Here is a 70,706-nt window from a genome sequence, read left to right as displayed (position 1 = left end):
TATAGATGATATGAAATATTACAGATGATATGAAATAATATAGATGATATGAAATATTACAGATGATATGAAATAATATAGATGATATAAAATATTACAGATGATATGAAATATTATATAAGGTATGAAATATTACACATGATATGAAATATTACACATTATATGAAATATTATATATGAAGACATAACACGTAAGTTATTCAGTTATATTTCTGTTGTATACCTATCCTTAGGTATACAAACAACAGCGACCACAAAATACGAGGAGACAATGTAGATGCATGTTTTCACAGAGTGGTTTGCCCAAAGTTAGATTCTCACGCATTTTCTCTTCCTCTCTTTACCTACCCTGTGTTCGGTTTTCATCTAATCCCACCGTATTTAGTTGCATGTCTTCTGAATTTTCTATATCGGGTCCTTCTAACTCCCCTGAGCTACAGACTCTAGACGGACACTGTCACTCTTACTTAGATCTTACTGGACAGTGCATCCTAGACATATCCTCACACCAATCCCCAAGGCCGGTGGCCCTTTTCTTTCCTCCTGATATCTCTGTAGCTCTCACAGAAAGAGATAACAATGAGATTAAAGCCCAAGTCTTCATGGAAAGCCTTCTACGCCCTTCCCTATATCCTAAACCTGCATGTGCTCCCGATGCCAGAGGTCCTGAACCAACGACAGGAAAGGAAATTGTATATATACTATGAAAAATATTATATATCATATGAAATATTATAGGTGATAGAAAATATTACAGAGGTTATGAAATATTATAGATGATATGAAATATTAGAGATGACATGAAACAATATAGATGATATGAAATATTGCAGATTATATGAAATATTGTAGATGATATGAGATATTACATATAATATGAAATATTACAGATGATATGAAATATTATATATGAAGATGTAACACATAAGTTATTCAGTTATATTTCAGTTGTATACGTCCTTAAGTATACAAACAACAGCGACCACAAAATAAGAGGAGACAATGTAGATGTATGTTTTCTCAGACAGGGTGTTTTGCCCAAAGCTAGATTTTCACGCATTTTTCTTCCTCTCTTTACCTACGCTGTGTTCTGTTTTCATCTAATCCCACAGTTTAAAAACCGTATTTAGTTGTATGTCTTCTGAATTTTCTATATCGGGTCCTTCTAACTCCCCTGAGCTACAGACTCTAGACGGACACTGTTACTCTTACTTAGATCTTACTGGACACTGCATCCTAGACGTATCCTCAAACCAGTGCCCAAAGCCGGTGGCCCTTTGCTTTCCTCCTGATTTCTCTGTAGCTCTCACAGAAAGAGACGAGATTAAAGCCCAAAGCTTCATGGAGAGCTTTCAACGCCCTTCTCTGTATCCTATGACCTGCATGTACTCCTGATGCCAGAGGTCCTGAACCAATGCCAGGATATGAAATATTATATATCATGAAATATTATATATCATATGAAATATTACATACAATATGAAACATTATATATAATATGAAATATTACAGATAACATGATATAGTATGTATAATATGACATATTACAGACAATATAAAATATTACTTATAATATGAAATATTATAGATACTATTAATATTACATATAGTGAAATATTACAGATGATATGAAATACTATATATGATATGTAATATTATATATGATATGAAATATTATGTATAATATGAAGTAGTGTTTTTTCTACCATGAAAAAAAATATATTACATTGATGGTACTCCTACAATCTTGTCATCATGAAATCCTAAGAATTAACCATGCATGAAAATGATAAAGGCAGTAGTCATAATAGGATGTTTTATTTCATGAGGAGCCCTCCTAACCTGAAAAGAATAAAGGACATAATGAGTGTTTAGTCTGGATTAAGGGTATTGAGTAAGGAAGTGGGCAGTCAGAAAAAAGTAGGCTTCCCCAGGAAGAACCTAACAAAGATTTGTCTTGTTGGAGTCAAAAACGGTATGTTTAAAATTTTTTGATATGTATTTATGTTTGAGACAGAGAGAGAGAGTGAGAGCAGGGGAGGGGCAGAGAGAGAGAGGGGGACAGTGGATCTGAAGCAGGCTCTGTGCTGACAGAGATCGTGATGCAGGGCTTGAACTCCTGAACCAAACCATGAGATCACGACCTGACTCGAAGTCGGGTGCTCAACCGACAGAAACACCCAGGTGCCCCCAAAACAGTATGTTTAGCTTAACATCACAGAGAGCAGAAGAGGATGTAGGAGAGTCAAATGTACCAAGTTCAGTGACATCAAAGCTAAGTATTAAAATTGAAGTCACATAGTTAAGAATTCAGAAACTGAATTATTTAATACCAAGCAAAGCAAAACAAGAGGAACAGAGAGTGGGGTGTTTGAAGCCATGTTTTCAAATGCCAGTTAACATTTAAACTATTCCATGGATGTCCTCAGCAATAAGAAAGGGCTGGGCCAGTCCTAAATGGCTTACCTATGTTAGGGAGTAACCTCACGGGACCCCTCTTCTGACCCTTCCTAGCCCTTGCTGGTCCCCATGAGATATTTCTAAAGCATCCGCTCTGCTCTGTTTGGGAATTATTCTATATCTGTTTCCTGCCCTTTACACTCAAACCTCTCTCTGTTGGCAGCGGGTTTTACAATCTTCATCCTTTTTCTTGGATAGAGACTAACCCTGCAAATTGACCACCTAGATAGGAATGCTTTCTTTTTTTCCCCTCCAAAAGTGTCTGCATGTGGGGTTAGCTTAGTATTTTTTAATCAAGATTTATTTAGTCAGACACATTGGTCTTATACACAGAGTAAATTCAACCCTTGGTATCAGAGATAAATGTTGAGTTCCAATTATCTCCAATTGTGGGACTTCATAGTAAAACCCTTACTCAAATTCACGTTATGGGTGTTTTTCCATGGCAACAAATGAAATACAAGTCTTATACTACCTAGAAAGTAAAGAAAAGGAAACAGTTTACTCATGAAATTTACTATCAAATAAATTACACTTCTAAAACACTATCTTAAGAATTAGAATTCTATCCAATTTCCATCTGAGTATGATCACTTGACTGTAGCAGCAAAACCAAATGAAAGCCAATTCAAAATTACTTTAGAGGAGAAACAAAAAATTGGCAGTGTTTCTGGAACAACAGAAGAGATTTGTGAAGTAGCAATGACACGTCTAGACTCCCTAGAAATCAAATTAAGAGGATATAATTTAGTAGCAGGATTCACATTTATATAAATGTACATTTATAAAACACTATCCTAAGATTTAGAATTCTTTCAGACTACCATTAGAGCTATTGTAGAGTCACTTTGAAAATAGCAATAAAACCAAAGGGGAAAAAGAAATCAAAATTACTGTACCAAGTCCAAGAAGAAAGACAAAAAAAAAATTCTTTGGTCATTCTGGATTATTCAAATGGGTTTGTTAACAATAACAAAAACATTAAAACAAGAGCATACTTACAAATAGAATCAAAAGAAAGCAATTTATAAGATTGACATTTAAATCATCTACAATTATAAAACATTACCCTAAAAATTATAATCCTACCAAGCTTCCAGTGAGCCAAAAGACAGCCTTCATTTTTGAATATGAATATTATATACAATATGAAATATTGTATATAATGTGAAATATTGTATATAATATGAAATTGGGGAAATTTGAACATAGACTCGTTATTAGGGTGTTCATATAAGTTGTCATATGAACAGGGCGTGTTGAAAATGAAAGGGTCCGAAGGTATAAACTGGGTCTGTCCAGCAGACTTGGTTGCCCTGGTATTACTCATTTGTGTGGAATTGTTGGTAATTTTTAGGCTGACCATGTTATTCTATTTATTTTTTTAAGCTCTGTGCTAGAAAAACAGTTCTTTTTTTTAACTTGTTTTATTTTTTATTTTTAAAAATTTACATCCAAATTAATTAGCATATAGTGTAACAATGATTTCAGGAGTAGATTCCTTAGTGCCCCTCCCCCATTTAGCCCATCCCCCCTCCCACAACCTCTCCAGTAGCCCTCAGTTTGGTCTCCATATTTATGAGTCTCTTCTGTTTTGTCCCCCTCCCCGTTTTTATATATTTTTTGCTTCCCTTCCCTTATGTTCATCTGTTTTGTCTCTTAAAGTCCTCATATGAGTGAAGTCATATGATTTTTGTCTTTCTCTGACTAATTTCACTTAGCATAATACCCTCCAGTTCCATCCACGTAGTTGCAAATTGTAGTTTCATTCTTTTTGACGGCCGAGTAATACTCCATTGTGTGTGTGTGTGTGTGTGTGTGTGTGTGTGTGTGTGCGCGCGTGTGTGTGTGTGTGTATCACATCTTCTTTATCCATTCATCCATCAATGGACATTTGGGCTCTTTCCATACTTTGGCTATTGTTGATAGTGCTGCTATAAACATGGGGGTGCATGTGTCTCTTCGAAACAGCACCCCTGTATCCCTTGGATAAATGCTTAGTAGTGCAATTGCTGGGTTGCAGGGCAGTTCTATTTTTAGTTTTTTGAGGAACCTCCATACAGTTTTCCAGAATGGCTGCACCAGCTTGCATTCCCAGCTAGAAAAGCAATTCTTAAAACTTTCAGTCTCGGGGCACCTGGGTGGCTCAGTCGGCTAAGTGTCTGACTTTGGCTCAGGTCATGATCTCACAGTTTGTGGGTTTGAGCCCCGCGTTGGGCTCTGTGCTGATGGCTTGGAGCCTGGAGCCTTCTTTGGATTCCGTGTCTTGCTCTCCACCCCTGCTTATGCTCTTTCTCTCTCTGTCTCAAAAATAAATAAAAAACATTAAAAAATTAAAAAAAATTTCAGTCTCAGGACTCTTTACACTTCTAAATATGAGAGTCATACTCACAAAGATGTCTAGAATCAAGAACACTGGAAATAACAAATTTGGGGAAACCTGTGGAGAATTGGAACGCCTATACATTGGTGGTTGAAACGTAAAATGATGCAGCTGCTGTGGAAAGCAGTTTGACAGTTTTTCAGAAAGTTAAGTGTAGAGTTAACACAGAGTTCAACACATGACTCAGCAATCCTGTTCCTGGGTGTAGAGCCCGGAGAACTAACAACAAGGATTCTTACAAGAACTTGGACACAGATGTTCACGGTGGCATTATTATTCCTGATAGCCAGAAGAGGAAACAACCCCAAAGTCCATAAACTGATAAATAAATGAACAAAATGTGGTATATACGTGCAGTGGAATATTATTCAGGTATAAAAAGGAATGAGGTTCTCACCCACGCTACAATATGGATGAACCTTGAAGACATGCTAAGTGAAATTAGCCAGACACAAAAGATTCCATTTATATCAAATGTCTAGAAGAAACAAGTTGGAGTCAGAAAGGGGATGATGGGGAGAGGGGAGAATGGAGGCTCACTGGTAACAGTTAATGGAGTTTCTTTACAGCATGGTAAGAATGTCCTAGAATTAGCTAGTGGTGATCATTGCCTAACCTCATAAATACACTAAAACCTACTGAATTATATACTTTAAAAAGGTGAATCTTTTGGTATGTGGATTAAATCTCAATTAAAACATTAAAAAAAGTATTGAGGACCCCCCAGAGCTTTTCTTTATGTGAAATAGATGTTTCTCTATAGTAGAAATTAAAACTGAAAAGATTTTTAAATCATTTTTTTTTTAATTTTTTTTTCAACGTTTATTTTATTTTTGGGACAGAGAGAGACAGAGCATGAACGGGGGAGGGGCAGAGAGAGAGGGAGACACAGAATCGGAAACAGGCTCCAGGCTCTGAGCCATCAGCCCAGAGCCTGACGCGGGGCTCGAACTCACGGAGTGCGAGATCGTGACCTGGCTGAAGTCGGACGCTTAACCGACTGCGCCACCCAGGCGCCCCTTAAATCACTTTTTTATGTTTACTTATTTTTGAGAGAGAGAGAGAGAGAGAGAGAGAGCACATGAGCAGGGAGAGGCAGAGAGAGGTTAGAGGATCCAAAACGGGCTCCGCGCTAACAGCAGAGAGCCCAATGTGGGGCTCAAACTCACGAACCATGAGATCATGACCTGAGCCAAAGTCAGACACTTAACTGACTGAGCCACCCAGGTGCCCCCAAACCGGCAAATTTTTAAAATATCCATTTGATTCTTTTAAGAAAGCAACAACATAAGCATACATGTTTAAATATGTTTCCAAACTTATTTTTATAGAAAAGAAGTATATATTCGAAGACAAAAAAAATAGAGTGGCATTGTCTTATATTTTTATGAGCAGATTCATCAAAATTTGCAACTCTCTTTCATGTGGGTTTAGTTCAAGACAGCTGGCTTGTCAGATCTGCCACTGTGTTCAGTCTGTGTCAGAAAACTCCAATGTACCTTCGTGAGGAAATGAGAATGAAAAGACGAACAGTGTATTAATATTATTATAATAATAGTTTTGACCTGGTAAGAAAACCCTCCTGATAAGAAAACCCTCAGGGGTCTCCAGATCACACTTGGAGAACTGCTATTGGGAGGATACACAAATATTCGCAGTTGACACGATATGATATCTAGGATTCACTTTAACATTCACTCCCTGGAGGGGGTGGAGAGAATGAGTGATTGAGAGATGGACGGCCAAAGGTTATCGTGGCCGTGGTGACAATGTTGAATTTTGGTGGTGGACCACGGGTATTCGTTCTGTTAGTCTTTCTACTTTGGTGTGAGCCCATAATTCTCCATAGTAACAAATTGTCATTGCTCTTACTTTTCATCAGTGCTGGTTTAACTGTGCAAAAGGCCTTGTGGTCATTGGTAGGAAGGAAAACCAAGGTAGGGGTTAGATACGTAAAGATGCAAAGGTGAGTCCGATACAATCCCTGCTTAGCAGGCTTTCATCCGGTGGGGGGCACACATGGAGAGGGGGCTGCGGGGAAGGCATTTGAGAAACAGTGTCACCTATACCGAGCATCAGGCACTCTGCTCGGGGCCTTCTAGATGTTTCCTCCTCACAGCCACCCTCCAAGGCTGACACCATTATCTCCACTCTGCAGATGAGGGAACTAAAGCTGAGAAGTCAGGTAACTTGCTCAAGATCCCACAGTGGAAAGGGGTAAAGTGGGGACTTGAGGTGAGGTCGGTTTGACCCCCAAGCCTGTACTCTTCATGGTTCTGACCTTCCTTTCTAAACCCCCAGGTGCACAATCATGGAGGATCACTTTGCACACCTTGTGAATAGAGTCCCTCCACAGAGGCCCAGATGGTCACCTGGGGTGCCTCCAGTCTTTAGAAGAAGTAATAATAATATAAACTGAGTTGGTCATTACCCTGTACCTGTGCCCTCATTCAATCCACACAATTTATTTTATTTTATTTTATTTTATTTTATTTTACATCCAAGTTAGTTAGCAGATAGTGCAACAATGATTTCAGGGGTAGATTCCTTAATGCCCCTTCCCCATTTAGCCCATCCCCCCTCCCACAACCCCTCCAGTAACCCTCTGTTTGTTCTCCATATTTATTTATTTATTTATTTATTTATTTATTAAAAAAATTTTTTTTTCAACGTTTATTTATTTTTGGGACAGAGAGAGACAGAGCACAAACGGGGGAGGGGCAGAGGGAGAGGGAGACACAGAATCGGAAACAGGCTCCAGGCTCTGAGCCATCAGCCCAGAGCCCGATGCGGGGCTTGAACTCACGGACCGCGAGATCGTGACCTGGCTGAAGTTGGATGCTTAACCAACTGCGCCACCCAGGCGCCCCTGTTCTCCATATTTAAGAGTCTCCTGTTTTGTCCCCCTCCCTGTTTTTATATTATTTTTGCTTCCCTTCCCTTGTGTTCATCTGTTCTGTGTCTTAAAGTTTTCATGTGAATGAAGTCATATGATATTTGTCTGTCTCTGACTAATTTCACTTAGCATAATACCCTCTAGTTCCATCCATGTAGTTGTCAATGGCAAGATTTCATTCTTTTTGACTGCCGAGTAATACTCCATTGTGTGTGTATACTACATCTTCTTTATCCATTCATCCATCGATGGACATTTGGGCTCTTTCCATACTTTGGCTATTGTTGATAGTGCTGCTATAATCATTGGGGTGCATGAGTCCCTTTGAAACAGCACACCTGTATCCCGTGGATAAATGCCTAGTGTGCAATTGCTGGGTGGTAGGGTAGTTCTATTTTTAGTTTTTGAGGAACATCCATACTGTTTTCCAGAGTGGCTGTACCAGTTTGCATTCCCAACAGCAGTGCAAAAGAGATCCTCTTTCTCTGCATCCTCACCAACATCAGTTGTTGCTTGAGTTGTTAATGTTAGCCATTCTGACAGGTGTGACGTGATATCTTATTGTGGTCTTGATTTGTATTTCCCTGATGATGAGTGATGTTGAGCATTTTTTTTCATGTGTCGGTTGGCCATCTGGATGTCTTCTTTGGAGAAGTGTCTATTCATGTCTTTTGCCCATTTCTTCACTGGATTATTTGTTTTTTTGGGTGAGTTTGATAAATTCTTTATAGATTTTGGACACTAGCCCTTTATCTGATATGTCGTTTGCAAATATCTTCTCCCATTCCATCAGTTGCCTTTTAGTTTTGCTGATTGTTTCCTTCGCTGTGCAGAAGCTTTTTGTTTTGATGAGGTCCCAACAATCCACACAATTTAAATTCACAGGGTAAGCATCTTGTCCACATTTGCTGTCCTCTCCTTGACTCTTCCTTCCTCTTCCAGTTTTTTGGAAAGCAATCTGACAACACCTCTTAAAATAATGAATGAGTAGGGGAACCTGGGTGCTTCAATTAAGCATCCGACTTTGGCTTAGGTCATGATCTCACATTTTGTGGGTTCGAGCCCCACGTCGGGCTCTGTGCTGACAGCTTGGAGCCTGGAGCCTGCTTCAGATTCTGTGTCCCCCTCTCTCTCTGCCCCTCCTTTGTTTATGTTTTCTCTCTCTCTCTCTCTCTCTCTCTCAAAAATAAATAAACATTAAAAGAAATTTAAAAAAAGAATGAATGAATTCACTGGTAGCTGGACTCCTGAGACCCTGTCAGGTACAGACATCCATATGTAAGGATATGGGTTCAAGACCACAAGGGTAAACAAGTAGGTTCATTGTGTGACTTCACAGGGCAAAAAGCTGAACACAAAGTGAAGGCTCATCAGTGGCACCTCCGCACTGGGGAATTCTTCCACCATTTACTAAAAGAATGAAGCGGAGCTCAACCAGACTACTGGGAGGGTTCTCCCCAAGGTGTTGTGCAGTGGTGATCACAGGATGCAAGAGAGACGCTATGACCACCGTTTTATAAAACAATGCTTTTAAAAATGCATACTTCTGCAGGAAAAGACCTCTCTGACCTCAGCCGCAGCAATTTCTTACTTGACACATCCCCAAAGGCAAGGGAATTAAAAGCAAAATGAACTATTGGGACTTCATGAAGATAAAAAGCTTCTGCACAGCAAAGGAAACAATCAACAAAACTAAAAGGCAACCAACGGAATGGCAAAAGATATTTGCAAGTGACATATCGTACAAAGGGCTAGTATCCAAAATCTATAAAGAGCTCACCAAACTCCACACCTGAAAAACAAATAATCCAGTGAAGAAATGGGCAGAAAACATGAATAAACACTTCTCTAAAGAAGACATCCAGATGGCCAATAGGCACATGAAAAGATGCTCAACGTCGCTCCTCATCAGGGAAATACAAATCAAAACCACACTCAGCTATCACCTCACGCCAGTCAGAGTGGCCAATGAACAAATCAGGAGACTATAGATGCTGGACAGGATGTGGAGAAACGGGAACCCTCTTGCACTGTTGGTGGGAATGCAAACTGGTGCAGCCACTCTGGAAAACAGTATGGAGGTTCCTCAAAAAATTAAAAATAGACCTACCCTATGACCCAGCAGTAGCACTGCTAGGAATTTACCCAAGGGATACAGGAGTACTGATGCATAGGGGCACCTGTACCCCAATGTTTATAGCAGCACTCTCAACAATAGCCAAATTGTGAAAAGAACCTAAATGTCCATCAACTGATGAATGGATAAAGAAATTGTGGTTTATATACACAATGGAGTACTACATGGCAATGAAAAAGAATGAAATATGGCCCTTTGTAGCAACGTGGATGGAACAGGAGAGTGTGATGCTAAGTGAAATAAGCCATACAGAGAAAGACAGATACCATATGTTTTCACTTTTATGTGGATCCTGAGAAACTTAACAGAAACCCATGGGGGAGGGGAAGGAAAAAAAAAGAGGTTAGAGTGGGAGAGAGCCAAAGCATAAGAGACTCTTAAAAAATGAGAACAAACTGAGGGTTGATGGGGGGTGAGAGGGAGGGGAGGGTGGGTGATGGGTATTGAAGAGGGCATCTTTTGGGATGAACACTGGGTGTTGTATGGAAACCAATTTGACAATAAATTTCATATATTAAAAAAAAAAAGAAAAAAAGAAAACTGAGCATAACCTAAAAAAAAAAAATGCATGCTTCTGTAAGTAAGATACATGAATATGTGTCAGGGTCGAAGAATACCCGGGTGAGAAAACACGGAAGGATACATCCCAGGTTCTCGGCACAGATGGCCTTGGATGTTCTGGTAGGGCAAAGGAGGAAGAGAGGAAGCTGCTAGAGTAACAGCAAACCAAAAACACGGAGAGGAAAGACTGGCCACACCACTTCACAAAGCGTATAGGTGACTTCCGGAAAATTACATATGGATGTGGTTATGTGTAAAGGGATTAAATTGTTAAATATTTCCTTTAAGGAGACATGGAAGAATGCAATAAATTCCAGAGATTTGGTGGCTGAACATTTAGCAGTGCCTCTCTGTTTCTCCAAGGCCATATAATTAACGATTTGAGGAGAAGACTTCTTCCTAAGGAGAAACAAATATGAGAGAAAGTCAAACAGACAAGGGTCTGCTCCCCTGCATGCTAGGAAGAGTAAAAGCTGATGTGTTCAGAGCGTGACAGCATTGCAGCTACGCCTCTCAGGGTTCCCGCGGTCTCAGGGTGGTTAATAATAGGGTTTGGAACACACTGAAGGTCATTACTGCTCGTGGCAGAGCCACTTTTCTGATTTCCGGCCAAATGGGAAAAGGAGAGGACGATTTACAGCCCTTGAATGCCTGTGGAGAGCGAGGCGGCCACTATATCGTTTTGCGTATGAGGCTACAAAATTTTTAACCTAATGGGCGAAAAGAGTATACGAATTATTTGGAAGGTTCACACGTGCATAAGATTTGTAGGGTAAGCACCAAATGGCTTTTAATGAGCCAGAATTCTTTGAAACAGTGTCAAGAGAGCTATAAAACAAAAGAATCCCGTAAACACCGAATATCCACCAGAATAACAAAAGCCATACCTGTGTTGAAAATTTGACTACATGAGCCCGCTTTGGCTGTGCTATAAATCCACTGCATCTCCACTATGCCTTTCTCCCTCCTAAACGCTAGGTTTGCTTAGCTCCTTTTTCAGATCTGTGCCGTCAGCTTAATATTTCTACACGCGTTTCTTATTAAGGTAGCATAGGCTCTAAGAACACCTTACCCAGGGGCTGCTCCTTCTACGGGGCTGAGATCCTGCTCACTTGTGTTTCCTTGAGGACTTCATTCCAACGGCATTCCCTTCCTGTGTTCTAATCATTCCCCTTAGTGCCCCAAAGGGCTCCCTCCATTCCACCGTTCAAATGTTCTTCCTGATGCCAAGCCCCTCTGCGGCCACCACCCTATTTGTCTGCTCAGCAAAACGTCTCAAAACAGAAAACAAAATAGCAAACCCACTCCCCATCTCTGTCACTCGCTTAGAAAAAATTTTTTTCGAATTTTTATTTATTCTGAGAGAGAGAAACACAGAGGGAGAGATTTAGAGCCAGAGCAGGGGAGGGGCAGAGAGAGAGGGAGAGAGAATCCCAAGCAGGCCCCACATTGTCAGTGCAGAGCCTGATGTGGGGCTTGAACCCACAAACCTGAGCTGAAACCAAGAGTCAGATGACCAACTGACTGAGCTACCCAGGCGCCCCTAGAATTTTTTTTATCATGGAAATTTTCCTCCTGGTTATCTCTCTTGAGTTTTGAAATCTGTATAATAGCTTCCCTATTTTTTAAAAAGTGCCATCGAAGGGGCGCCTGGGTGGCACCGTTGGGTTAGTGTCAGACTCTTGGTCCTAGCTCAGGTCATGATGTCGCAGTACATGAGTTCGAGCCCCAAATCGGGCTCTGTGCTGATGGTGTCCAGCCTGCTTGGGATCCTGTCTCTCCTCTCTGCCCTTCTCTCTGAGAGAGTGCTTTCTCTCTCTCTCAAAATAAATAAATTTTTTAAACAATGCCATTGAAGAAACAAGGCTATTTGTCTTGTGAAAGGACTGAAACTCTGGATTTAGCAGGTTGCTGCTTCTTGGTGTCATTGACTTTTCCCCTTTATCTCCCCCATTTCCTATAGAGTGATCGTTAGATCTAGAGGCACAATTAAATGCAGGGTCAGCCTCAGGGGCAGGGTTGTGTACTTCTGATTGTATCACTGGAGGCACGTGACTTCCCCTTTACATTGATGAGCGATCTATCTGGTATAAAGTTCCCCATCAACCTTTCCCTTGATATTTCAATACAGTTTGTACAGGAAAAGCATGGTAAAGGCTTGGTTCTTCTCCTTTACTTACCAAGTTTAAGGATGAGTCCAGCGTCCTACCAGCCTTCAGTGAATACCTGATAGTTTGCTGTTGTTAGTTTCATATGATCTCAAGGAATTTCATATATTTGATGAGCTTTATTCCATTGTCATTATTCTTTTCATACTCAAACTATCCTATCTCTTGCTAAAGGGAGTCTTGAAAATATCTTTAAAAATACAGTAATTTTTCGAGCAGTTTTAGATTCACACCAAAACGAAGGGAAATGTACAGATTTCCTGTATACTCCCCCACCCCCACCCCCACTCACACACACATACACACACACACACACACACACACACACACACACACACTTTTAAGGCCAATGGGAGTCTTTTCATGTTGGCTCCTGTGTCTTTTTGACATGACCAGAAATCTTGGATTTCTTCCTTGCTTTCTAGAATAGTAAGATTGAATTAACCATTCAGGAGCCCGGGCTCCTTCTAAAAGGAAATGTTATTTAAAGGCTATAATCCAGGGTCTCCTGCGTGGCTTAGTCAGTTGAGTGTCTGACTCTTGATTTCAGCTCAGGTCATATCTCCCGGTTTGTGAGATCGAGCCCTGCATCAGGCTCTGCACTGACAGCGCGGAACCTGCTTGGGATTCTTTCTCTCCCCCTCTCTCTCTGCCCCTCTCCCGCTTGCACACTCTCTTTCTCCCTCAAAATAAATAAGCTTTAAAATAAATAAAGGCTATTCTCCAAACAGTGGGATACCATTCCTCCTGAGTTTTTATTGATTTTAGGTTTCCAGGGGATGCCTGGGTGGCTCAGTCAGCTAAGTGTCTGACACTTGTTTCAACTCAGGTTATGATCTCACGGTTAGTGAGTTCCAGCCCCACATCAGGCTCTGTGCCAACAGTGCAGAGCCTGCTTGGGATTCTCTCTCCCTCTCTCTCTTTCCCTCCCCTGCTCACTCTCTCTCTCTCTTTCTCAAAATAAAGAAATAAACATTGACTTTAGGTTTCCAGCCTCAGCAGACACATCTAGGAAATATTTCAGCACGTCTGAAATATTTCTTCTCAGAAAAAGAAAATAAATCATGAATTCATATTGATATTCCCAATTCAAATTAAGGTATTAGGTTTATACTTTCGAAGTATAAGACATATTTCTCTTTCACTGAAAATCTTATTTTCTAAAAACATTAACAATTATTTGCTTTATCCTAAATATACACATAAAGATATTTAAAAAGTGTTATCACTAAACATAAGGTTATTGAACATGACTTAAGATTTCTTTGCTGTTCTTTTTTGTGTTTAGGATATGCCAGTGAATAATCACAATCAAATGTGTGTCAAGCTGAAAGGAGCAATCCAAATGACAGCCCTGCCTTAGTTTAAAGCTAGGTTCTCTTTTCTGCTTATTATGGATCTTTGATAAGAAATACAATTGCTGAGAAGTCTGTTTTGCTTGCTGTTTGCTGCGAGCATTGTGAGGCCTTTCCTGAATGTAACCTGCTGTGTAGTAGAATGGGTTGTAAACCTTCCTAAATGTAGTCTGATATGTAATGGAATGAGTGATTGTACATAAACTAACCGGCATTTCTCGCTTCTGTAAACCTGCTTGCTTAGCACATTCCTCACCTACCCCCTTCCCCCTTCCCCCTTTTTCCTCCCGCCACAAGTAACGGACAAAGCCTTCCCGCCAAAGGACAGACAAAGGACGCCCAATCAGAGAACAACAAATGTCCTTACTTTAAAATCAACTAATCAGGCCCCTCATAATTTGAAACCTCCCCTGTGCTATTTGTCTCTGTCTATAAAAACGCTGTACCAACCCTGATCGAGGCCTCTTGCGTCACCGGCGACGAGTGCGCAGGGGACCAGGTTCGAACCTGCAATAAACGACCCTTGCCGCTTGGCTTTGACTTACGACTCTGGTGGACTTTTGTGGGAGGTTTTGGAACTTCGGGCATTACAAAGCCACCTGAAAAATGTTTTTCCTGTCTTTGTGGCTCTGGGACCAACCTGATATACATGTACTCGATTCACTTACTTTTGTTTCTTTTCAGTTTTCTAGGAATGGCTTCTTTCTCCTCATTGACTTTTCGACACCCTCAACTCCACCTTCACTACCCACCCACCCCAAATCTAGAAAGACTGCTCTCGGGCCACCGATGGTCCCCTCGTTGCCAAAGCCAGCGGCCGCTTTCATACATCTCTTGTTTGATGGCTAAGGAACATTCGACTCTTGATTTTCTCTCTTTAAAGCCTTCTCTTCTCCAGCTTGTGCAGAGCTCACATCTCCTGGTTCTCCTTCCCCTTCTGTCACTCCTCCTTTCCTGGATCCTCTGCCTCCTCCTGGTCTTGAAAGGCTGTAGTGCCTCAGGGCTTGTCACAGACCCCTTCCTCATTGCCAGCCTTCTCTCCTGAGGTGAGCCCATGCTTCCTGCAGCCTTCAGTCCTACCTGTAAGTTCAATCCCCACTGTGAACATGAAGCCCACTCTCGCCACTGAGCTTCGGAATTGTGCATTCAGGGGACACCTGGGGGGCTCAGTCAGTTAAGTGTCCGACTGATTTCGGCTCAGGTCATGATCTCACAGTTGTGAGATCAAGTCCCGAGTGGGGCCTGCTTGGGCTTCTCTCTCGTTTTCTCTCTCTCTGTCTCCCTCTCTCAAAATAAATAAATAAACTTTAAAAAACAAACAAACAGGAGCTCCTCAGTGGTTCAGTCAGTTAAGCTTCCGACTTCAACTCAGGTCATGATTTCACGGTTTGTGAGTTCGAACCCCGTGTCGGGCTCTGTGTTGGGCTCTGTGCTGATAGCTCAGAGCCTGGAGCCTGCTTGAGATTCTGTGTCTCTTTGTCTCTCTGCCCCTGCTCACTCTCTCTCTCCAAAAAATAAACATTAAAAAAGACATAAACAAACAAACAAAATCATGCATTCAGATTCCTATCTAGCATTTCCATTGGTATGTCTCATGAGTAAATTTAATATTTCTAAACCGAAATTAGAATCTTCCCCTCGAAAACTTTTCTTTCTATATTCTCATTCTGATTGAATGACCCTTCCATTCACCAAGTCGTTTAGCCAGAAACCTGTCACCCTTCCTATTCCCTCCCTCCCCACATGCAATCTGTTGGCAATTCTGTTGATTTTATCTCCAAAAATGTACGTTGAATTCATCAATTTTTCTTTGCTGCTGCTAGCCCCATCTCAGTCCAGGTTTACCTCACCTGATCCATTTTGGTAGCCTTCCAGTTGGCCTCTTGCTTCCATTCTTGTCCACCATCCCATCTCCTTTAAAAACTCAACTCAGGGGCGCCTGGGTGGCTCAGTAGGTTGGGCGTCCGACTTCGGCTCAGGTCATGATCTCACGGTCTGTGGGTTCGAGCCCCCGCGTCGGGCTCTGGGCTGATGGCTCAGAGCCTGGAGCCCACTTCCAATTCTGTGTCTCCCTCTCTCTGACCCTCCCCCGTTCATGCTCTGTCTCTCTCTGTCTCAAAAATAAATAAACATTAAAAAAAAATTAAAAACTCAACTCAAATAATGTCACTTCTCTTTAAACCCTGTTATCATAACTTAAAACCCCTTCCTGTCGCTGCTTGGACCTACATGATGTGCCCCAGTGTCCCTTCAATCTCATCTCGTACCTTTCTTCTTCTCTTGCTGAGCTCCAACCACACTGGATTCGTTCCCCAATCATCCGGGCTCTGTCTTGCCACCACGTTCTCACGTATGCTCTCCTGTCTGGTCTTTCCTCAGTTTTTGTCATTCTTCCGGTTTCTGCTTAAATACCTCTTGCCTCCAAGAGGTCTTTCCTGCCTGCGCTAACACCAACCCCATGTTTAATTTATGTGGGCGATGCATACTTTATCACGTTTGGCACATGTATACATTATATTTAGTATCTGTCTCTCCCATAAGACCATAAACATCTTGGGTGTAGGGGCCATTTGGTTTTTGTTTATCAGTTAATATATGTTGGCCGATGAATAAATTTAAGAGTTTGGAATACATATTCCTCAACATTTGGCTCTAAGTACAAGGACCCATATCAGACTTCTCTACAAACAGCATATTCATCGTCTATCAGCTATGCCCAGTCAAGTAAAGCAAATCCTGGGTGCGGCACCTGTGACATCGTAAACGCTTGATGAAGGACTACTGGACTGTTGGAGGAAATACACAAGCTTTCTTATTTCTTGCAGACTTTTCATTTAGTCCCCTTACTTGGGGGTCTAAATCCCTATTACTTTAGAAACAAAAATAGCTTATATTTGAATCTGACTTTGAGCCTGTGTTATACATTCTTTTATGTATTCTTCTTAACCACAGTCTGGAGGCGGTATGATTATCTCCATCTAACAGAGGAGAAAAGTAACGCTTAGATTACTTAGATTAGCCAGGTCTCCCAGCTAATTAGAGACAGAGCTGGGTTTAAAACCCATTTTTTGTTCCACTACACAATGTATGTAGCCTCCTAATGAGAAGCAGCACAGAAGGTGCCCCTGATCTCCTAAAAAGCCACAGTTCATCGCTGTAAACCTTTTGCTTCTCCAATACTGAGCCCTTCCCCCACTGTAAAACTATAATGAACAAAAAGCATTCATTCAAAACTTTGCACTCTTCATTTGTGCTGACTTCATGCATTTCTCTTTGCAAACCAGACTTAAGGAAATTCTGTTGCATCCTATAGGTATCCCTTGCTTTAAGAAAACCTGATTTTACATGAACATTTTAGTGTTTCAAATTTCAGGAATTAAAAAGTGAAAAAGTCCTTAAACATCTTTTTAAAGACTTTTTTTAGTCCTCAGTAGACTCAAAGGTAGAATTCCCTTAAGTAATGAAACAGGCTTGACACATTCAAGGCAACTATTCAATCCCGTGGGCACCCTCACCGGAACATACAAGATGCCTGTCATGCATTGCCTTGTTCTGAGTCTGAATGTAGAAGCTTCTGCTCTTACAGACCTGTAATGAATTTGCTGGGGTTACTGTCTTTACTCTCTCTTCAGCATATAATAAAGGAATAATCTGCTGCTTTGCAGAATAGCTTGAGGACATTATATTCTAATTCTAACCACAAAGAAATGCAGATTTCCCCCTCTTTGGCATTTTTCTTTTCAAAAAGGTTGCTTAAAGTGGTACTTAAAAGATAATTCTAGCTTGCTAAATTTAGGGTGTGGAAAAAGTCCAAAATGAGAATATTCCGGGGGTAATTGTGCAAGAAATGTTAGTATGTGCAGTAAGAGGAGGATGTCCTACACTCTGGATGTATTTCTCCCCTCCCCTGCCCCTTCTTTCTTCCTCGACACCAGCATAACGTTGAGCAGGGTTCAAAGTTACCAGAGGCAGTGAAAAATTCTTTACTCACCCCATTTTAAATATAAAATGACCTGAGTCGTTTCTAAAACCACCCTGAAGTCAGAGCTTCCCTTCAAAATTTATCTGCAAGTTATCAAAAAGTGCATCTCTTCATATTCAAGGCAGATTTCTGGTCATTCTCCATTCAGCTGGAAACAGAGAAGCTAACTGTCAAGTGTAATATAAGAAGGGTACTGGAATCTGAAGTTTGCTTTCAAATGCATTGAAAACAACACATGGATTGTGGATAAATGGATAGATACGGGATAAAAACAAACATAACAAAATGTTGATTGTGGAATACAGGTGGTTCACGCTGTAATTCTTCAACCTGAAAAGGAAAATGGTGGCAGGTCCCAAGGTTAATGGGGGCTGGCACCTTAGCCTGAGATGGTGTCAGTGGAGGAAGTTGTGTGGGTTGGGCCCTTAACGCCTCAGCAGAGGCCTCTCAGACTGCAAACTGGGCACCGGGAATGGTAGATATGGAGTCTCAGAGCCCAGAAAACAGACGGATCAGTGGTTTCATAGGGTGTACAGAGGATGGGGTTAGAGGGTTGATCTGCATAAGACTCTAAGACTCCCGAATAATTCGGGGAGGAAGACAAGCATGGTGTGTACGGAAAGATGAGGAGAAAGTTGGTGGCTCAGGGTCGAAGGCAATTTGAAGGGAAGAAAACAATGTATTTCCGGAGTGACTGAGTTTGTCATGGAGATTCATGCTTACAACATAATTTGGAAGACCGCCATGAAGTTGCTTGCCCCTATGTCTTTACCCATGCAGATTTAAAATACGCCAGTTTCTTCCTCATGGGACTTTTTATAGCCTCTCTGTTTTTCCGCAGACATAAAAATCTGAATAAAATTATTCAATAGAGATTTGGTCAATACTGAAGAACATTGAAGAAAGTGGAGAGGATGCTGAGTATAGACATGCTATTGCATTTTGGATTTATTGGGATTTTTACTAATTTATGCCCAACTTGACATCCACTGTGCTTCCAGATCAGTTTCTATCAGCTAAAGTAAACCTGTTGTTTCCTTCTTTTGGTTTTGGGTGTAGTGGCCCCTCTCATATTGCATCATGCCTTTATTTTTTTAATTCATTTTTTAAATTTATCTTTTTTATTTGAGAGAGAGAGAGAGAGAGGGCATGAGCAGGGGAGAAGGAGAGAGAGAATCTTAAGAGAGAGAATCTTAAGCCCCCCTGATGTGGGGCTCGATCTCATGACCCTGGGATTATGACCTGAGCCAAAATCAAGAGTCAGATGCTCAACAGACTGAGCCACACACACACCCCTGTATCGTACATTTAAAGTCATCATAGATTCTTTTTGTGTCTTAGAGAATATCAGCCATTCAGCCACCTTCTTCTTCTTCTTCTTTTTTTTTTTTTTAAAGCAGGGAAAAAACCCTTCATTTCTATCAATTTAAAAAGTAGGAAACATTCTTCAAGCAAGATAATCAAAACAGTCAATAACAATTAAGAGAGCATGTACAGATTAGACTACAGATTTAGATACTTTGCATTAAGCATGTATAACCAAATCAAGAGGGCTGACAACTTTTGCACTGAGGAAAAGCAGTGATTCATCATGAACACACAACTTCTGGGAAACTGGAGCTGACTTTTCGCAGGACGGCAAACCAAAGCGACAAACTGTCACTTGCTTAGAGAACAGCTTTGAACATGAAAGGGGTCACAGTGAAACATCATTGTAATGCACCAGTGTCCCCAGAGATCTGTTCATCTCTAAAACAGGGGTATATATGGGGCACCTGGGTAGCTCAGTTGGTTAAGCATCCGACTTTGGCTCAGGTCGTGGTCTCACACCTTGTGAGTTTGAGCTCCGCATCAGGATCTCTGCTGAGAGCCCACTTCAGATCCTCTGTTCCCCTCTCTCCCTGCCCCTCCTCCACTTGTTCTCTCCCTCAAAAATAAATTAATAAACGTAAAAGAAAATTAAAAAAATAATAAAACAGGGATATATGAAAATCAGTACTACAAATTCTCATAAAACTAGAAAAACCCTCTAAGCCCTAACACTTTGGAGATTACATAAAGACTGTTTTTTTTTCCTTCCCTTTACTCTTCTCTAAATTAAATACAAAACAGGGGCACCTGGGCGGCTAAGTCAGTTAAGTATCCAGCTCTTGATTTCAGCTCAGATCATGATCTCATGGTTTGTGGGTTCGAGCCCGCGTTGGTTCTCCACTGACAGTGTGGAGCCTGCTTAGGATTCTCTCTTCCTTTTCCTTTCTCTGCCCCTCCCCCACTCACACACTCTTTCTAACGATAAGTAAGCTTATGGGGTGCCTGGGTGGTTCGTTCGGTTAAGTGTCCGACTTCAGCTCAGGTCATGATCTTGCAGTTTGTGAGTTCAAGCCCCGTGTTGGGCTCTGTGCTGACAGCTCAGAGCCTGGAGCCTGTTTTGGATTCTGTGTCTTCCTGTCTCTTGGCCCCTCCCCTGCTCATGCTCTGTCTCTCAGTAATAAATAAATGTTAAAAAAAATTTTTTTTTAATAGGTAAACTTAAAAAAAATCTTCAAAAAAATAAAAAGCAAGGGGCACCTGGGTGGCTCAGGTCATGATCTCGCAGTTCATGAGCTCAAGCCCCACGTCAGGCTCTGTGCTGACAGCTCAGAGCCTGGAGCCTGTTTTGGATTCTGTGTCTCCCTCTCTCTCTGCCCCTCCCCTGTTCACACTCTGTCTCTCTCTCAAAAATAAATAAACATTTAAAAAATTAAAAAAACAAAATGAATAAATTAAATACAAAACTTTTTATTTAGTACATTTTTTTTTTTAAGAGAGAGAGAGAGAGAGAGAGCAGGGGAGGGGGCAAAGGGAGTGAGAGAGAGGATCCCAATCCCAAGCAGGCTTCATGCTCAGCACAGAGCCCAACTTGGGACTCAGTCCCACAACCCCAGGATCATGACCTGAGCCCAAATCAAGGGTCAGATGCTCAACCAACTGAGACACCCAGGCACCCCAGTATATTTCTGACTTACAACCAAAGCTTTGAAATGAAGAAAGGTTTTATGAAATGGAAATAGACCCACATCAACTCTAGGGAGAATCTCAAGGATTGCTCCTTGGAAAAGTTTTAAAACAGGAAATTTTATTTCCAGGATGACACTGTATTTCCTTGAATACCTAATTATTACCAGGAAGGAATGCATATCCATGCCATCCAAGGGCTCTCATTCTTTTGGAAATGTTTCACCATCTCTCCATCCCCCACCTACTCCCTCCCTACCTCTACTCCCAACACACAGACACATAGACAAACAGACAGACACACACACACACACACACACACACACTCATCAAATTGGGAGAATTTCCTGAAGCATACAGATAATGGCATTTATTTTGGCAAGAATTCTGCAATTTGTCAAAAGAAAGATAAAGTATGGCATTTATGAGCAATTGTAATTATAGTATTTCTCAACAGATGCAGGAAGTAGATTTTTCTTCATAGTTGAAATATGGCTTCATGGTTTTCTGCATCTGGGTCTTGCAACTTTTCATCTAGAAACCAGACTAGATCAGTTATTTGTGGAAAGAGATGATAACTTATGACTGTATTTTTTAAAAAGTCACCATTGCTAGGTTCTTCTTTTGAGACACTAAATAGACAAGGGAGTTACTAAAAATGCAGGGGAATTGAAAAGAGCAATTCCTACTAAGAACATAACTTGGCCTTATGAATTGCCTCTCTGGCAAATTAACTGTGGCAAGAAAAGACACTGTCTTTTAAATGAAAAGTAATTAATGACCTTCATCAGGTGGATACAAATGTCTCCAGAGATCCTATAACCCAGTGGAGTGCAGGTGAGATACATGCCCTCTGTATATACAGTGTGCAACTACCACCAGGACCACCTGAGTGCCCATTTCTTGCCTCAGCACCAGAGCACCAAAAGCAAAGAGTCCAGGTACAAGCAAATAACACTGTTTTACCTATTAATTAGAATGGGGAACTCAAAGAAGGAAAAGGTACAAAAAAGGCGCTTTTGAATTTCCTGGTTGATCCCTACAGGGACATGAAAACACACGATTAAGTAAACAGGATGATTTCAGGGTTTTTTTGTTGTTGTTTATTTATTTATTTTGAAAGAGAGAGAGAGAGAGAGAACGGCTGGGGAGGGACAGAAAGAGGGAGAGAGGGAGAAAAAATCTCAAGCAGGCTCCATGCCGTCGGCGTGGTGCCCAGTGCGGGGCTCAATCGCATGACCCTGGGATCACGACCTGAGCCAAAACGAAGAGTCAGATGCTTAACCGACTGAACTACCCCAGGTGCCTCTGATTTCAGTTTTTATACAAAGATATCAACTACCTTCCTGGGACTTAATGAGCATATATAAATATTAAACATTTAGAAATTCAGAGCTGGTCCCTGGGGGACCTCACACCATCATCTTGGTATAAATCTTTAGTAATTGGTGGTATCTTTTGAACCATTCATGACAATCATGGGCCATCAGGAGGGGTCTGCAGTGGCTTTGGTGTGCTCAGTAATATCAGAGAATAGGCTGGGATGAAGAAAAAAAGGAAGAGGGAGAAAAAAGGAATAAGAGAGGAGAGAAGAAGGATAAGAAAAATGGGCTGATGGATAGCAGTGGTGGAAAGTGACAAAGACTGAGAAGAACACCAGGAGCCACCAAAAACATCTTCTTGTGTTCCTGGTGCTGGCAGCTTCCCTTTTGTCTACAGAGCACATGCCCTGGATCATTGTTGAGGCTGTCACATAGAGATAAGAACAGAAGCTACTTCAAAGCACAAAGGTGACATTGGCCATATCCCCCTGTTTACATAGTACTGTCAGTGTATCAAAGGAAGAATTAAATGGGCATAATTTCTTAGAGTAGGACCAGTAGGAATCCAGTGCTGTTGATGGTCTTGGGTCTGGAGGACATTGGCTCTATATCAGCCCACACGACTGGTCATCATTTGACCTTCCTGTCTCTAATTTGGTCACATCAGTTGCTCTGGATCTGTCCATATGGCTTTGACAGAAGATTCACCTGTAGTGAGTAAGTGGTGTGGTCAAGGGCATCCATGATGTTATTCTGACACCCAGAGACAGAAGAAGAGGGTAGAATGGAAGATACAGGCTGTTGCGGGGGCGGGGGATGGGGGGGGGATGGCAAAAATGGGGAGGCAGAAAAGGCCCTAATAAGAATGGGCAAAGCCCCAGTGGGTAGAGGGTGACTTTGAGTTGGAATAGAAGACTTGAAGGGAGAGAAACAGGAACAGTAAGCCTCCATTCTTCAAGGCAGCCATTGTCCCAATCTGTCAAAGTCTGGGATGTTCAAATTCTACTCTGAGTTTCTCTTTCCTATTTCAATTACCCATTTTGTGAATGGTGGATCGACGTATGATTCCTTAAAAGAAGTAATCTACCGTGGAGTTAAAAAAAAAAAATCCAGTACTAGATAATGGTAATCACACAAATCACTTGACAGTAATCTGGGGTTTGTGTCTTCCATGAGGGCATCCGCCCAGGAGCTCATAGCACCTGCTACTTTCAGAATCTTCATGGAGAGCAGTCTGCCGCCAAAGCTGTTGTTGGTCAGCAAATCCAACGTTGAACTTAGCTGTGCACAATCTGTGTAAGTATGAGTAGGCTACTTAGGTGCTTTTCTCAACACTCTTTTCCTAATCCCAAACTCAGAGGGGTATATACAGAAAGGAAAGCAAAATGTATTTTATAAAAGAACACACTGAGGGGTAAGTGCTTGTTATCTTTTGATTGATTGGTGTTTGCTTTGCCACAGATCATTGGAGTTGGGATCCTGGTATATATGATTATCGCTCAGCTTCCTTCAGTTTTTTACTTTGTTTTTTGTTTGTTTGGGTTTAAGTAATCCCTATGCCCAACGTGGGGCTCAAATTTATAACCCCAAAATCAAGAGTTGCATGCTCTATCAACTGAGTCAGCCAGGTTTTTAAAAACCCATGGTTTTTACTTTCTTTCTCTTCCTTCCTTTCCTTAGAGAGCGCAAGCCTGCTAAAATCAAGAGTCAGATGCTCAACCAACTGAGCCACCCAGGCACCCCTTTTTGCTCTTTGAAACACGTTTAAGATTCAAATTCTTTTTCAGCAGTGGGAGCAGTGCTATCTACACTGCAGTTGCCTGTGAACATTTTGTGCAAGGAAGAAAAGCATTGGCTTAGCTTCCAAATGGTGCTCTGATCTTTTAAAAGCCTGATCCAAGGAACTTCGGGATTCTTACTCTATCAAGTCTCAGGTTCCAGTGCCACCTGGGACTGTCTCTCTCCCAGCCTTTCCCCACCTCAGCTTCACACTGACTCGAGTGCACTCTCTGACCCCTACGAGGCTGGTTAATCCCTGGGGTGCTTTTATCCAGGATACTCCCTCAGGATTCAGCTCAGGTATCCCCTCCCCACGGGTGAGCTTGCTCACCCAAAAGACACCGTTGCTTTCCCAACGCAAGGAATGTCTTGCCTTCCAGCACGTGGCAGTGTCTAGCCCAGGTGATCTGGACACATTGCGCTGAGAAACAAGACCACGCTAATGACCATGAATTTGAGGCTGGGACTGTGACTCGTTACTGCCATTCCCATCTGATCAGTGAGAACATAGTGCCTGTTCGCCGCTGCGCACCGTACCACCACCTACCTAGCTCCGAGGCATTTTTACCCCGTCATTTTGACGTCAGGACAATGCCATTCAAGTTTGTAAACACATTTTAGTCCCAACATTCTAATCAGAATATGCCAGCACTGGTAAATTCTCCCTAAGAGGAGGGGAGACGGCAAGGTAGGAGCATGTAGATGGTGAAGCCAACCTGTTAGACCACCTTTCCCCCCTCATCCCAGACCTGCCTCCACCATAAGGCTGTAGCAGGAGCTAGAGGGAGGGTCTGTTTTGCTAAGGAAATACATTTATTCTGCACACTGAAACTGGCAGGACTCGAACGGGTGCCCGGTGAGGAAAAGACCAGACTTTGTAGGGTTGGCAACAGCAAGGAGGGGGCAGAGGCAGGGAGCAGGGGTTATGCCCAGTGTGGAGGAGGTCCTTGGGCAAAGGAGAGGTGCTGACAACCTCACGAGGACCGCCTCGGGTCTGTCAAGCACGAGCACCCGGTGTGCTGACAGCCTCCATGGCACAACCGCGTGGAGGGAGGGGGTCACGCCTGCCCTTTAGGCCTGGCTCCTCTGGGTGCACGGGCGGCTCTTGCACATCCATGACCCACGGCTACATTAGACTTCGCTCAACAAATATTCCTACTGTGCCCAGGGCCTGCTCCCCTGGGACGACCATTGGCCACTGCCGTGTTCCACCGACAAGGGTCAACCGCGGCCCACCGGCTCCATGCTGTGATGCCCAAGAACATTGTTCCCAGCCCTCATAATCCATTTTGCATATCCGTTATTGGTTCCACGCTCCCTTGAGACACTGAGAGCAAAGCTGGAGGGTGTGGGTACAAGATCTGAGCGCACAGAGGGGCATACATTCGTTAATGCCAACACTTCTAGATGTGGGTTCAGGGGGTAGCATGTGTCCATGATGGTCAGCAAGTAGGCAAGAGAAAAGCTTAATAAGGGAAAGAGATCAAGCCTCTATGGTAGCAACCTTGACCTTTAGTTGTGCTAAGAGCACAACTGCTTGAATTAAACATAGGACGCTATTCAAGTCTTTGGAATTTCAGCATCCCGTCACACACTTGGGTGACATACGTCAACTTTCTTTAAGCCCGCCTTTAGAATATTTTTAGTCTGGTCTTAAAGTACACTGACGTGAGCCCTATGTTATATGGGTAATAACCTGATATCAGTGTTTTTTTAAGAATTAGGAACCTTTGTGCGCATAGTGTGCCCTGAGTATGGAGAAGCGAGAGGCGGGTAGAGAACTTGTTTCCTCTGCTGGCAGAAAAGGGCCAAGAGACACAGGCCACAACCACAGGCAAAAAGAGAAACTGGTTATTAAATTTAATTTTCTTTAAATACATACCTTTCTCCCACCCTCACCTATTCTGCGGGGGGAAGAGGAGAGAGGAAACCCCACCCCCTCCATTCAGGGGATTCCATGTATAAAGCCTGAGATGGTGAGGATGAAGTATAAAAATACTATTTACAAAGGGGAAGAAGGTATCTGTTGCCACCTTAACCTTCAGACACCCCCATCCCCAGGCCCCTTTTGCTCCTTTAGAAAAAGCCCCTGGGAATTCATTTGAGTGTAAAATAAGCCCTTCCTCTGGAGGGGTACTATAACCCCAAAATGGAATAGGATGCTCTGAGATCAGCTGAGGAAGACAGTGAATGGATAGCACCTCAGATCCTAGCAGAGGGAAGGCATCCGCCCCCCATTACCCTGTGGTCAGCAGGCCTACAGGCCAAGCCTTTATTTCCATAGGCCCCATGTAAACATTGACTTTCCTTTTTCCGTGTCCCTGTTCTTCCTGATTTCCTACAGAGCCTCCCTCGCTTGCACTGGAGGCACTTGGTTCCTTGATGGTTCCTTCCTCCCCTTCTCCCCTTCCTGTGGAAGAAGCGAAGAGGGGAGGCAGGTTACAGGTGGGGCAGGGCCCATCTCCTCCCTTCTTCTAGGTCAGGGCAGCCAGTCCTCCTAAGGGGTGAGCTCCAAGTTCTCGGCCAGATAGGGGTGGATTGCCTTCCCCAGCTTCCCCCACAGGGACAGGCAGGTAGACAGTCCGGTACCAGGATACAGCGTTCTTGATGGGTGACAACGCCAGTGCTGAGTAGCAGGTGCTGAGTAGCTGAAGAAGGCTTCAGGAGGCAGAAAGGTGGGGCGACTCAGGCCTCCCCCTGATGGTGGGAGCCCAGCCCTGCATTACTGCCCCTTCAGGTAAGCACGTCAGTCACCACCCACCAGTCTTGTTCACCCGTAGCTGTGCGGAGGGGCCAGGCACCCATGAGGCAAGCGGTCTTCTCCAGGCCTTGGTGTAGAGGCAGCATTCACACCAGCTCGTCCAATAGGATTCCAATGCTCTGAGTGGCCTCTGAGGGCCCAGCAATGGGCTTGTTACACATAGGGCAGACACAGCGTACTTCTAGCCACTTCACCAGACACCTGTGGGCGGAAGAAGACCAGTTTTCCCCTAAGACACCCAGCCCGTTCCACGTGTCTCTCACTCAGAGAGCCCAGCTGCTTCTCCGAACAGCAACACCTCCATCCTTGCCCCGGTCCAACCCCTCCGGCTTGCCTGGTGTCCAGACAGGATGTCAGGCATCGCTGGCAAGGGGCAGATGGGAGGGGGTAGGGATTACAGGTTCTCGAAGACGCTCCCTACTTATTCCTTTCGAAAGGTATCCCCTGGACACACGTCCCCCACGGTGGATACTTACTTCCGGTGAAAGGCATGTTGGCATGGGAGCACACCTAGCTCGTCCTTCCCCTTGAAGTCTTCCAGACAGACTGCACAGGTCTGCTGTGGGAAGAAAGGGAAGATGTGAGAGGAGACTGGGGAAGAACCGCATTCACCCATCGGCTCATCCCCATCCAAGAAAACAAAGCTCTAGCCCAGTTTCCTGATTAGCCACGGAAACTTGAGTCATAGGGTAGCCACTAACCACACCAGACTGTTCACAAGACCAAAGGAAGATGAAATTAAAGGTTTAGTTCCTCCATTGCACTAGGTACATTTCAGCGGCTCGGTAACCACAATGTGGCCATGGTGGCTCCCATACTGGACAGGGCAGATACAGAACATTTCTATCATCACAGAAATTTCCATTGACCGTAAGTGTTCTAGAGGAGTATTTTTTAAACGTTTCTAGCCTAGTACATTTTGCAAGGAGGCATGCATCTATATCTAAAGGTAAAAATGGGGGTATAATGTTCAGTTCATATTCTTGGACTCTAGCTTTCTGTAATTCTGGACTAACTTCTTGATCACAGCTGAATTCTCCCTCTCAAGGAGGGCTCAGGGAACACTGAATTTGCTGAGATGTGATAGCACACATCCAAGAGGGATAAAATGAAGCATTCCTAGGCTGTCTCATGCCTCGCGATCCCCGTGGGTCCGCCCAGTGCCCAACCACCACAAACACCCTGTGCACAAGTGTCTGTGGTTATGGACAGAAGTCTTGAGAAAGTTAGATGATCTCATGGGCACAAGTAGGGAAGGAAGAGGCAACTGCCCACTCCTAAAAAGTCTGTGTTGATGGGACCCAAGGAGTGGCAGTATTGCTTGGGGGAGGGGACTGGAGAGCAAGCAGGCGAGAATGGCAGGGCTAGATGCACTGGTCAGGTCCCCAGTCTGCCAGGACAGAGTATATGTGTAAGGGTAAAAAGGGCCTTCTTTAGTGAAAAACCAAGACGGGAGACCTAGAAGCAGGGAAGGGTAGCTGGGATCTGGCGTGGAGAGGTAGACCCATCCTCCCCTTAAACATGATGCACAGCAGCCTTTCCGGGGCCACGTGTCCTCGCTCATTCCAACCCTTCCGCGATCCCGTTATGTTTTCTGCCTGCGCCGGTTCCAGACATAATGAATTCCATACACGGATTACCTACTGGAATGAGTCACATTTATTTGGCCCAAGGAGATAAGTTCCTGAAAGGCCCTGGCTGAGAGCTGGAGAGGGTGCTGTCTGCCTTGCCAGCCAGGGCCCTCCTGCACCCTGGCCGAGGACACTTACCCCATATAACTGCAACTTCTTGGCATCACCTTTAAGCACCACCTGAAAAGGAGAGAGGAGGCATGGCGTCAGAAGCCAAGCACAGGGGCCAGGTGCTATCATCCAGCCAAGGGAGTCCCCAGCCCCGCACAGGCGTGTCTTCCTCTTCCTCTGGTGAAGGGGGAGGGCTTGGCCACTGCCTGGGCCGGGCCAGGCCAGACTCGAGGACGGTACAAAGCACTGGCCAGGGGGAGCCAGCAGGGAGGCCGAGGGGGTTCAGCTTGCTTGCTGCCTATCCTCTCTCTAGCAGGGCAGGTAGCAGAGAGGAAGTCTCACAGGAAGATGTAGCACTTGGGGCGCCTGGGTGGCTCAGTCGGTTAAGTGTCTGACTTCATCTCACGTCATAATCTCACGGTCCGTGGGTTCAAGCCCCGTGTCGGGCTCTATGCTGACAGCTGGGAGCCTGGAGCCTGGAGCCTGCTTCGGATTGTGTCTCCCTCCCCCACTCATCCTCTGTCTCTGTCTCTCAAAAATAAACATTGAAAAAATTGTTTTTAAAAGAAAGAAAGATGTAGCACTCTACCTCTTTATAGCCGTATCGCTCACTCTGTGCCTGGTTCCGGAGTTTGCTAGGGGAGAGCGAAAGGAGAGGTTACCATGCCTTTGTACAAATTAGAGCCATTCAGAGTGAGAGAGGCAGGCAGGCTGCGTGGGCCCTCTTCTGGGGGCGGAGAGGCTGCTCCTCAGAGGGGCGTCTTGTCCCGGAGAAGCCATGGAGTATGGTGTGGTTGGACCTGTGCAGGTCGCCCAGAGTTGATTAGGGACTCAGACTCTTACTCAGCCACAACAGCCTCAAAGCTTTACCGTCAGGTCCCACAGATCGGAGAATTCTGGCAGAGCACATTCTGGCAGAATTATTCATTCGTACTCCCTGCTGTTTCCCAGAAAGTCAGTCTCCTCAGGCCCCCCAAGTCGAGAGGTCAACACTCCGCTTCCTGAGTATACAGAAGTTAGATATTCTTACAAGGGATCTTGCCATTAAGCCAGGGTAGCAGTGTAAGTGAGCCTCTGTTGACTCTGGGGAACTTTCCACCCAGGGGAACACTAATATTCTGAACCAAAGCACACTCTCCCCTTCACGGCACCCAGGCAAACACCGAGGATGCCCTCTTTGTTTTCTTCTCTTCGGTTTCCAGCTGGTGGCCTGCACACAACCTCACTCAATAGCCAAAACCCAGTGAGTTGTTACTAACGGCAAACTAACTTCCAAAGAAGTAACTCGCCCAAACCTCCCGGCTAGTCAGCAACAAGAGGCGGATTTGAATCAGTCTATCAGAGCATAGGGCCTGAGCGCTTTAACAGTGTGGCCTGTTTTCGCCCATTAGGTGGGACACACCATCGTCCTGAGAAGGAGACCAGATCCCTTGGGAAACACCCGATCTTCATCAACAAGCCTACAGCGAACGGCTAGGATCACGATTACGCAGTATTGCTGCTTCTTTATTTGCAGGGAGAGAAACCGTCCAAATCAAGCAGGTGGCTCTGTGTCCTCCTATACTTGGGAGCCACATGGGGCCTTCTCTCCACTGAACACTTCTGCCAGATCTGCGTTATTGGAAGGAAACGTTAGAAACCCGTCAAGTTAGAATAGATGTGGTGGATGATGGCCTAAGGGCCACTTGTTCAATAGAGCCTATGAGCTAAGACTGATTTTTATTCTTAACTTTTAAAATGTTTATTTTTGAGAGAGAGAGAGAGAGAGAGAGAGAGCGCATGTGTGCACATGATAATAAATTAAACATTACATATTATCTGTGGCGGCTTTTGCACAGTAGGGTGGGGGTAATTAAGAAAGAGACTGTGTGACTTCCGAAGCCCCAAATGTTTGTCCTTTTGCAGAACAAGAAGGCTGACAGGAGTCAGAGGAAGAGAATCTCAAATCAGGAGCCTCAACGAGAAGGTAAGAAGGTGCCTGCGCCACAGGCACCGTGGAGAAGCTGACTAGAACAGCGGAAGGTGCGGAATGAGGGGCAGAGCAGAGCCATGCCCCAAGCACAGTCGGGGGGCAGATCTGGATCTGGCTCCCAGCTATCTCCACTGTTCCTAGCACAAGTCAGGGCCCTGGGAGGCCGGGTGCCTGGAGACTCTTAAGAACTCCAGTCCAGGGGCACCTGGCTGGCTCAGTGGTGGAGCATGTGACTCTTGATCTCAGGATTGGGAGTTTGAGCCCCATGTTGGATGTAGAGAGGACTTGAAAAAAATCTTAAGGGGCCTCTGGGTGGCTCAGTCCGTTAAGCGTCTGACTCTTGGTTTCAGCTCAGGTCATGATCACGGTTTGGTTAGTTTGAGCCCCTCATTGGGCTCTGTGCTGACAGTGTGGAGCCTGCCTGGGATTCTCTCTCTCCCTCTCTCTCTCTGCCCCTCCCCTGCTCATGCTGTCTCTGTCTTCCTCAAAATAAATAAACTTAAAAAATAAAAAATAAAATCTTAAAAAAGAACTCCAGTCCAGGTTGACTCCTGCACCATAGGGCTAAGTCCCAGGGCAGCACATCCACTGGAGGGTCTCCGGTCATTGGAGGGTTGGGCCAAAGACCTAGCCAGGACTCCCACTGTTCCGTCCTTTACTCAGAGAACGCCTCAGTCCGGGAAAGCTTTTCAGATGCATGCATCTCTGTGCCCGCTTCCAAACAAGACGGGCGGGGCAGGGTGCATGCAAGGCTTCAACGAACAACTGTCACCTGGCTGACACCGAATGAAGCTGGGGAAGCAAAAAAGTGTTCTCACAGTCAAAGCGCTCACAGCCGCATTCTCAGGCAGTCACCGTCGCTGTCGCGGGGATGCCGAAGAGTAAATAAGGAAGTGGTGAGGGGCCTGCTTTTTAACCCCGAGAATGAGAGGATGCCACACATCCTTGGGGTCTCAACCACCTCACCTGCAACACGGCTCTACGCAGGTAGGGTGTGCCGTGCCTTTCTGCTCACTGTGTCCTGGGATGCGCAGGGCGCCCCCTGCCCACCCTCACCCCCTGTGTCTGTCTGGTTCCATTTGATGGTCGCAGTCAAGGATCCTCCAGCAGCCTGGGTCTCAGAGCCCAGTACCACCAGAAGAGTGAAAGGCTGCAGACCCACCCCCTTCGCCCTGCATGCAGACTTTCCAGAACAGGAAGGTATACATTGTGATGAGACCCAAAAAGGTCGCAAGGGAAACAAAGCAGAAAAGCAAAGCCCCTGGGACATCCCAGCAGAGGAGGTAGTGCCGGCTACTTTGGACAGGTGGCCCTCTCAGCTGTTGGGTGAGCTAAGCTACTAAAAATACTCCGATTTCAATGAGACCATTTCTAGCCACTGCCAGCGGGCTCTCCCTCACTGCTTTTCCCTTTTGGAGCAAACAATGCCACCAGGTCCTGAAAATAATTGCTCCTTTCCTGCTTATTTGTACTTCACTGGCCCCTCCATCCTGTGTAGGGCAGAGGTCAGCTCCTGGGGAACAGGGAAGAACGGGTGAGGGGAGCAGGGGAGAGGAGGCTGGTGTTGGCCACTGAGCTCACCAGGTGGAGAGTAGGGGTCATGGGCCTATTTTGGCTATGGAGGAAACTGAGAAGCGGGGAGAGGAAGTGGCTTCTGTGCCTGTGTGTCTTTCTATATATAGACACCCACAGGCTGCCACACAGCAGCGAGCCTCTGGAACCATGAAAGTCTGGGGTCAGCTGACTCTGGGCAGGCTGCAGGACAGAAGGTGGGGGTGACAGAAGGGGCAGATTACTGCGGAAGGGACAGGTGGCGCCAAGCGGCCCGCAGTCAGGAAAGCTTTTGGTATCGTGTGGTTACGGCTCTGTTCTTCCACTCCAGCCAGACAAAAATAAATCAGCCCTATCTAGCTCCCCAGCCTGTCCTTCTGCAGGACCCCCATCTCCGGCCGTATGGGGGTGCTAAGGGATGCTGCAGCTGTTCCTTTTATTTCCATTCAAGGAATGGGAACCCGACAGGGAAGGTGAACATATGGAATCTGAAAGACTCTAGCTAATGACCACTGGGCTAGCCCACCCCTGGATCTTCCTCGATATAGGACCTTGGGCAAATTCTTAACTGCCAGAGCATGAATTTCCTCATTTACAACGTGGGCTAATATAGAAACTGGAGGGGTGTTTCACAAAATGCCAACTATAGTGTGGCAAAAGAAGGCATTTGGTAAAGAAGAACTAAAACCCAAGGTCACACGTATTAGTGGCAGAGTTAGGAAATGAACCCTGGTCACCCACATCCTGGCCCAGAGTGATTTTCTAGATTTTTCTTCACTTGACTGCCTTTGCAGCTTGTGTGTGTGTGTGTGTGTGTGTGTGTGTGTGTGTACACCAGAGCTGCTTTTGCAGACCCCTCCCCCAGTATCATATATAAACCTTTGGTATTTGGTGTGTCTCCATCTTTAGTCCCTGGGGAACTGCATGAATTGCTCGGTATGGGGAGATGGGGGTGGCTGGTGGTCAGGAAGGCAGAATGTTTGAGGAAGAAAACGTAGGCTTGGGGAAAGGGGAAGGGGTGGGGAGATGCTAGAAAACTGCCCTCACTCCCACTTATGCAAATGTTGGGCTCGGTTGTACAAGAGGGAAAAAACACCACGATCTTCTCTGCATCAACTTTTAAGTGGAAAACTCCAGTCCCAGGAACTTTTTTAAAGTTCTGAGAAAGAAGAGGCCTAAAGTAGCTGACTGGGGGCACTGAGGGCCCTTCCCCTTTTTTAGAGGAAACTCTTGCTAGCCTTAGGAATAGAGACTGAGTGTCTGCCTCCCCCTTGCCCCTTCTCGGGGCAAAGCATTCAGACCCACCAAGACATCTCAGGAGGAAGCCAGAACTCCTCTGTCCCTCCTTTTAATTTAAACGATTTAAGACTCCAGCTGCTGGCTACCTAGGCATTTCGTAAGGTGTGGTGGGGGTAGGGGGTGGTTATCACAATGGCCCTAAAGACCATTAGCATGTTCAGGGATGCTCAACATTCCCCAGTGTGCAGGACAGTCCCATACAATGAGGAACTGGTGATCCCAACAGCATGCCCTTGCCAGAAACACTACTTTCATTTCCACTCTAAATGCCAGTCATGCCCTAAATTTTTGATAGAAAACGAGCCACCAATTCCCATGTCTTTCAACGGGAGGTGAAGAAACACCTCCCTGGCTAGCCCCGCCATGCTCAAGTCCTCCCCTGGATCTCCACGCAGGAAGAATAAGGGGCGTTTTAGGATAGTTTTTCTCACTATCAAAAAAAGAAGAGCTTACGAGGCAGACCAAGCAGCTCTCCAGACATCAGCTTGCTAATATTAGCATCTGGATGGCTGACGGCAGGATTTCCCAGGAGGGCAGAGGAACATGCCGTTGGTGTAACCGATGCCCACCTATCCCCGGCCACCCAGAGGTTATGCGTGGGGAGTGGAGACACGGTTAAGGGATGACCAATGATATCACTTGGTCAGATAGTAATTCTAGGCCACCCTAGAATAACTGGCCAAGAGATGCGATGTAGCCCAACCAATGGTGACCTTATATGCTCTGGGACAACTCCAGAGGCTGCTGAAAATAGAAACACCAGGCCTCAGGGGCCCAAGGAAGGACAGGCTGAGCCCTGTCCTCAAAGCAGGGGCCCCAGTGGGAAGTTAGGGCCTGCTGTGCGAATCTCACTTGGCCCACCCTACTCCCCGGCCTCCTCGTCCTGGACTCCCTGCCCCAGGTCACCCAGGGTGCCACCCACCTGATAAAATAGCAGCAGAAGATGAGACTGAGCATGAAGACGAAGATGCCTGTGCCAAAGATGACCATGTAGATGTTGAGGGGAAGGTCTTGGAAACTGATGGGTGGCATTGAGCAGGACTTGTTGGTGCTAACCAGTCCCAGGCCACAAAAACACCCTGAAAAGAAAGGGAGAGGGAAAGCATTATAGTTGGAAATTGACCACTGGGGCTGATGGTACTCAGGTCAGGCAGGACGGAGAGACAAATGGCAGGCTCTGGGGTCCTAAACCTCTCTGATGCCGACACTTAAGTTTATAACCCAGCTCTGATACTGACTAGCTACATTATCTTGGGTCACTCAGCGATCCGTGAAATGGGATACTACACACAGTACTTAAAACTGCATCCCCATCCAGGGGATCAAGGATTCAGCAAATGGGAAACTCGACTCCATTGCGTAGAAGCTCATTTAGTGCAGTAGCAGAATGAAGAGACGTAGGTGAGAAAATGGGTACTTGGGTTCCAACACTGCCTCTCCCTAGAGAGGTGACCTTTAAAAACTTACTTATCTAAGCTTCACTTTGTCATTTAAAAACAAGCAAAATGCAGAGAGGACCCAAACTGGTGTGAGACATGTACTTTGCAAATTGCCGAGGTGCAGTTGCAAAGGTCATCTGTCATTATTAAGCCACCTGCTCCAGGAGACAGGCTGCACCAGGACCAGAATAGAAACTGTTCACCCTGAGGCTGGGCCAGTGTTCCAGAAAGAGATTGGGGGGGGGGGGGGGTGGTGTGCAGCTTACTTTGGGCACCCTTCCCTTTCCTACTCAAAGCAGTGCCATAGTAGTACTGGCAACCCCTGGAGCTTGTTAGAAATGCAAAATCTCCGGCCCACCCTGGACAGAATGAATCAGAATCTACATTTTAACAAGGTCCTCATCAGATTCCCATACCTGCAGCGGGGGAAGCACTGACCAGCCACCAGATGCTTCCCCTTCTCACGTGACTCAGAGGGTAAATCCTGATTGGCTGACCAAGCATCCTCAGAGGGTAAATCCTGATTGGCTTATCAATCATCGTTGTCACCTGCCTCTTGCCAGAGTTTGGTGTTGAGGTAAGTATGTGACAGGGTTCTGGCCAAGGAAACAAAGTCAAGTTCTGCCGGAGCAGGAAAGATTGGAATGGTGGCAGCCAAGTTAGAGCTGGAAAGAAAGCAGTTCAATATAAAGCCAATGGCCGAGGGTGGCGGAAGGGAGAGGGAAAGAAATGATTTATGTCCGTGAAATTGCTGGATTAACCAGTCCTGGGGCCACTCTCTATTTTGGGAGTACTCGTTCTGAGAATTAGTAAATGTTCTGTACTGTTTAACAGTAAGAAACAAATATAGGATAGAAACAATAAGCTGGTGGAGTGTTTAGTCCTGCAACCAAGACAAAATATTATCGTGATCCAAAAGGCAAGAATAAAATTCTTAGATTTCAGAAAGTGAGGAGACGAGAAAACTAGAATCTTGCAATACCCCAAGCACCTTCTCACGCTACCAATTTAATCTTTGTAATGCCACTGAGAAATTTACTTACCCCTTCTACAGGAAAAAAAAAAAAAAAAAAAAAAAAGACTCAATCATTAAATAAATTGTCTAACGTCAAACAGCTAAGAAGGCTTGTTTCCAAAGACCTCTGTACCCAAGTCTTCAACATGGGTTTTAAGTACCTGCCTGACAGCTTGGTTAGAAGCCAGGACCCATTAATATACTTGAGAATTCTAGATTAAAATTACCAGTACTACAATTCAGCAGAAGACTGGCTGAAAGGACCGGAAGTCGATTTTGACATCCTACATCTCCTCAGTCATCTCCTAGATCAATCTAGTGACCATATAATGAGCCTCCCTTCAAACCTCTTTCAGATGTCGGGACCAGTTCTATTCCAAGTCCCCACTCCAGACCCTCACTGATGTCAAGTCCTTCCTCTACTTTAGCCCATGTGTGTGACATATCCTCCCACTCAGTTTCCATTATGTATTTCCCAGGCTCATGACTGGTTTTAAGTCCTGCTAAACATGCACGCACTGGGTCGCCTCAACCTCCACTGCTCATAGTTTTCCAGCATCCCCCAACATAGACCAGTCTCCTATTTCTTGTCCAACCTGTCCTCACCTGCCTCCATACCTTTGTTCATGCAACTTTCCCTGCCTGAAACTCCCCCTCCCTTCTGGACGCCCACCAAGCCTGGTCCTCATGATATTCCAGTGACCCCTCTCTTCCCTGAATTCTACAGTACTCACAGCCTCTACCACACATTCTGGCTCTTGAATACTTAGTATTGTGTTATGTTGCCCAAATAGTCCAAGCATCAACTTAACTCGAACATCGATTATATGACAAGTACCATGATAGACACGTAAGATAAAAAAAATTAAAAAAGGAATCACGGGGTGATTTTACAGTGTAGGGATGAAGAGAACACAAAGGCTTCTGCCATACAAAGGGAGGCACGGCAATAGAGATAGAACTAGAATACTGGAATCAGAAATGAAAAAGTCCTAATAAGCTCGAATACTCCCAAGTCTCAGGACAGCAACTTGGACTTTTGTAGCTCCTCCAGTGCCTAGCCTGGTGTTTGGCTTGCTTTCACTTAATTAGTTAGCAGATAAGTAACTCCTGATTCTTCAAGACAACCTGGTACCCTTGGCAAAAGCTCCCATCCCAAAGTAAGGAGAGTGATATTTGGGAAAGTTGCCCAGAAACTGCCCTCAGCTAATGAATGGCCAGCCAACCAACAAGTATTAATCGAGGGCTGATTTATGCACTGACCTAGACATTGTGGGAAAACAAAAAGGAGAAGTAGTTCTTGTCCTGAAAGACTCTGTTGAAAAGATTAAATAATTAGCTCCTACCCTTATTATTCTCAACAAGAAGCCCTTGCTTCTGGGCTCCCTACCTCACTAACAACTGATGCACTAAGAAGGTCTAACCTCTGATCTGTCTTCGCTCTCCATGCACCTTTTAGGAGATGAATCCTGGTTACCTTTAGGGTCCCAGAGAACCCCATTTGGTTTCCTGTCCTGGGAAATTGTAGAGCACTGGCTATTATAGAGGATATGTATCTGCACTCTGGTCTCAAGTGGTCCTCTGATCAGTTTACCTTGACCATCTTACCTCTCCTAACAGACTTTCCCTGGGCTTCCAGGATGGAGTCAGTGAGCTTGGAACTTTATGTGAGAAAGAGTTGTAGGTGAGAAACACTTGTAAGGGCAGAATACCAACCCCAGAAAAGAGAGCCTCCAGATATTTTTCCACAAAGGGGCTGGGGGAAGGGATTGCTTCCTCACTGGAGTCAAAACAATCTATCAGCCACTTTAAGAAGTGAAAAGAAAAAGAGCAAGTCTTCTGCTGGTCTAAAAACCCGATACGAAAATAGGAGCGCCAGAATAAAGTGCCAGCCACCTTGGTTCTTGCGAAGTCTCTGTTCCATTGTCTCAGCTGACCTATGAAAGCCCTGACATCAGAATGTCTCATCTCGGTGGTGTGCAGGCTGGGAGTTGGAATGACGTCAAGAGAAGGCTGGCCAAGGAAGATCGGTGGGTCTGGGAAATGCTTCCCCCTCCCAGCCGCCGGGAATCTTTCCCAGATGCCGGGATGCACCGTCCTTCCCCACCCCCCTGTCCCTCAATGCCCGCCTATCACACACAGCTTGGTTCATTTTCAGGAAATTAGATCCTACCAGCAAGAGGAAGAGGGGGTTGGGGGACGCTCATACACATGCTGTCCAAACCCTGCCTTAAGGGTTTTGTTTTAAAACAAAAGCCGCTTGAAATAATTAATCCAAGATCTGGCTGGGGTCTGCCCTCAAGAATGGATTTTTCTTTTTTCTTTTTGTAACTACCCAGCCTACCATACTCAGAGATAAGGCCCCCGGCCCCCACACACCTCCTCCAGAAACTCCAAGCCTTGGGACTTCGCAGTCAAAACACCAAAACCATTGGAACGTTAGTATCTAACATCAATACCTTTTAACTGAGTCGCTCAGAAAGACCCTCCTTTAAGATAGCTTGGGTGAGGAGTCAGAACCAACCTGTATCACCTGAAATACCAAAAAAAAAAAAAAAAAAAAAAAAAAGAAGAAGAAGGAAAAAAAAGCCTCAGGTGAGATGAATTTAGCATCATTCCAGGGCGGGTGGGTAGGGAATGGGGTGGAGGGGTGACTTAGGTAAGGGGGTGCGGCCACCACCACAGATCAGAAGCTAGTACCACAGTGTGGCCTTGGGGCCAGAGAGCACGACTCCTGCTGGCCTAACTCTGCACCCAAAGGTACCCGGGCGCTGAGACATCTGCAAGGCTTTATCAATCCAATAAAGGCACGCTCTTTAATCCGGCATCTTCCTCAAGCACAAAGCCCCCTAGCAGCCAGTGAGAAGCCAACAAAGGCACAGAGGAAGCCGCCTCCGCGCCCCGTCCCGCACGCTGCATTGTATACATATTTAAAATAGCCTGCAAAGTTCCAGGCCGGGAACTTGAGCTCCCTCTAGGAGATCCCAGCCCGAGCGCGGATTTAATTCTCCTCCGACAACCACAACAAAGACCAGAGTTTGAGCGCACAAAGGCAAGGGAAGGGGGTAGAAGAGCGAAGGCGCCACACAAAGGCCGCGAACCCCTCGGCTCCCACGCCCCCCGCACGTTCAGAGACGTTCCGGCCCTGGAATTAAACCTGATTTTTTTGTTTCAAATTCCGCGCTGTGCAGAGCCTCGTTGGGCGCCAGGACGCCTGCTCGCCCGTCCCATTTCATGACAAACTTAGCTGAAGAGGAAGAACGAGCCCTCCGTCTGATCTTAAGCCTTGCGCCCCTCCGCGTCTGCGGCCGGCCGGGCGTCCGCTCGCCCTCCCGCCCCGGGAACTCACCGTTACACCACTGGAATGGGTGCATCAATGAATTCTCGGCTGGCTTCCTCCGGCGAACGAACGCAGGCGGCCGACGGGTAGGGCAGACGGGGTGGGCGCACCGGCTTTCGGGTCCGCAGGAGGGGCCGGTGCTGTCCGCGGCAGCCGCCTTTCTTCACAAGTCGAAAGCCCTCGGGGGTGGGGGGGGGGGTTCGGCTTGAATGGTTTCGGAGCAACAAAGAGGGAAAAGGGGAAAACAAACAAACAGAAAGTCCCCAGGATCAACGCACCGCCGAGGAAATGCAGGAAGGGCCCCCGAGCTGGGGGAGATGCAGGGCGCTACAGAACCGGGTGGAGGGCCCGGTTCGCAGAGGAGGGAAAAGCTTCACCGGGAGCCTCGGCTCAGGATCCTTGGCGCGAAGGTGAGCCGCCAGGACTCCGAAACTGACACGGGCTGCGCACACCCCCCTCCCTTTTACACCCCCCACCCCGCAAACTCCGCCCCCCGCCCGTCACCCGCCCTCGGGCCAATGAGAGCCTTCCTGCTGGCCCCGGGTATTATTTGCAGGCCCGCCCCCCTCCAAGGGGAGAGCATCTTTGCACAGTGGGCGCCTCCCCTTTCGCCTTCCCGGTCCTCGGGAAACTTAACTCTAAAGACAAGCAAGCTGCGCGGTGCGAAGCTTGGCGCAGGCGGGGGCCAGCCTCCTCCGCCGGGACCTGGAGGAAACCGAAGGATTAGTACCACATTGTTTTCCGCCCCCAGAGCTGTTACTGTTTAGTATTTCTATAGCTCTTTGAGAAGCCAGTTCTAGGGAGGGGTTACATTTCTGCTCCGAGGTCCAGGACTCGGTCCTGGGTGGTGGCTAGCAGCACGTTCCTTCGCTCACTGCTAAAGGGGGAACTGAAGCAAGAGAGTAAAGCAGATGAATTGCAAAAATGAGATCTGGAAAGAGGTCAGGTTGTCCTCTCATGTTTGGTCAGCCCCTCATTTTACAAACAAGGAGCCAAAGAGTAAGCCTAAGGTAGATCTGTCAAGGCCTCCATGCTCCAGAGTAGCAGAATCAAATCCAGAAATCCACGTGGGCAATACCTTAAGGGCAGTATCTTCAGCATCTAGAACCACCTAGGTGTTGAATAGCACTTGGAAGAGAGACTGTTTTAATTCCCCGTCCAAAATAATTTCTTTTTATCTGACATTGCATCGCTTGTTTTTTTCCGTTTGTCATTCTGTCTTTCATTTATACAGAATGTGTTCACTGTGAACCTACTTCGTGCCCAGCGCTGTTTACAACGGAGACCCATCTAGGTCCCTGGCGACGGAAGGATTCTACTCTTCCTGAGATTCTTAGTGCCTGAGGAGACAGACAGTAAGCACGCAAGCAAACAAATAAGAATGACTCAATCTCATCTTCCAATTAAGCTTAATCTGTTAATTGAAGGTGATAAACACTTTCCCTAACGCTTGGGAATTTGTGACACTCAAATAAGATTATGCATATGAGTGCTTTGTCATTTAAAAGCATGATGGTTAAGGTATTAAATAACTTGGCTGAGATCACACAGCAGTATGCAACAGTTTAGCACTTAATTACGTAATTGTCTTATAACAATTGTTTTTCTTTAAGAGCTGGTCTGGGGGATTGGAATCATGTACCGATCCAACTCATTTCATCTCTTAATTGGGCAATTGCAAAAGCTTCCTAACTGACCTCTTTGACTCCAGTCTCTACCCCAGACTTTAGAGCCCACAGGAATCACTTATGTTACAGATGTTACAAATACAGACTCCCAGACCTGGAGCCCAGAGATTCTGATTCAGTAGTTACAGGGTGGGCTCCAGAATGCTTTGTCTCCACCTTCCCCCACCCCTCCTCAGCCAAATTCTCAAGCAATTATGCTGAAAGAAATAATGCTCTGATCTCACTCTCAAATCTGTCCTCTCTGCTGGGCCCAGAGTTATCTTCCTAAAATGTAAATCTGCTCCTTTACTTCTCTTGCTCGATAACCTTTATTGGTTCCCATTACTTGCTGGGTAAAGTCAAATTGTAGAGTATGGCATTCAGATGGTTTCAGTCCGGCCTTCGCCTGTCTTCCTAATGCCAAATACTCTCTTGCTCACATGCTATTCATCAGCCACAAAGCTATTGCTGTTGTCCCCTAAACATAGGACATTCTTTCTTGACTGTGATTTCGTACACGGCATCACTTATGTTTGAATGCCCTTTTTCTTTCTGTGCCTGGCATTTTGTAAGATTCAGCTGAAAATACATCTCTTCGGTGGCTCACCACTGTCATTGTCCCTCTCTGCATTTCTTTCACCTCATGTAAAATGTGGTCTATTGTGGGATTATCGGGATAATTCCAGTGATTTCCTAAATTTGAGCCCTTCACGGGAGCCCTCCTTGAAAGAGATTTTTCTTTTTTTTTTTAAATTTTTTTTTTAACGTTTATTTATTTTTGAGACAGAGAGACAGAGCATGAACGGGGGAGGGGCAGAGAGAGAGGGAGACACAGAATCGGAAGCAGGCTCCAGGCTCTGAGCCATCAGCCCAGAGCCCGACGCAGGGCTTGAACTCACGGACTGTGAGATCGTGACCTGAGCCGAAGTCGGACGCTTAACCGACTGAGCCACCCAGGCGCCCCGAAAGAGATTTTTCAAGGGCAGGAACCACTTTTGTAGGACCAGTGTGTGGTTCACTAAGTACTTTTGGAATAGATGTATGTGCAAGCATGTGTATCAATTACCATACAATTTAAGCTATGTTCCAGACAGTGTTGATGATTTAAAAATGTGTATAATTATTATGCAAGAATTCTTTCTATACATTGGCTCAAGGGGAAGGCGTCAATAGGTGAGCCTGATTGCATTAAGTTCCTGGTATGTGTTGGTCCCTGTAGGGCATAGATTTTCCAACTTTGACGGAAAAATTGACAAGAAGTGAGGAATGTCTCCTCTCCCCACCCTTCTTAAAGAGCCCCAAAGTGGGAAGACACCTTGAAGGTAGGAACAGCACAAGTTCTCATGGGGAAAGACCTGGTCTATCAGGACAGTGACCATCTGAGGTCACACCTATGAGGGCCATGATTACAGTCATCAGAATGTTCTATAACAACGTATGTTTTAAGCCTGATATTTTAAGCATTCAGTAAGATCTCCTGAGGCACTAAAGGACTCTAATTTGGGAAGCCCAGTGCATCCCTTCGCAGTCTCCTCTCACCCTCACCCCTCCTGGGGATGGCCAGGAGGGCTGTGCCTCGGATGATGGCTTAGATTGAGAGATACAGGTTGAAAGGCTTTGGTCTTACACATCCTTGAAAAGATTAGTTCAGTCTCCCAGCATTTTCTAGACTGAAGGTCTTACCAAAGACAAGCTGATTTCCCACATCATGTGAATACAATTTAGGTAACTTACCCCCGCTTCCCCATCCAGAGCGTTCAGACCCCTAGCCTCTTGTGAGTCAGGAAGATATATCTGGTTACTTTATGGAGGAAGACACTGAAACAGTAAAGAAGATGATGGATTATATATTCAAAGTTACTTGAGAAAGCTGAAGTAGAATTATGTTTCTAAATCTCCCGTGGAAAGAGGGAAGGGTAATACTAAGCCTCCAGGAAAACATTTAAGGAGCCTCCCTACCCCAGCATCCTCTTAGACACCCATGTGCCCCTATTTTAAGGCCTTGCAAGCATTAGAGAACCACTTTGGGGGGGAGAGACAGCTCATTCTGTGGAGGAGCATGGGGCCAGAAAACTTGACCGTCCCATTTCGCCTTCAGTAAGGGAGTCTCTCTTCTGTGGTCCTCCTGATCCAGCCCTGAGGTCTGGAAGAGAACACTAACCATGCTGATAATTAAAAAGTGATCATTGGGTCACCTGTGTGGCTCGGTGGGTTGGGCACCTGACTCTTGATTTCGGCTCAGGTAGTGATCTCTCAGTTCATGAGATTGAGCCCTGTGTCAGGCTCTGCACTGACGATGCAAAGCCTGCTTGAGTTTTTCTCTCTCCGTCTCTCTCTGCCCCTCCCCTGTGCTCTCACTCACTCTCTTTCTCTCTCAAAATACATAAATAAATAAAAATTTAAAAAGTGATAATTCAGCCCAAATGAACATAACATACTTCAAAATTAGACAAATTTAGACATTTCCCCCAATTTTTCTTTTCTTGAGAGACAGTGGGAGAGAGAGGGAGAGGGAGAGAGAGAATCCTAAGCAGCCTCCATGCCTAGCTCAGAGCCTGACTCAGGGCCCCAGGCAGGGCTCCATCCCACAACTGTGAGATTATGACCTGAGTGAAAAGTAAGAGTTTGTTGCTCAACCGATTGAGCCACCCAGGCACCCCACATTTCCCCAAACTTTGATTTCTTTTAAAAAATTTTGTTTAATGTTGGGGCGCCTGGGTGGCTCAGTTGGTTAAGCGCCCGACTCGGCTCAGGTCATGATCTCGAGGTTTGGGAGTTCGAGCCCCACGTTGGGCTCTGTGCTGACAGCTCAGAGCCTGGAGCCTGCTTCGGATTCTGTGTCCCCCTCTCTCTCTCTGCCCTTCCCATGCTCATGGTCTGTCTCTCTCTGTCTCTCAATAATAAACGTTAAAAAAATTAAAAAAAAATTTTTAATGTTTATTTATTGTTGAGAGAGAGAGAGGGAGAGAGAGAGAGAGAGCAGGTTTAGCTCTCACCTCAGTTCCTCACCTCAGTTCCTCACCTTGTAGCAGAATCTACCATAGAGGGTCACATGAGGAACAACATTCGATAAATGCTTGGCATATGACAGAACAAAATAACTCCAGAGACTAGCAGGGAGAGGCCTCTCCCCTCAATTCTCAAGCCCCTGGTAAATGCTCATTCTTATCACCACCAAACTACATCATGAAGTATCATGGCTGAGGAGCAGCATTGGACCAAACAGCCAGTACGTCTCGTGTATTAATTAGGACGCACGCTCGGTCTTTGTGGTGGTTTCGAAAGTATGTCCCCAAATTCTTGACTGCTCCTCCCCGGAAGAGGTGGGGCCTGGTTACCACTCTCTTGAGACGGCGCTGGGCTTCTAACAAGTAGAATGAAGCACAAGTGACCACCCTTGACTTTGGAGATTGGGTCGTAAAAGTGTACTGCAGTTTCCTTCAAAGACACTCAGGGCGCCTGGGTGGCCCGGTCGGTTAAGCGTCCCACTTGGGCTCAGGTCATGATCTCACGGTTTGTGAGTTTGAGCCCCGCGTCTGACAGCGCAGAGTCTGCTTGGGATTCTCTCTCTTTTCCCCCCACCCCACACTCTCTCTCAAAATAAATAAACTAAAACAAACAAACAAAAAGACAGTCACCTATGCAAAAGCGGTGTGGTAAGGAATGAAGGTCTCTGATAACAGCCATGGGAATGAACTTGGAAGGAGATATTTTTGCTTTAGTCAAACGTCAAGTGACTGCAGAGCTTGCCAGCACCCTGGCTGCAAACCGCAGGAGAGACCCTGGGACAAAACCACACAGTTAAACTGCTCCTGAATTCCTGACCCGCAGAAATGATGAGACAACAAACGTTTGTTGTTTGAAGCCACTGAGTTTGGGGGAGGTAACGTGCTATTTAACAAAAGATAAATCAGGCAGCTATTGTAACAAGGAGACATAAAAATGCAGAGCCTCAGAAGACTCTAGTTTATTTCTGTCTTGTAAATATTCCAAGAAAAGGAGGTACAAGGCAAGGAGGTAGTTCTGCTTCACAAAGCCATCCAGAGGCTCAAGCTCTTTTCTCTTGCTACTTGGCTCATCCTGAGATGTGTCCCTTGTTCATACATTAGAGGCTGGCTTGCCAGCTACATGTCTTATGTTTCAACCCCAAGGGAAGGTATGAAAGAGTGGGGGGGACGGCGTCTTCTCTGTAAGAAATGGAGCATTACTCTTGTTCCCATTCCATTGGTGAGAACTTAGTCACATGGTTCCAGCTATCTGCAAAGGATGTTGGGAAATGGAGTCTCTAGATGGACAGTCATGAGTCCTGCTGAAGCTCAGGATGGTTCTGTTAATAACAGGAAGAGGTGGAGGATGGTCTGTGAATAGTCTCTCCCTACCCAAGTCCTGGTGTTTGTGTCCTCTCTGAGACTTCGGTTAGTTACCTCTCCAGGGCTGCTTTCTCCTTTATAAAATGAAGAATCAGTTGGTTAAGCATCTGACTTCGACTCAGATCATGATCTCCTGGTTTGTGAATCTGAGCCTGGGGTCAGGCTCTGTGCTGACAGCTCAGAGCCTGGAGCCTGGAGCCTGGAGCCTGGAGCCTGGAGCCTGGAGCCTGGAGCCTGCTTTGGATTCTGTGTCTCCCTCTCCCTCTGCCCCTCCCCTGCTTGCACTCTGTCTCTCAAAAATAACTAGACATCAAAAAATAAAAACACAAAATAAAGTGATTGGTGGATTACAAACCTTTTTTTTTGAGCAGAATCTTTTTATTACATATATATGTGTGTGTGTATATATATATATATATATATTTTTTTTTTTTTTTTTCGAGAGAGAGAGAGAATGAAAGCAGGGAAGAGGAGCAGAGAGAGAATCTTAAGCAGGCTTCATGCTCAGCATGGAGCCCCGTGCAGGGCTAGATCCCGTCATCTTGGGATCATGACCCAAGCAGAAATCAAGAGTTGGACATTCAACTGATCGAGCCACCCAGACAGCCCTATTAAATAATATTTAAAAATGGAAACTGCATACATAAGGAAATAAAAACAGATCTGCTCTGTTTGAATCACCATAGGGTTTCTCTTCCTGTACCTGTTCCCCATCGGTGGCCGCATGAAAACTATTTGAAATGCTAGGGCTCTGTGAGGCAGGGTCAGAAAAGTCACTGAATGAGAGATTCTCCTGTATTCCCGCCACTTCTGGTATTTTTTGAGGTTGTGATCATTCACCTGTGTGTCCTGAGCTGGGCCGGATCGCACAGCCTTGTCTTGTTTGGCAGCTGGGAGTTTGCTATACATGCATGTGTTTTTGGCAGAGGTTCCCTGAGCCTTTGCTCCAGGTGTCCGGCCTCTCCTCACTTCCTTTTAACCCTTTCCTGATCTCGTGGCGCATCTCTTCTTTCTCCTAATGCGAGTGAGCGTCCTCCCATCCCTGGGCCGGGGGCCAAGGTGCTGTGCAGCTGGGAAGGAGTGCTCTAAGTTGCCAGTACACCTTACCCTTGTGTTCAGTCCCACAGGTGGGGATGTGGAAATTCTTGAAGCTGACCCTGTCTTCCTCCCAGGTTAATATTTCTACCACCCCTCTCGCCTCGGCCTTTTTTGGGCTATTTTTGGCTTCAACTGGGATTAAGAACTCAGGCTCTGCCAAGGTCATAGGTGGTGAATGTGGACTTGCCCAGCCCTGACCGAGTTTGTGAGGGAACTCCAGAGACTAGCAGGGAGAGGCCTCTCCCCTCAATTCTCAACTGTACAAACCGCCTCCAGGAAAGTCGCCTAGGGGGACGAGAGTCCTTTTCTTTTAGTCTGCAGACCATCAGAACGTGGCTGATAAACACTCCTCTCCTTGCTTCCCGAGGTCACTTTCCAGTTCTCCCCACTGGCTTCCAAGGGATCTTCCTGAGGGATGGGCTGTACTAGCCACGTTCCCCCAGGCTGCTTCCAGACGCTTAAATGAGACTTTGGTAGAGGACTCAAACGTCTGCCAAATCAAGGGAACAATCCTAGGCCATTTCGCAGGCTAGTGACGACTGCCCACGAGCAGAACAGTCCAAGAATGGCAGGGGTCGAGGTGGAGATTGGGAAAAAATGAGGCAAAAGGGACTTCTCTGGGCTTCTTAGGATAAGGAATATCTCACATTTGTTGGTAAGATATTAAGACACCATGATAGGGTTGATTTACCACAGGGACTATAGGCAAATGATCTTTTTTTTTTTTTAATATGATTTATTATCAAGTTAGCTAACACGTGCTCTTGGCGTTAGGAGTAGATTCCCATGATTCATTGCTTACACACAACAGCCGGTGCCCATCCCAACAAGTGCCCTCCTCAATGCCCATCACCCGTTTTCTTCTCTCCCCCACCTGCCCCCATCAACGCTCAGTTTGTTCTCTGTATAACAGTCCCTTATGGGTTGCCTCCCTCTCTGTTTGAAACTACTTTTTCCCCTTCCCTTCCCCCATGGTCTTCTGTTAAGTTTCTCAAATTCCACATATGAGTGAAAACATAGGATATCTGTGTTTCTCTGACTTATTTCGCTTGGCATAATATCCTCCAGTTCCATCCACGTTGTTGCAAATGGCCAAGATTTCATTCTTTTTGATTGCCGAGTAATATACCACTTCTTCTTTATCCATTCCTCAGTTGATGGGCATTTGGGCTCTTTCCATAATTTGGTTATTGTTGAAAGCGCTGCTCTAAATATTGGGGGCGCATGTGTGTAGGCAAATGATCTTGAATGAAGCAGGCTCAGTGTAAGAACATAGTGATGGGGAGTGAGGACCTGGAGAGCAGGTATTACTTCATCCCAACGGGACAGCCCCTACTCACCATTGTCATGTGAAAATGTAGGCTCACTGTTCCTTTCAAAAGTTTAGGAGGAACTAGAAATCCACATCTTGTGGGACATTTCCCAGGCGTGGAAACATTGCACAGATCATGAGATACCCTCTGCTGGTAAATGTAGGTGTCAGGCAGCCAGTTTGCTACCCCTGATGTAAAGCCCTTCCCAAATGAATCTTTCTCCCCCTACAGTGTGTCACCAGCTCTCAGTTGAAACAAAACAAAACAACAAGAAAAAAACATGCTGGAGATTAGTCTCAGCATTTGAAACCAGTGGTTAGATGCCCACGTGGAAAGGTCTTCATGGAGAATCGAGGGGCTGATATTCGTTTCTCATTGCTGTTGTAACAAATCACCACAAAGTGAATGGCTTAACCAACGCGAATTTATTATCTTACAGTTTTGTAGATCAGAAGTCTGACATGGGTCTCGCTGGGCTAAAATCAAGCCCTGTCAGCAGGGCAGTGTTCTCTTCTGGAGGATCAGGGAAGAATCTGTTTTCTTGTCTTTTCCCACTTCTAGAAGCCAGCTGCCTTCCTTTGTTCACAGCCTCCTTCCTTGTCTTCTAAGCCAGCAACGAAGATTCAGCCCCCATGTCAAATCTCTCACTACAGTGTGAAGAGGTTCTCTGATTTTCAGGGTTCATGGGGCCCACCAGACAGTCCAGTGTTATTTCCCCATGCAAGGTTATAGTTTAAAGTTTTGGGTTTTTTTTTTTTAAATTTATTTAAGTAATTTCTACACCCGACATGGGGATCAAACTCACCACCCCAAGAGCAAGAGTTGCGTCCTCCATCAACTGAGCCAGGCGCCCCCAAAGTTGTATTTTAATCACCTCTGCAAAATCCCTTTTGCCACGAGGTAACATTTTCATAGGATCCAGGGATTAGGGTATGAACACGGCTCTTCCCTAAACGTTTGGATCTTTGCTCCATCTTCCAAAAAAGCTCTAGGGAGAGGAATCTATGATGAACTGGATCCTTCCTTCCTTCCTTCCTTCCTTTCCTCTCTCTTTCTCCCTTCCTTCCCTTTTGTTTTATTTATTTATTATTTATTTATGTATGTATTTATTTATTTCTAAAACAATCTTTTTTAATTCCAGTATAGTTTACAGTGTTGTATTAGTTTCAGGTATGCAGTATAGTGATTCAGCAATTCCACACATCACCCGGTGCTCATCACAAGTGTACTCTTAACTCTTGATCTCCTTCACCTGTTTCACCAATCCCCCCCCCCGCCCCGCCTGCCTCCCCCCTGGTAACCACCAGTTAGGGCTTATCTTTCTTCTTCTTCTTTTTTTTTAATGTTTATTTATTTATTTATTATTATTTTTTTTTACCGTTTATTCAATTTTGAGAGAGAGAGAGACAGAGCATGAGCAGGAGAGGGGCAGAGAGAGAGGGACAACACAGAATCCGATGCAGGCTCCAGGCTCTGAGCTGTCAGCACAGAGCCCAACGCGGGGCTCGAACCCACAAACTGTGAGATCATGACCTGAGCCGAAGTCGGACGCCTAAGGGACTGAGCCACCCAGGTGCCTTGGGTTTGTCTTTCTTCTCAACCAGATTCGTTCTCCCCGGCCAGGCTTCCTTCTATGTAAGACACTGTTCTGGCGGAGGCCTTTCTGCGCGGCCAGCCGGGCCCAGCCCTCTCCATGCGGCAGACACAGTTCTCAGCCGCCTGTCTAGTTGCAGATCCATCTGCTACGTCGGGGCTCAGAGCAGCCGTTCTCTCTTAGCTCCTCTCCCTGTGGAGCTTCTCAGCTGGGATTAGTTACAGGGGTGACGGACTGGGCAAACATTCCTCCTTCTCTCCAGAGGCAGCCCAGGCTCTGGGGCTCGCCACAAGGGCTTGAGTCAACATCGCACAGGCCAAGGCTGGAGGTGGCAAGAGCAGGAGCGCAGCAGGATTACACGATTGACTGGGGCCGCAGCTCCCGAGGGGCGAGGCCCAGCCGGCTGGAAGCACAGGCTGAATCTAACAAGGGCTCACTTATTCCTGTGCATTTCCCCTTTGCTTGGGTTCAAATGGTCAACTTCTTCCAAGAAGAGGATTAGGGAGACTGGACGTTCAACATCGGTTCCGGCAGGTGGCACATGACCCAGCTGTGACAGCAGACATCGCCAGCCCCTTGGGAAGAGAGCACTGATTCTATCTGTGTAACAGCCAGACTGTGGCCAGCTTCTTCTCTCCCTGCAACCTTATAGGCCCACAACACACACACACACACACACACACACACACACACACACACAACCTTAAATGGTGGAGTTAGGGACCAAAGGCGTAGAAGCAGGATGATCACACACACAGCTTCTGGGGCCAGAGTGCCAGGTTTGAATCCTAACGCTTACATTTACTACTTGTGTGCCCTTGGGAACAGTATTTCACCTCAATTTCCCTGTTCTTCAGCAATGCCAATGACACCTTTCGCAGGGGTTTTATGGGGATTAAATGAGCTAGTGTCTTAATATCTGCAAAGGCGTAAGACTCCCTAAGCAAAGCAAAGCATGGCTTTGTTAAATGATAAAAATATGCCACCTCCTCTGTGAGGATCATCTTTGGTCAAATACGCTTTAGTAACTATCCTTTCCTACCAGAAGTTAGAAATAAATTCTCAAGTTGTTCAGCTTGAAAAAATTCCAGGGGATTTACGGGAGGCAGATTCAGCCTGCAGGAATACAGCCGAGGCTGCGGTTACCTCAAGAGTAATCTATCTACTAGACTAAAACGGTGGGGGGGGGGGGTCCCAGCTCTACCGTACTTTGTACTGGTCAGGTCACACTGACAGTCCTTCTGAGAGCCTGTGTTACTTCTGGGTTATTTGTACTTACTCTTGAGTCCTCCTGCCCCTAGTTCTGACAGGGAATTGATGCATTTGATTAGAATCCACATTCCTAAGGAAGACCTCACTCTGCCCCTTAGAATAATTTGACCCTCAACGGTAATAGAAATGTGAGGTCCCAGCTACTAGGTCCTGCTGGTCTCCTGTCGTCTAGGTGTAGCTTCACGCACAGAGACCAGTGCTGGTTGCCACAATCAGATGCCTCCGGTGGCAAGGCTGGGGAGGAAACTCATGACAAATGCACTCTTGGAAACAATCAGAGCTGCTAGGCGGAAAGTAAGAGGACACAGGAGAGCCAGAGAGCTGGCTTCAAATCGCGGGGAGGGACGGAGCAAGAGAAAGAACACTTATTAAATGCTGACTGGGCTCCAAGCTTTGTACTGCATATCTAATCAAATGCCCGGAGCAACTCCGTGGAAGCAGACAGAACTATGGCATGTGAGTAGGTGGGGAAGAGACAAAGCGACTTGCCCAAAGGCCCTACGAGCCACGGAGCCCAGGCTGCCATATCTTTTGGCTTCATCTCACTACCACTGTAGCAGGACTGTGTGATGCAGGCACAGTATCAGAGCCTTTTCATGTCGAGAGCTAGTAAAATGGGGTGGAAGCTATCAAAGGTGTCCAAGGTGTCTAAGCGAGTGCCTGATGATGATCACGAAAGACTTTAAACAGGCGATTTATTTATGCCTTGTTGGAGGCTGGAAATGGAGTATTTAGGAAGGTACCTTCCAGCTTTGAGATTCTGTTTCTATACTTTGGGGTAAGATATGCTCTTCAGGCATATTGAGCGATTTCTCTTCCCTGTATTTTTCACTTTCTCTTCTGTCTCCTTCTACTCCTGCAGATATTCTGCTCTGGGACCTTGTCTTTTTTAAAAGGAGGGACGTGGGAGCTGGCAGTTTGGCAGCTGGGAGAACAGAAAGACCATACTATTCTCTCTGGTGGGTGAGTCTAAATTTTTATCAGTTTACTAAGGAGACGTTGTTATACTCTAATGAGGCAAGCCTGGAAAGATTACAAGAAGAAGCAATCACATCAAGCCTCCTTCCCTCTCCTCCAACTCGTTGGTAACCAGGCAAAACCCGAACCCCTGAATGTAGGATTTAAGGTTGGGGTTGATTTAACATGGATATTCGATCCCATCACGATGGGGACTTGATAGAGAAATGAGAAATGTTTGAAAACGAAGGTATTATTTCCTACACCCCTGAGTTTGGGAATAGAGACCTATGTTAAGCTTGGCAGACGGAGGAGGGCATGCCCGGCCAGCAGCTACACCAACTGGTCGCAAGCCTGAAGTTTTTGGTCCTCTGCTGCCCCTGTGTGGACATGGAGGGAAATAGCAATTCAAGATTTCGTTTGTGGCCCACGTAAAATGGGACTTGAGAGAAAAGAAACCATCCCTAAGAACTACTGGGGGTTTATGACCACTGTGAGGGAGTCAGGAACTGTGGCTATCTCCAGCAAGACGGGCGTTCCCAGAAGGGAGGGGGGGAACACCTACGAGCTGTCAATGACTTCACAAGGCTCTTCTCTTGTCCACCGTCTTTATTTCTCCTGGAGACACCTGCAGCCAGCAAGTGAGCGACCCTCTAAAGACTCCCAGCCATGCCCTTCTGCAGCTTCTGGCCGCAGCCAGCGCCCACGGGCACAGCGCCAATCCTCCCACACTTCCTCTTCCTGTGCTTGGAGTAACACGTCTGTGGGTTTCTCCCTCTGGTCTCACAGCTTTTCACACCCTCTCTGCACCGTCTGTCTCTACACCACCGTCTACACACAAGGGGACACCATCACGTTCGTGCCTGCGGCATCCCCGATTCCCTGCGCAGGCGTGGGGCAGAGATGGCACTTTCGTTTCGATAAGGGAGTGAGGGGGGACACTTGGGCACAATGGGGGGAAGGGGCTCTGGGTCACTGCGAGCAGCCTGGCTGGAATCCAGGGTGTCTGAATCCCAGGACTGCCGTCTACCTACACCATAGCTGCTTCCTTCCCTGGTCAGCTCCCTCCTGGGCACCCAGCACATCACCCGACCTCACTCCCCATCCCCTCCCAGCAAATAGCAGCAGTGGTGGCAGCCTCAGCCCTGTCGCTCTCCCGCCTACGGGAGACGGTGGGACATCTGGGCCTCCTCCCTCCAGCCGGAAGCCAGGGACCCATGCACCTGGCCTGACTTCCTTTCCTCTCCCCTCATGCCTCCAGACCCTGCCGCAGCCTGCGGTCCAGGGCCAGGAGCTGCCTCAAGAAGCCCCGGTTGGGGATGATGCCTCGGTGGTCCTTGACTTTCTTGATGGCCTCCACGAGGGTCAGGTGGTGGTACAGCATGAGGTAGGCCAGGACCAGTGTGGCGGACCGGCTCACGCCCACGGCACAGTGCACCAGGATCCTCCCTGCGAGGACAGACACACGAGGCAGCTGTGGGGCTGTTGGTGGGGGGTGGAGAAGGCTAGGGAGAGAGCTGTAGGGAAGGTGAGGAGGAAGACAGGTAAGGAGGGGTGCGGGGAGACGGGGTGGGGTGCAGACTAGCGGTGGGAAGAACGAAGCCCCCCCTGGGAGGCCCAAACAGAATAAGATGGACAACACAGCAGCTCAGCTCAGCAAGTCACAGGGAGACACTCATCACCGACAGAAGCCTGGGTCTAGCCCAGAATGGGGACCCAGGGGATATTTTCCGAGTGCGTTATCATCGCCACTCTGTTAAGATTTTGGATGATCTCCTTCCTTCCTTTTCATGTATTGCCTTTTGCAAACAGTTGAGGGCATTTTTCTTTCCTTGATACTATACGCGGAGCATTTGGTCGTGTCATTAAAATCTCTTCCATACTTGAACCCTCGGGCTTTCCCCTAACTTAATGTCCATTGTTTCTTTCCTCCCTTCTCTTCCCTCCTACCTCCCGGCTGGTTCAGTGCCCGGTGGATGAAATCGGCAGCCGTCTGGAAGTGGATGCTCATGTCAAAGGCTGGCGAGTCGTGGGCCTCGACACCCAGGTAGCGGATGCCCAGCCCCTCGTAGGCCTCCGGCGTCCCTCGCCACCTGCTGTGCGAGGCATTGAGGACGTGGGTGATGCCCAGGCGGCGGAGCTCCCGGCGGTTGTTAGCTATGTCCCTGCATTGGGTAGAGGTTAAAGGGAGGGTGGGGAAGCGAGGCTCGGGCGAGGAGCCCTCGTCTCCCCCCTGGCTGCTGCCTAGCTAATGTCATTGGCTCCATGCGTCTGCCTTACTTACTGATGACCCAGAGCGGGGACCCAAGATGGGCAATGACCCGGAGTCTCGTCCTTGAGCAAGGGTTGAGAGCACTGGGGAGGTTCTGCCTGGGGAAGAGAAGACTACGGGGTGGGTGAACAACAAACATGATAAAATATTGAGCGCTCTGAGGCGGCGGGGTTTGACTTGATCTATGGGAAGAATTGACTGGATCTGTACTTTGTGTAAGGAAGTCTGTCCCAGCCATGGAATCACGCTGAAGAAAGATTGAATGGTTTTCAATCATTGGCAGAGAATGGTTTTCCTGCCACCGGGGTATTCAAGTAGAGGGAGGAGGTCAGTGTGGAGGCATGGATGTGGCAGAGGGAATTTGGACATCAGGTGGGCTGTTGGGCCAGCTCACATTTAACCTCCCTGGTAACCTTGAGGTGCTGTGATTCTGGCCCTTGCTCCCACACCTAGCTCCCCTGTTACCTTACGCTCTCTTTGACACCCAGAACCTTCTCATGTTTCACCAGTTACTCCACACCCACATTTACCGTTTTATGATGTCACTTTCAGGTGTCCGTCTGGCCCACACCCCTCAGCTCAGTGGTAGACACCTCTCAGGCACCATGGCCATATCTCAGGGCAAATGCCCTGTCCAGTGCAAACTCCTCAAGTAGAAAGAGCACTGAACTTGAACCTGCAAGTCCTGGCTCTGCTACTTACGCCCCGTGTGACCTTGGGCCAGTCACCACTTCTCTGAGCTTCAGTTTCCTCATCTGTAACCTGGGGATAGTGGTACCTACCTCACAAGGCTGTTGTGAAGATCAAGAGAGAAAATGCATGTGAAAAACTCCTTGTACACTGTAACGCCCTTGAGAGAGAGAGGGGAGGACTACTCTTCCCGTGATGCTCTTCTCTCCATGGCCCCCATCTTCCAGAACCTCTGCACACATCGTGGCTTTGCCTGGTCAACCCTTCAGCTTACTACCCACTTCCTGGCTCCCACTGCCTGCCTTTTTTTTTCCCCCCCAGAATCACAGCACAATAGATGGAAGGTCAGAGAAGTCATCTATTATGTCCGGTTTGTAGCACTGACACTCAATAATTAATTTTGCTAAATCAATGACATTATTACGTGAACAGAGACTTTCTGTCCAGAGTTGGGTATCTTCATAATCCTCCACTCTCTGTCCATGCACCCCTACCCCTCAGTCCTCAACCTGAAACCCACAACACGAGTCAGCGCCTCCCCTCCACCCTTCTCCTTCCTTCTTGCATGCATATGCGCGCGCGTGCACGCGCACACACACACACACACACACACACACACACGCTCGGCAGTGACCCCGGGGCTGCCAGGTACATACTGGTCTCCGAGGTAGAGGCCTGGCCAGACCTCATCGGCATGGTTACAGGCTGTCTTGCCTGTGTAGAGGAGCCTCTCCAACTCAAAGACATTGAGGAAGGGATGTTGAACAGCCGGCATCTCTTCCAGGACCCCTCTAGTGCGAACAGGAGACCTTGAGCTACTCCGGGAGAAGCGGGCCATAAAAGTCATAGACGCCCAGAGCCAGTTACCGGGGCACATCTTAGAGGTGGCGGAAACCGTGTGGCAGCTGGAGGGGCGGCTGCCGTGAGGATGCGTCCGTCTCCAGGTGGCTGCTGCTGGAGGAGGAACGGATGGGTGGCACACCTGAGTGAGCCTAGGGCAGAGGCTCCCCTTCTTGCCAACTGGGCTGGGCCCCGGGGAGAGGATCCTCAGGGAGGGAAGGGAAGCCTGGCCCTAGCAGGGGGACCTCCACAATTATTCTCTCCTTCAAGCTGCCGCAGCTCCTTTCTGCTCTTTGGCTCAGCCGCGCAAGGAGGTGGGAGAGTCACATGTCCTTGTTTACGGGGAAAGGGAGATGCCCAGCTGCTGGCTTTCTGCTCCGCCACTCCACCCCCACGCCTGACACAAGTACACAAACACACACACACACACACACACACACACACACACACACACACACATTTGATATTTGGGTGGCCGTGCCCACTGCTGGAGCTCCTGCCAGCCTGAATCTGGGTCTCATCTGCCTGGGGCCACAGGCAGAGAGCTTAGGGAGCTGGGATGGGAATGAGGGGCGGCTTTGGACCCACCCAGAGAGAATTAGCAGGAAGACAGCAGCAGCTGGGGCCATGACATATGCCAAGCCTGTCTCCTCAGCGCCAGAGAGATGGGCTGCTTTAACCCACTGCTGCCCTATCACTGCCTCAGAGCTAACTAAGCGTGCTATGGGAAGTGTCTGTTGGGGGACGGGGTGAGTGGGGATTAGCAAAGAAGAGGAAGTGTACATTTTTGAAAAACACTTGCTGGATGCATGCGCTAATGGAAGGCGGCGCCGATCTATGTGCACGACAGACAAACCACCCTCCTTCGATCGGTGTACAGAAATTATTGATTAAACCTCATCTCTAATGTGAGGATTTCTGAGTCAAGCGAGGCTGGAGTAGTGTGTCTGGGTGTGTTGGGGAGAGGTGGAGGCTGGGGGGTTGAAGAAGGGGGAGGCAGGGAAAGGATGAGGGATCCTGCCAGGCCCAGGAGCTCAGAGGCTGCAGTGACCATCTGTGTTGCTGTTGGAGTCAAGTGACCCCTAGGAAGGGCACGGGATTGGCAGTGAGGGGCTTAGCATGTGTGCCTCGGGCTCTGTCCCTTCTGAAAGGGCCCTTCTGGCCAGCTGGCCCTTCTGAAAGGGGAAGCCTGCGCAGCGTGGGGGAGAGAGCCAGCCTTGGAGACTCTTCCTGGGCCCTTCAGGCAGAGAGACCACTCGGCAAAACCCCCTGTCTCCTCTTCCTCCTCCTTCTCTCCCACTGTGATGGAGGGCTGGTCCCAAGGGTTCCCCTTCCTGATCTTCTGCCCCCTACACCTCAACCAAAAGTCTGGTAGGGAGAGGCCATCTTTGACCTGCACACACTCTGGGAACCCATCCTTCATGGCCAGCCAGCCCCCCTCCCCCTCCCACCAGCTCTCCTTTGCCCCAGGCCACAGGAGACCATGTACCTACAGGCCTTAGGAAGCAGGGGCATTAGGATCACGACCACTGAGGGGAGCCTGGATCTTAGGGTGTTCAGGGAGAGAGAATTTTGCAATGGCTGGGGCTGAAGAAGCACAGAAATACGGGACTATAGCCACAACCACCGCCACCACCATCATCATCATCATCTGCCTTGTCTCCTTAGGCCTAAAGACCCCATCAATTTATTCCCAAACCACGGTTTCTCGGTTTCTCCAAACAGGTTCTGCTGCCTGTGTGATGCTGAATGGCAAAAAGGAAGCGGGAAGGAGACCAGGTGTGGGCAAGAGCTCGGTGGGACTCGAATTCTCCCCGGGGCTGGAGAAGCCCCGTTCCGTCCCGGGAAGGGGGGGACGCCCCTCGGCCTTCTCCAATCCCATCAGCCGCTTCCAGGGGCCCTCGCCCGCGGCACCCCTCCCCCCACGTCCGCTGTGGCTGTTGTAACAGGTTCATGGCTGTCGCCCGAGCCCCGGCCAGCCCAGACAGCCAGGCGCTGAGGGAGCAGGGAGGCAGCCCGGGGTAGGGGGGTGGGGGTGGGGGGGCTCTTAGCCAGCTCGGCTCCCGCGTCCCCTGCCTGGGCGCTCCCTGCCCCGCACCCCGCCCCTAGCCTCGAGCCGTTAGCCTCTCGGCGCCGGGGAGGCGACCACCCCCCCGCAGTCCGGTACCTCGGTGCGAGCGCGGCGCGGGGTCTCAGTCCCGGAGGCAGATCGCAGGCGCAGCCAGCCCCACGGCCATGACTCTCCCGCCGCCGCCGCCGCCGCCGCCGCCGCCCCCGCCGCCGCTGCGAGACCGGCTGACGGATTAGCCTCTATTTTTAAGCCATGACACGCACGTCGAAGCAGGGCTCATATCAGCGTGTGTGTGTGTGTGTCGGTGACACGCAGAGACACAGCCTCACACCCAGCGGTCCGAGTGGACGCGCAGCGTGGGCTCGCCCGCGGGTGTTTGCAGACCAGACACGGACCACAGCCCCGCCCGGTGTGCACGCCCCAGCAGACGTGTATTTTCGGAGCTGCGCCAATTACAAGGCATTTTGCTTGAAGATGACATTATACAAGTCGTCCCAGACAGCGCCTGAAACACACCCGCTCCTCCCCTGGCAGCATTAACTAATTACACAGACATGATGGTGCACCTCGCTCGTCCCTTTCGTATCAAGAGCACCATGTCATAAATGACACCGATCCGTAGCCCTTATTAGCATTTACTATAGACCTCGTGTTTCACGTACTCCGTTTGTCCCTACCACCGGTCTGTGAGATACAGAGTATTATCAGGGTCCCCATGCTAGAGAAGAGGAGACTGAGGCTCCGGGAGGCCAAGTAATTTGCCCAGGCCACATGCTAGTTATGGGCTGAGCTGAGCTTCAAATCCTGGCAGTGGCACTCAAAGGTCATGTCCTTAACTGTTCTAGATAGTGACCCCACACCATGGAGAAGGGCACGGTGGATTTCTATCAGCTAGCCACTCCCACCAGCTCAGCTGCTGGCCGGCGCCACTTTCCCCCTGACTCTGGAAGAAATTGACGCCCAAACCGCTTCATTTGTGCTTTTAGTGAGGTTTACCTCGGCTTGCTTTTCTACTCTAATCACCTCATCAGTTACAAGATTGTCAACACGTGGAAGGCAAGGGCGGTGTTGGGGTCCCCAGTCTCTAGTTCACTGTGTGATGGCGGAGGTGGGGGAGGTAATGAATGGCATCAGATGATGCTGTTGAAAACCAGGTAGATGGCAGACTCCAGGAGAGCTGTCTGCAGGAGGGAGGCAGGAAGTAGATAAGATCACTCTGGACCTGGTTTCAGATGAGAAGACATTAGCAACTGTAGCTGAAATCAAGATTGACTGTGTTCCCTGTGGGGGTGGGAGATGAGGCTTTGATCTCTGGGTTAGGTCAGTTCTGTGCTAAAGGGGAAGTTCCAGCACAGACCAATTTCAGTCTTCTTGGCCTTTTCCTTCTGGAGAAGCAAACTCAATTCCTTTCCATGCCTTCTTGGCTCTGGAGTTTACATGAAGAAATGAAATCCTCATCATTTAAAACAAAGGCTTGGCCTGGGAGCGTTGAAAATGTACTCTGTCGTTCCAGGAAAAAATCAGTAAAAAATTGCCATAAGTCAAATTGTGAAAGACCACATATTACTGGACAAATCTCATTTTAAATGACAGAGTCTTTAGGGTTGGTAGGTTGAGAAGATGTCGTAGATGAACTTGATCTCAACCTTTGGCAAGGCCTTCATTTCAACCCTGCATTTCACTTTTCTCAAAAAGCTGGAAAAATATGTTTTAAAGCATGCTATAGACCTCATGGGCAGATGTTTATGGGCTATTATAGAGATTGTCCATGGATCAACATCTTCAAGAAAACCATTAAATTACTAGGAATCAACCCACAACTCAAGGGGCTTTATGTTTTTCTTTGTAACTAGGAGGTTTATTATGTTTCCAGATGACACCAAACTAAGGACAAGAGGGGGAGGGAGGCTGGAAGAAAGAGTTAATGGGGAGAAGGTAATGGAGAAGGTAGGAAAGGAGAGGGGACGAAACTAATAGACGCAGCATGTATTGATAATTTATTATCTGTCAATTCCTTGGGCTTTCACATTTATCAGCTCATTTAATCCCACCCAATTTTTAGGTGGGTGTTATTACCTTCACTGAATACATGAGGAGACTGACGCTTGGCTAGATGAGTTTACTCACCCACAGCTAGTAAATGGCAGAGCACAGGTGGAAACCCAAGGCTATCTCATTCCAAACATGTATATTTCAAGATGAGGCTGACGAATCACATCCTTTAAAAAGCCTTCTAGATTCACTCTCTTTTTGTCTGTTTCCTTCTTTGTGTTGATACAGACATCATCAAAGGACCTATGAACTATATATTACTTCTATATTTCTTTAAATCTCTGCTCTCAGTACTAGAAGTCATGAATGGACACACTATATGGGGATGAACTAAGACGGAAAAATGAGGCTACTAAAAAATAGGAATAGGTCTCCAAACGGTCTCAAAAGAAATGCCTCCCTCGCCCAAAAATATTTAAATAAGAGAGAGAGGGAGAAGAAGGAGAGTGGGGGGTGGGGAAGGAAGGAAGACCAACAACCATGTGTTAAATGGTAATTCCAACTGCTACCATTAACTGTGAGCTGGGCACTACGCTAAATGCTCTACGTAGATTAGCTAATTTAATCCCATGAAGTGGATATTATTAATTCCATTTTACGGTTGAGGAAATGGGTTTAGAGTTGTGGTAAATCTACCCTGCAGCAGCCAAGTAGCTAATACGTGGGATTTGAGCATGGATTTAAACCCATGACTGTTTTAAACCAAAGCCTGTGCCTCAAATCACTGTAGCAAGTACGCATACCTAAAGAAAAAGAATAGCAATGGCTAAAACGTACCAAACCCCACTGCGTGTCAGGCACGTAGTGTAAGTTACATGAAGGAAGGCATTCTCAAGCCTTGAGCTCTGGGCCCTTAGGGGGCGTGGCTCCCACCCGCAGGATCCGCCAGGTGCGCGCGCCGAAGGCTGGCGCGGTTGGGGACGCCGGCTCCCGCACCGCGTGGCTTTCGGCTACACCGGACAAAGCAGAAGCGGCACTTGGCTTCCCGCCAACCACGCCCAAAGTGCCGCCACGCCCACCGCTCCTGGGCTCGTCCACCGGGCTCTGCCGCCAGTTTAGATGGCCTTTTCACCCGAAGGCTGCGGTAGCAAGCAGAGGACAGACAGTGGCGACTTTATTTAGCGGTGGGCGTGTGGTGTGGTGAGGGGAGGCGGGGCAGAAGACTCGAGGCGCCCCGTGTTGATTCTGACTTACTCTTCTAGTTTTCCATTCTCTCAATTCTCCCAGTGCCCGTCCGTCCTTCGGCTTCTTCCTGGGCCCCTAGTTAGCACCTTCTCTTCCCCCAGGTCCCCACGTGGGATAGGTGGGCCTGTCCTCTCCGGCGTCAGCCAGCCGGGTGTCCGGATTTCCTCTGCCGGGCTCCTGCTGGGTCTGAATTGGGGGTAACGGGGAGGTACGCAGTCTTTTTGGTAGAGTGACAGTCTGGTTTTTGCTTCAACTCTAACTTCATCCTTCTCCACCTCTCCATCCAATGCATTCGGTAGCCCCTTTCCTTCCGGTTTACCTCAAGGTGAGCACATGTGACCACTGTGAATATTCACTCTCTTCTAAGAGCCACACGTTACAGCAATTAGCCTGACTTTGGAATGAAAATAAACTCTAGAGAGGCTAGAGCTCTTCTAGCAGAAATGAACCAGGACATTATTCGCAAATAAAGCAAGAATCAAAAGGGAAAATGCAGCAAATGTCCCTATTTAAAAAAGAAGAAAATAAAAAGAAGAGCTGCTATAAATACACATTTTGAAGAAGACTGAGAAGAAATACGCCGAATATTAAAAGAGGTAATCTCTAGCCAGAGGGGAATGACAGATAATTTCTATCTTGTGCTTTAAAAACATCTACACTTCTCAATTTTTCAGCAGTCCATATGAATTAATTTTCAATGTCCGTTCTATGAAATTGGTTGAGATTTTCTTTTTAGTGGCTTCCTGTGTGGCCAATTTTAGCAAATGTCCTGCACATGCTTGCAGAGAATAGTTAATCTCTGTTTTGGAATGGAAATTTCTATTTTTATTTTCATCCTATATAACGTTTTAAAATAGTCTATATCCTTATTTCTTTAATCTTGATAGATCAGCTTTTGAGAGATGGATTAAAATCTCCCAGGTTTGGGGCGCCTGGGTGGCTCGGTTGGTTGAGCGTCCGACTTTGGCTCAGGTCATGATCTCTTGGTGGTGGGTTCAAGCCCTGTGTAGGACTTGGTGCTGACAGCTCAGAGCCTGGAGGCTGCTTCAGATTCTGTTGTCTCCCTCTCTCTCTGCCCCTCTCATGCTCTGTCTCTGTCTCTCGAAAACAAGTAAATATTTAAAAAAAATTTTTTTCCCAGGTTTATGGATTTGTTAATCCCTTGGTCTAATTCTGCCCTTTTTTGTGGTACTAGATACATAACATTCACAGGTTTACAAAAAAATGATTATTTATAACTTAAAAAATGTTTATTTTGAGAGAGAGAGAGAGAGAGAGAGAGAGAGCATGCCAGGGAGGGGCAGAGAGAGAGAGAGAGAGAGAGAGAGAGAGAGAGAGAACCCCAAGAAAGCTCTGTGCTGTCCGTGCAGAGCCCAACTCGGGGCTCTATCTCATGAACTGTGAGATCATGACCTGAGTGGAAATCGAGGTCTGCTCGGTCCACTTAACCGACTGAACCACCCAGGCTCCCCTATAACTTTTTTTAGTTGGTGAGTCGTCTAAAACTTTAAAAAAAATCTTTGGAATACATGTATATACACTTCATTTTAAGTGTAACTCGTATAAACTATAACTAGGTTTAAAAAATCGCTATTTTTTTTAATTTTTTTTTTCAACGTTTATTTATTTTTGGGACAGAGAGAGACAGAGCATGAACGGGGGAGGGGCAGAGAGAGAGGGAGACACAGAATCGGAAACAGGCTCCAGGCTCTGAGCCATCAGCCCAGAGCCTGACGCGGGGCTCGAACTCACGGACCACGAGATCGTGACCTGGCTGAAGTCGGACGCTTAACCGACTGCGCCACCCAGGCGCCCCAAAAAATCGCTATTTTAATAGTGATTCTCGTTTTGTATTTATTGTGATTACTGATGTATTGAAAGTAATTTCTGCCATCTTATTTTGTGTCTTTTTCAATTTATCATGCTTTCTCTCTCTCACACTCTTTTTTCCCTCCTTTCTTTGGTTGGGTTTACCTAGGTTTTTTGTTCTCTGTCAATTTTTAAGTTAAACAAAGTCTACGTCTAATTGGTACTTTCACTCTCTATGTGAAGATTTTTATTTTAATTTCCTTCAGAAATACTTTTTCTCCCATCTTTTTTGTCATTATTATCCAGTACTTTGAGTCCAGCCTTAGAAAAATTTCTTTGGCAGTAGCTTGGTTGGTTGAACACCCGACTTTTGATTTTGGCTCAGGTCATGATCCTAGGGGTCCTGGGAGACCTGCTTAAGATTCTCTCTCTCTCCCCCACTTACCCTCTCCCCCGCTCATGCTCTCTCTCTCAAAAAAAAAATTCTTTGTTTTCATGGTCATCAGTCCCATAACACGCATAAAGATTGATGTTCTCTGCAGGGGCGCCTGGGGGGCTCAGTCGGTTGAACATCCGACTTCAGCTCAGGTCATGATCTCACGGTTTGTGGTTTCAAGCCCCGCCTCGGGCTCTGTGCTGCCAGCTCAGAGCCTGGAGCCTCCTTCAGATTCTGTGTCTCCCTCTTTCTCTGCCTCTCCCCCACTCATGCTCTGTCTCTGTCTCTCAAAAATAAATAAACGTTAAAAAAAATTAAAAGAAAAAAAATCTATGTTTTCTGCAATATTTGTAAAACAATAGCAACCCTCTGCCTACAGCTCTCCATCTGGGTCTTCCCCCTTCGCCCTTGCTTCTCATCCTGGTTCCCTACTGCCTGGAAGCAAACATATTGAAAAACGCCAGGTATTTCTTTAATCTTATCTCTCTCAATAATATGTTTATATTGCTGTTTTTTGAGTTTTCAGTTTTAGACATTTCCTACTGATTTCTCACTATGAACATTGAGGGTTTTTTTCTCTTTATTCCGCCCCCCACCAAAATATAGACAAACATCCCTCTCTTTACATTTGTCTTTTTTTTTTTAAATTAATTTATTTATTTGGGGGGAGGGAGGGGCAGAGGGAGAGGGAGAGGGAGAGGGAGAGAAACCCAAGCAGGGTCTGCGCTATCAGCACGAGCCCAGTGCAGGGCTTGAATGCACAAACCGTGAGATCATGACCTGAGCTGAAATCAAGAGTCAGATTCAGGGCAGCTGGGTGGCTCAGTCAGTTAAGCGTCCTACTCTGGGTTTTGGCTCAGGTCCGGATCGATCTCACAGTTTTGTGAGTTTGAGCCTCGCATCGGGCTCTGTGCTGGCAGTGCGGAATCTGCTTGGGATTCTCTCTCCCTCCCTCTCTCTCCTTCCCCCACTCATGCAGTCTCTGTCTCTCTCAAAATAAATAATAAATAAATAAACTTAAAAAAAAAAAAAAAGAGTCAGATGCTTAACCAACTGAGCCACCCAGGTGCCCTCTACGCATTTGCCTTCAACAGTTATATCATAATTTTGTTTGTAAGTAGCCAGTGTGAATATAATTGTTATTCACAGTTGAACCATGTTGTTTGCTATTACTTTTCCTCTCTTGCATAACTTTGTTTTCCGTTAAGAATTATTGTTTGTTTAATTTCCAGCAGATGTCTCACTAATTCAGCCTCACACTTTCCCCTAATTGCCTAAATCTCCTCTTGGCAAATACATCAATTACTTTCTCAGTGTCATTTGTTTTTTTGTTTTTTGTTTTTTTTCCCATAAGTCTTTTCTGGACCTTTCTGACCTATCCTCATCTCTACGCTAGTGTAGAGCCGTTGCCCTGGGATCTTCTCTTATTCTCATTCTGGGAATTCCTTTGGCTTCTGGAAGCCCGGTTTCCTGGGCATCCTCCTGTTTTTAGTAGGATACCAGCGTGCTCAAACACCCCTGATGTTCCCCTCGTCAAGAGACCCTCTCTTTTATTCTTCAGGGAGTGAGCCTCCAGTTTCATGCTGGGGCAGGGGAAGAGCAGATGCCTGATGTGCAGTGATAGATCTGTCGAGTTCACCTTGAAAGATGCCCAGTGCAGTCTGTGGGTTTCGTCTGTCTTCCGCTCACCTCTACTGACAGCTAGCGTTGCCAGTTGCCTGGCCTTTTGGGTGCTCTGTCCTGTAAATCAGATCGATCGCCAATATTCCCCAACTGACTTGCCTCCTGCTTTTCGGCATCCAGCATTTTGTTGCTGCTGAAATACTTCCTGTCCTTTTCATTCTGGTGGGTTTTCTGTTTGAAAAAAAAAAATCTGTTGATTGTCATTTTTTGTGGGGTTTCAGGAAGAAGCAGAATCAAATGGTAGCTTTTAATATGCTATCTTTAACTGGGAGTGCCAGCTGGTTTTTGAAAATACACACAAAATGATTGATATTGTAATTTTTTTCACATTCAGTATTTATTTAGACTTACCAGCATATTTTAACAATTCTTCTGCATACTCTTGCTTCTTTGTCCTTTTCATCCCTTCTAGGTTCATTTTTTCTTATTTAGTATTTCTTTTTGTGAGGGTCTATTAGTAGTAATTTCTAAGTGCTTAAGTGTCAAAAAATTTCTCATTTGCCTCGACTTGTAAATGATATTTTGCCTCACTTTAGAAATTTTGGTTCCAATTTTGTTTCCTCAGCACATCAAAGATATTACTTCTTTGTCTTCCAGCATTTATTTTTGCTGATGAAAAGTCTTTTTTTTTTTTTTTTTTTTCAGTATTCTTGCCATGACTTTATTGTAATCTGCCTTTTTCCTTTGTTGGCTACAGAGTTTTTTCTTTGTCCTTGTAGAATGCTGGCTTCCCAAATCGTACCCACATAACCTCTTGGTAGCAAAAAAACTGTGTTTATTGCTTATTAGAGGAAGGGAGAATGACAATTCCACAGATAGTGTCTCCACAAGACCCGACTGACTGGGATGTTGAACTGTGGTTTAAGGCAGGCCTTTCAACTCAGGGACTTGGTTGCAACGAGGTAATTATCATGATATAAGAGTTTGGGATTTGCGGCAATAGCAAGGTGAGGGTTTTGAGACAAGGCATTCAAAGAGTCTTGGAATGTGAACTCTGTGTTGATGCTTTCTTGAATCACTGGGTCTTATGATGAGTTCCTATGATGAGCTACAAAGTTATTTGCAACTTTTCCTTTCTTGGATACGAATCACCTGGGATAGCAAAATTATGCTACTGACGGCCGTGGAATGGGAAGGGGCCATGGAATAGGAAGGGCGTGTTAAAGCAGACACCAAACGATGTGGGTGTAGATAGTTTTCGTTTTCATTGTTCTCCCTTGGGGCCACTTTCAGCCTGAGCTAGAGGAGAATGGGCCGCTAGTATAGGTCTTCGCTGCTCTTTGAGGTCTCGCAATCTGGTACCAGTTTCTGGGAATGTTTAGTTCAACCTCCAAGGTTCTGAGCATGTTTGTTTCAACCTCCGTCAGCATCAGATTTCTTGCTCGTTTTGCTGGACGAGTATTTGCTCCCAGCTCTTGACTTTACACCATGTCTCTGGAGGACCTGGTGCACCTGTGGGGCCAACTCTTGCTTTGCTCATTGAAAACTCAGCCCCCCTCTTTGCCTGGTCTTCACCCCGCTGCGGGACCCGTGGGTTCGTCCCTCTCTTAGCACTCCTCCCGTTTCTGGTGTGTAGAGGTTTTCTTTTCTATTGCTATGTATTTTTCTCATCAACATTTTATGCTAAAGAACTCCAGTCTTAAAGAGAATTTAAAAATATAGTGAAATGAATATTCTTCATCCTCTAGATTTAACAGTTGTTAATGTTTTGTCACATTTGCTCTATTTGTGTATGTATAAACATGTTTATATAAATATGTATGTGACTTATTTCTAATTTCTTGCTGAGATATATCTATATCTATCTATCTATATACATACACACATAATTTTCTGCTGTTTTATAAATATAAATTTATAATTAATTTGTGGACCCCCAACATCCTTGTATCTCAAATACCTTAGCATGTACTTACTAAAAATAAGTACATTCTCGTATATACCCCCAGTGCCATTATGAAACCTAAGGAAATTGATAGTAATTCTTCTATGTATTTTAAGAGGTATACTCAATTTTCTCCAATTGAGGATATATATTTTTAAGTTTATTTATTTTTGAGAGAGACAGAGACAGAGAGAGAGAGAGAGAAGGTAAGGGGCAGAGAGAGAGAGAGAGAGAGAGAGGGGAGCAGAGAATACGAAGCAGGCTCTATGCTGACAGCAGAGAACCCCATGAAGGGCTTGAACTCACAAACCATGAGATCATGAGCCAATGTCGGAAGCTCAACCGACTGAGCCACCCAGGCGCACCCTGAGGAGAAATTTCTGTAGCGTATTTTTTTCAACAACGACCCAATCGATGTTTACGAATTACATTTGGTTGTTAGGCCTTTGAACTAAGAATACAATCCCTCATTACATTGGCTTATTAGACATACCAGCCCATTGCCTTAAAGGATGTCCCACATACTGGACTTATTTGACTGTTTCTTCATAGTTCAATTAAAATTTTCTTCTACTCCTGTATTTCTTGTACACTTAGAGTTATGTCAACAGCTGTGATTAGTCTTGGGGTAATCAAGTCGGCTCAAGTCAATGGAGCATGTGATGCTTGATCTTGGGGCTGTTATTTGAGCCCCATGTTGAGTGTAGAGATTATTTCATAGGTGGTACTGTGTACTTCATATTATAACACATTAAAAATGGCTATATACTTCTAAAGTATAATTTTACATTAAACGTATTTATGTGTTTTGAGCTGAGTAGGAATGGCAACAATTCAGTATGTGCTCAAATAATCATTTATGGTAGCAATACAGTTTTCATTTGTTTGTTTGTTTTTTAAGATTTTATTTGTAAGTAATCTCTGTACCCAATATGGGGCTCAAACTCACAACTCCAAGATCAAGAGTTGCATGCTCTTCCGACTGAGCCAGCCAGGTGCCTCTGCTCCTTTTTTTTTTTTTTTTTTTTTTTTTTTTGGCTTTTTGGCTTTTTCTTAAGAGAACAGATACCCTGCAATATAAATGTTGAATGAGTGACTAAATAAATGCAAATTTAAGAGTATGTCCAGTTCTGGGTTGCACGAAGGGGAGCGTGGTCTAGAGAGACCATGAGGAAGATCATCTTGACATTTTTTTCACCAATGGTCAAAACCTACTGGTATTTAATTTAGCATTAATTCAGCATTTAATTCAAATCAGCGTGGTGTTTAATTCAACACTAGCTTAAGCACTGAAAGTCTCTACCGTGTGCAGGACATAGTCCTTACCTGTCAATCTTTTAAAATTCATTTTAGCAACACAGATTCCAGAGATTAGAAAATATGATCATTTGTAAAAAACAAAACAAAACACCAAAAAACTTTTACTGATGAGTAATTTGGCTGCAGAAGGGAGGACTGGAGAGAAATTAAAAGACTGTTTTTTAGTTTATAAAGTATTCTTCATCCTTGATGAAGTCAGATGTGCTTCCACATTAGAGGCCAAGAATAGATAAATAGGACTTCTGACAGTGTTAGATCTGTTACAGAATGTTCCTAGCAGGGCACCTGGGTGGCTCAGTCGGTTAAGCGTCCAACTTCGGCTCAGGTCATGATCTCGCCATTCCCGAGTTCAAGCCCTGGGTCTGTCTCTGTGCTGTCAGCTCAGCCTGGAGCCTGCTTGGATTCTGTGTCTTCTTCTCTCTCTCTGCCCCTCCCCCACTCACACTCTGTCTTTCTCTCTCAAAAATAAACATTGAAAAACAAACCAAAACCACCCCAGAATGTTCCTAGCAATAAATATGTGTAATTAATAAATATATAGTACAGCCAGAAGCTGGGATTAATTTTCTTCAATCTGAAATGGTTTAAGTTAACTTCTACAGTTCATCGGGTCAGTGGTCTCAATGATGTCTCTAGGGATTTCCATACTTCTGATTTCAGGTTGAAAATAGGTAGCAAAAATTAATTTAGCTGATTCTTAGTCATTCATGGTGGGAGGAAAAATTAGGAGATTAAATGTATGCAGACTAAACAGTTCTTTTTTTTAATTTTAATTTTAATTAACTTATTTGTTTTTAATATAATTTATTGTCAAATTGGCTAATGTACAGTGTGTAAAGTGTGCTCTTGGCTTTTGGGGTAGATTCCTGTGGTTCATTGCTTACATATAGCACGCAGTGCTCATCCCAACAAGTGTCTTCCTCAATGCCCATCACCCACTTTCCCCTCTCCCCCACCCCCCATCCACCCCCGGTTTGTCCTCAGTATTTAAGAGTCTGTTATGGTTTGCCTCCCTCCCTCTCCATTTGTAACTGTTTTTTTTTTCTACGTCCTTTTCCCCCATGGTCTTCTGTTAAGTTTCTCAAGATCATATATGAGTGAAAACATATAATATCTGTCCTTTTCTGACTGACTTGTTTCACTTAGCGTAATATCCTCCAGTTCCATCCATGTTGCTACAAAGGGCCATATTTTATTCTTCCTCATTGCCAAGTAGTATTCCATTGTATATATAAATCACGTCTTCTTTATCCATTCATCAGCTGATGGGCATTTGGGCTCTTTCCATAATTTGGCTATTGTTCAAAGTGCTGCTGTAAACATTGGGGTACAAGTGCCCCTATGCATCAGTACCCCTGTATCCCTTGGGTAAATTCCTAGCAGTGCTATTGCTGGGTCCTAGGGTAGTTCTATTTTTAATTTTTTGAGGAACCTCCAGACTGTTTTCCAGATTGCCTGCACCAGTTTGCATTCCCACCAACAGTGCAAGAGGGTTCCCCTTTTTCTACATCCTTGCCAACATCTGTTGTTTCTTGAGTTGTTCACTCTAGCCACTCTGCCCAGTGTGAGGAGGTATCTCAGTGTGGCTTTGATTTGTATTTCCCTGATGCTGAGTGATATTGAGCATCTTGTCATGTGTTCGTTGGCCATCTTCCTTGGAGAAGTGTCTATTCATGTCTTCTGCCCGTTTCTTCACTGGACTATTTGTTTTTCAGGTGTTGAGTTTGGTAAGTTCTTTATAGGTGAGACTAAACATCCTACAATGGTGACATTCTTTACTAGTGATCCTGAGAAATTGTACCTCATGAACTCACTGAGATACTTCTGCCCAGAGTTAGTGAAAGGTTGGTGAAAAGTGTATGGAAGTTCCTTGTACTGTTCTTGCAACTTTTCTGTAAATTGGAAATTATTTCAACATAAAGAGTTAAAATAAAGCCTCTGGCACCTAAGAAGAATGAGACAGACATATCGAATATATTTCTCCCTGGGTGCCACACATTCATGATTGTTAATATGTTTTACTTATGTGCCCTTATCAATGCATATTTACCTTTCTCTGGATAGAATTTCAACATGATTGGTTTCTCCTTCTAAATCTGTAGGAGATTAAAGGAAGCAAATCGGAAATCTAGAATGGTGATATTTTGCAACCTAATAGCAATGCCTTCAGAAAAAGGCAAAAAAAAAAAAATCCAAGAATTAAAAAACGTAGAGGCAGATAGTCCCCATACTTCAATAGCTCCTCAAGCATTGCTGTTTTACGGGATTGCAAAAAACTGAACGATGCACGGATATTGATTAAGGAATTCATATGTGTAAAGCAATTAGAATAGTGTCTGGTGCATGGTAAGCACTAAATAAATATTAGGCTATTATTAGGTTTATCAGGATATTCGTGTGTTGTCACACAAAGGATAAATTCAGCTCTTTTTTTTCTAAGAAGGCAAGCAACTTTGCAGTATATTGTGTTGGATGGTTGAAGGTGATGATGAAAGTTTGGTGCCTCTCCTGTGCTCTAGAAAAATGTAGACCCAATTTTCCTCCCCCTCCCCCCCCCCAACCGGCTTGCTACTCCTTATGTAGCGTGTTCTGCTAGGCAGTGGCTGTAGCAGCCATGTGGATAGGGGTGGGGGCTGTAACTCACACTCCAAGGCAGCATAGACTATTCCAAATAGTTTGAAAGTAATCGAGGGAAACAGAGGAGAGGAAGGGGGATAAAGCAGGGAGGAAGGAGTGGAAATGGATGATAGGGAAGCAAGCCCTCAGCTATCTAGGAAACTCAGCTGTTCACAATGAGTCATTTCCTTCAAGTTCGGCTGGCATCTAGGACTTCTTTCCAAAGATGGAATGAAAGGTTTTGTGTCTAGTAAGGGAATTTCAGAGCCCAGGAAAACAGGAGTAAATAAAGGAACACAGTGCTTGAGTACTGGCTCTAGGCCATTTTCACTGCCTGTGGCAAACCACCTAACCTCACGGAGTCGACGTCCCTCCTCACCTGTAGATGGAGAATTCTGATTTCTACCCGTCGCCGTTGAC

The 70,706-nt window shown here is 46.0% G+C and overlaps 2 protein-coding genes across 7 annotated transcripts; both read right to left on the bottom strand.

Moving 5' to 3' along the window:
- Positions 1–25,866: 25,866 nt before the first annotated feature.
- RNF122 (ring finger protein 122) lies at positions 25,867–39,616 on the bottom strand. 5 transcript variants are annotated; one of them, XM_040462420.1, is made up of 7 exons: positions 39,166–39,616; positions 38,341–38,349; positions 34,285–34,441; positions 29,130–29,175; positions 28,568–28,609; positions 27,275–27,357; positions 25,867–26,999 (listed from the first exon to the last, which is right to left on the bottom strand). In XM_040462420.1, the coding sequence occupies exons 1-7, from the start codon at positions 39,188–39,190 to the stop codon at positions 26,885–26,887; spliced, it is 477 nt and encodes a 158-aa protein (XP_040318354.1). In that variant the 5' UTR covers positions 39,191–39,616; the 3' UTR covers positions 25,867–26,884. The 5 variants fall into 5 exon arrangements, with proteins under 5 accessions (XP_040318354.1, XP_040318487.1, XP_040318291.1 ...); XM_040462553.1 differs by having other exon boundaries at positions 38,276–38,349; positions 39,166–39,180; XM_040462357.1 differs by lacking the exon at positions 39,166–39,616 and adding an exon at positions 38,974–39,077.
- A 12,400-nt stretch (positions 39,617–52,016) lies between these two features.
- Positions 52,017–57,698, bottom strand: DUSP26 (dual specificity phosphatase 26). 2 transcript variants are annotated; one of them, XM_040462077.1, is made up of 4 exons: positions 57,397–57,698; positions 55,046–55,343; positions 53,378–53,592; positions 52,017–52,876 (listed from the first exon to the last, which is right to left on the bottom strand). In XM_040462077.1, the coding sequence occupies exons 2-4, from the start codon at positions 55,264–55,266 to the stop codon at positions 52,677–52,679; spliced, it is 636 nt and encodes a 211-aa protein (XP_040318011.1). In that variant the 5' UTR covers positions 55,267–55,343; positions 57,397–57,698; the 3' UTR covers positions 52,017–52,676. The 2 variants fall into 2 exon arrangements, with proteins under 2 accessions (XP_040318011.1, XP_040318104.1); XM_040462170.1 differs by having other exon boundaries at positions 55,046–55,340.
- Between the last annotated feature and the right edge of the window lie 13,008 nt (positions 57,699–70,706).

The sequence above is a fragment of the Herpailurus yagouaroundi genome, unplaced genomic scaffold, assembly GCF_014898765.1.
Source record: "Herpailurus yagouaroundi ecotype Mexico unplaced genomic scaffold, PumYag 28, whole genome shotgun sequence".
Classification (NCBI taxonomy): Eukaryota; Metazoa; Chordata; class Mammalia; order Carnivora; family Felidae; genus Herpailurus; species Herpailurus yagouaroundi.
The sequence above is the reverse complement of the archived record's forward strand: the minus strand, read 5'-3'. Positions and strand labels throughout refer to the sequence as shown.

Coding starts and splice junctions, on each gene's coding strand:
- DUSP26 (XM_040462077.1), bottom strand. CDS start 55,266: ATGTGCCCCGGTAACTGGCTCTGGGCGTCTATGACTTTTATGGCCCGC. Junction 53,593..55,045: donor GGCCTCTACCTCGGAGACCA/GTATGTACCTGG, acceptor TACCCAATGCAG/GGACATAGCTAACAACCGCC. Junction 52,877..53,377: donor GGCACTGAACCAGCCGGGAG/GTAGGAGGGAAG, acceptor CTGTCCTCGCAG/GGAGGATCCTGGTGCACTGT.
- RNF122 (XM_040462279.1), bottom strand. CDS start 35,341: ATGATTGATAAGCCAATCAGGATTTACCCTCTGAGGATGCTTGGTCAG. Junction 29,176..34,284: donor TTCTGCTGCTATTTTATCAG/GTGGGTGGCACC, acceptor GCTCTCCCCTAG/CAAACTCCGGAACCAGGCAC. Junction 27,000..27,274: donor CAACATGCCTTTCACCGGAA/GTAAGTATCCAC, acceptor TTCCGCCCACAG/GTGTCTGGTGAAGTGGCTAG.